Source organism: Trachypithecus francoisi, unplaced genomic scaffold (genome assembly GCF_009764315.1).
Source record: "Trachypithecus francoisi isolate TF-2019V2 unplaced genomic scaffold, Tfra_2.0 Lachesis_group5, whole genome shotgun sequence".
In the NCBI taxonomy this organism is placed as follows: Eukaryota; Metazoa; Chordata; class Mammalia; order Primates; family Cercopithecidae; genus Trachypithecus; species Trachypithecus francoisi.
The window spans coordinates 115,136,806-115,208,894 of NW_022681470.1; the positions used below are offsets into that span (position 1 = coordinate 115,136,806).

At 36.5% G+C, this 72,089-nt stretch overlaps 1 protein-coding gene and 1 long non-coding RNA gene across 2 annotated transcripts; one reads left to right on the forward strand and one right to left on the reverse strand.

Moving 5' to 3' along the window:
- Positions 1-23,888: 23,888 nt before the first annotated feature.
- On the reverse strand, positions 23,889-43,034 carry LOC117076148. Its single transcript, XR_004434257.1, has 3 exons — positions 42,914-43,034; positions 40,510-41,059; positions 23,889-23,962 (listed from the first exon to the last, which is right to left on the reverse strand). It is a non-coding gene; the product is annotated as an uncharacterized LOC117076148 (long non-coding RNA).
- Positions 43,035-56,916: 13,882 nt separating this feature from the next.
- Positions 56,917-57,372, forward strand: LOC117075856 (ATP synthase subunit a-like; the record flags this gene model as incomplete). The annotated part of the gene is given in 1 exon segment (XM_033198605.1): positions 56,917-57,372. A coding segment is annotated over 1 exon segment (456 nt), but the record flags the coding sequence as incomplete, so codon positions are not given.
- Between the last annotated feature and the right edge of the window lie 14,717 nt (positions 57,373-72,089).

Here is a 72,089-nt window from a genome sequence, read left to right on the forward strand (position 1 = left end):
TGTTCAGTTTTTATATAGTTGTGTAGTTTTGAGTGAGTTTCTTAATCCTGAGCTCTAATTTGATTGCACTGTGGCCTGAGAGACTGTTATGAATTATGTTCTTTTGCATTTCCTGGGGAGTGTTTTACTTCCAATTATGTTGCCAGTTTTAGAATAAGTATGATGTGGTGCTGAGAAGAATGCATGTTCTGTTGATTTGGGTGGAGAGTTCTGTAGATGTCTATTAGGTCCACATGGTCCAGAGCTGTGTTCAGGTCCTGAATATCCTTGTTAGTTTTGTCTCATTAATCTAATATTAACAGTGGGGTTTTAAAGCCTTCCACTATTACTGTGTGGGAATCTAAGTCTCTTTGTAGATCTCTAATGACTTGCTTTATGAATCTGGGTGCTCCCGCATTGGGTACAGATATATGTAGGTTAGTTAGCTCTTCTTGTTTCATTGATCCCTTTACCATTATGTAAGGTTTTTCTTTATCTTTTTTGATCTTTGTTGGTTTAAAGTCGGTTTTATCAGAGACTAGGATTGCAACCCCTGCTTTTTTTTTGCTTTCCCCTTGTTTGGTAAATATACCTCCATCTCTTTATTTTGAGCCTATGTGTGTCTTTGCACGTGAGATGGGTCTCCTGAATATAGCACACTGATGCTGATGAGTCTTGACTCTATCCCATTTGCCAGTCTGTGTCTCTTAATTGGGGCATTTAACCCATTTACTTTTAAGATTAGTATTGTTATGTGTGAATTTGATCCTGTCATTATGATGCTAGCTGGTTATTTTGCCCGTTAATTGATGCAGTTTCTTCACGGTATTGATACCTTTACAATTTGGTATATTTTTGCAGTGACTGGTACTGGTTTTTCCTTTTCATATTTAGTGCTTCCTTCAGGAGCTCTTGTAGGGCAGGCCTGGTGGTAAGGAAATCTCTCAGTATTTGCTCATCTGTAAATGATTTTATTTCTCCTTCACTTATGAAGTTTAGATATGAAATTCTGGGTATGAAATTCTGCATTGAAAATTCTTTTCTTTCTTTAAGAATGTTGAATATTGACCCCCACTCTCCTCTGGCTTGTAGGGTTTCTGCAGAGAGATCCTCTGTTAGTCTGATGGGCTTCCCTTTGTGGGTAACCCGACCTTTCTCTCTCGTTGCCCTTAAAATATTTTTCTTCATTTCAACTTTGGTGAATCTGACGATTATGTGTCTTAGGGTTGCTCTTCTCAAGGAGTATCTTTGTAGTGTTCTCTGTGTTTCCTGAATTTGAATGTTGGCCTGTCTTGCTAGGTTGGGGAACTTCTCCTGCATAATACCCTGAAGAGTGTTTTCCAACTTGGTTCCATTCTCCGTGTTGCTTTCGGGTACACTAATCAAATGTTGGTTTGGTCTTTTCAAATAGTCCCTCATATCTTGGAAGTTTTGTTCATTCTTTTTCTTTCTTTTTTCTCTATTCTTGCCTTCACACTTTATTTCATTAAGTTATCTTCAATCTCCAGTATCCTTTTTTCTTCTTGATTGATTCGGCTATTGATACTTATGTATGCTTCACTAAGTTTTCATGCTGTGTTTCTCAGCGCCATCAGGTCATTTATGTTCTTCTCTAAACTGGTTATTCTAGTTAGCAATTTCTCTAACCTTTTTTCAAGGTTCTTTGCTTCCTTGCATTGGGTTAGAACATACTTTTTTAGCTTGGAGTATTTTGTTTTTACACACTTTCTTAAGCCTACTTCTGTCAATTCATCAAACTCATTCTCCATCCAGTTTTGCTCGCTTGCTGCAAGGAGTTGTGATCCTTTGGAGGAGAAGAGGCATTCTGGTTTTTGGAATTTTCAGCCTTTTCGCACTGTTTATTTTTCTCATCTTTCTAGATTTATCTACCTTTGGTCTTTGATATTGGTGACCTTCCGATGAGGTTTTTATATGGACATCCTTTTTGTTGATGTTGATGCTATTCCTTTCTGTTTGTTAGTTTTCTTTCTAACAGTCAGGCCCCTCTGCTGCAGGTCTGCTGGAGTTTGTTGGAGTTCCACTCCAGACCCTGTTTGCCTGGGTGTCACCAGCAGAAGCTGCAGAACAGCAAAGATTGCTTCCTGTTCCTTTCTCAGGAAGCTTCGTCCCAGAGGGAAATCTGCCAGATAACAGCCAGAGCTCTCCTGTATGAGGTGTCTATTGACACCCGCTGGGAGGTGTCTCCCAGTCAGGAGGCAGGGGCGTCAGGGACTCACTTGAGGAGGCAGTCTGTCCCTTAGCAGAGCTGGAGCACTGTGCTGGGAGATTTGCTGCTCTCTTCAGAGCTGGCAGGCAGAAACGTTTAAGTCTGCTGAAGCTGCATCCACAGCCACCTCTTCTCCCAGGTTTCTGTCCAGAGAGATGGGAGTTTTATCTATTATCGCCTGACTGAAACTTCTGCCTTTCTTCCAGAGATGCCCTTCTCAAAGAGAAAGAATCTAGAGAGGCAGTCTGGCCACAGGGACTTTGAGGTGTTGCAGCGGGCTCTGTCGAGTCTGAACTTCCCAGTGGCTTTGTTTACACTGTGAGGGGAAAACTGCCTACTCAAGCCTCAGTAATGGCAGACACCCCTCCCCACACCTAGCTCGAGCATCCCAGATGGACTTCAGACTGCTGTGCTGGCAGCGAGAATTTCAAGCCAGTGGATCTTAGCTTGCCGGACTCCATGGGGGTGGGATCTGCTGAGCTAGATTACTTGGCTCCCTGACTTCAGCCCCCTTTCCAGGGGAGTGATCGGTTCTGTCTGGCTGGCATTCCAGGTGCCACTGGGTTATGAAAAAAAAACTCCTGCAGCTAGCTCGGTGTCTGCCCAAATGGCAGCCCAGTTTTGTGCTTAAAGCCCAGGGCCCTAGTGGTGTAGGAACCGGGGGGAATCTTCTCATCTGTGGGTTGTGAAGACCGTGGGAAAAGCGTAGTATCTGGGCTGGAATACACCATTACTTGGGGCACAGTCCCTCACAGCTTCCTTTGGTTAGGGAAGGGAGTTCCCCAACTCTTTGCACTTCCTGGGTGAGGTGATGCCTTACCCTGCTTCTGCTCACCCTCTGTTGGCTGCACCCACTGTCTAACCAGTCCCAATGAGATAAGCTAAGTACCTCAGTTGGAAATGCAGAAATCACCTGCCTTCTGCATTGATCTCGCTGGGAGCTGCAGACCAGAGCAGGTCTTATTCGGCCATCTTGCCCAGGTCCCCTCCTTGCCCGTTTTCATTGTTTCATTCTTTAGTCTTTTTGTAAATTCTGTAAATGATTGACATTCTGTCAATAAGTTGCTTTCCTATTTAAATTTCAGGACACATTTCTCTTATTACAGCCCAGAATGCTGATTGATATAAAGGTTATTTATATTTTTAATATATATTGACATTGTTTACCATAGGCAAAAATTATTTTTCTTTTATTCTATTCTGTGTCCATTCTCGCCAGAAAGGTCTTTAGCTCTTCTTTGGTTTAATTTTGCCAGTCTGATAATTACCAGAATTATTTCAGTGATATTAGCTTATATTTCCTTGCCTACTGATGAGGTTATATGTCTACTGACTGTATTAATTACATTTAGATTTGTTCTCCAGTTATTTATGTGTTTGTATTATTTGATTATTTCCCTATTAAGTGGTTTGCCTTTTTCTTATCAATTTGGAAAAAGTTCTTTTTGTACTATGGTTAGCAATTTTTTTCTGTTAAATATGTTGGAAGTATTTTTTAATCTGTTTTTTACTCTTTTATGGTATTATTTTCTACACAAAAGAATGTTTAATTTCTACATAGTCAAACGTAGCTATCTTATCTTTTAGAACTTCTGGATTTTTCATTTTGTTTAAGAAGTTTTCCCTATCCAAAGTTATATTTGCATATCTATCTTTCTTTATGTGTTTCATTTTGTATTTCGTTTCTTAACACATCTGGATTTACTTTTGTATCTCTTCATGTATGAGGTACCAGTTCAGCTTTATGTGTTGCCAGATGGATGGCCAGTTGTTCCAACATTCTTTATTAAATAAATTATGTGTTTGCTAATTAATTAAAACTACCTTTGTCATATAGGTATCTCCACTTATGCTGTGTTATATTTCTAAACTACTAGTTTTGCTCTATTGATCTATTTTTTCTTCCTATGACAATACAATTGAATTGCAGAAAATTTATGATAAATTTTAATATTAGGTGGAATGAATATTCTTCCATTACCTGTTTCTTTACAAGTTCCTATAATTCTGCTATACTAACTTTAAGATACTTTATCCATATCCCTTTAAAAAATCCTTGGTGTTGGAACTAAAAAATATATATTAATTTTTGGAGAAATTTATATTTTAATGATACTAAGTTTTCCCATCTAAGAATATAGTATAGATCTTCCTTTGCTTGTTTTGGTTTTGTGCTCTTTAGTAACAGGCTTTTCATGTTGTTCTTCACATAGATCTTGAATTTTCTTGTTAAATTAACACCTTAGTATTTGATAGTTTTTGTTGTTATGGTAAATGTATTATTTTGCACCATTTCAATTTCAAGCCACATTGCTAGTATAAAAAGCTATTGATTTCTGTATTATATCTTGCATTTGTCCTCTTTACCAATCTTTCTTCTTAATCTTACTAGTTCTTTTACTGAAGAATTTTGTTTTTGCTTTTTGTTCCTTTTTATTGTATGTTCAAGGGGCTTGAAATGGGCATTAAGATTGCTATAAAAGAAATTCCTAGAGAAATAAAAATTTGTTATTATGTTATAAGGTTAAACAGCATTTTAAAAGTAAAAAGTTGGTTTGTTTTATTTTTCTGTTTGTTTTTTAATCCTTTACCTTCCATTTGAAATATAAAGCACTGGGCTTTTGGATCACAGCATAGAGTTTATTCCATAATGAAAGGAAGCTACTTCAGGATATAACATAGAAGCAATAAAAGGGAACTGTACTTCTTTTGCATCCTGGGATAATTATGAGTAGAGGCAACTGAAGATGAGAGCAAAGTTAGTGAGATATTGGATTGAATATACAGATTCATGCAAACTTGTCAACTTGAAAATTGTAGATGGGGAGGACTCTAGCTGTAGTCCCCATTAGTGATCTGAAGAGGTCACCATACAGAACAAATCCATGCTAACATGGGAATCATGGTCAACCACAAGGAGGGTCTATTTTGTAGTTCAGGGGGTCCCTTTGGTGTTGTGCGGCATAGACACAGATATGAGAACCAGTAAGAATCCTGTGGAGCCATGGTGGAAGCCAGGTGTCATTATAAAATAGTTCTTGGTCATGCAGGTTTTTTTTTTTTTTCCAGAGGCGGAGATAAACCAGATGCCAGATGAAGCATTTCATAGAAACTCAAAATGTCTTCAGAACTACTAGCAAAGGCTTATCCAGCAGAGAGGGGCCACTAGGTCTGAATCAAGCTGAAAATTAATAGACCACAATTTTATCAGTCAAAGAGAGGTTCCTAACAGTCAAATATAGGATAAAGCCTGCCAAACACTGGTGGACTCAAGTTGGCACACGTGCAGAGATTAGCACAAGGTCAAGTAAGGCCCTCCTGCACACTCAGGCACCATTCTAAGGGAACATGGGAAGAAGGGAATAAACAAAAAGATTCACTAAATGGAATATTTAAATTGTTACAATATAATTAGTGTAAAATAATTTGATTAAAATTGGATTTTTTTTTTCTTGCCACCATTAAAGAAAAAATTTTTTGCCCTGGACACTTAGCAAAAATTGCAAGGAACATTTTATTCAAGACTTGCAGTAAGGGTCAAAACTACTATAATAAAGAGAGATTGAACTCAGCTCCTAATACAAAAGAACATATAGGGATTTAACGCCAACTACAGGATGAGGGAGTGGATGGAAAATTACTAAGAGGAACTTGGTTAGGTATCAATGATGGAGGAAGAGAAGTTTGATTGAATATCAAGGGCAGGGGATTTTTTTTTTTTTTTTTTTTTTATTATACTTTAAGTTCTAGGGTACATGTGCATGACGTTTATATCATGTATAACTCCCCAATGCAATCCCTCCCTCCTCCCCCCTCCCCATGATAGGCCCCAGTGTGTGATGTTCCCCTTCCCGAGTCCAAGTGATCTCATTGTTCAGTTCCCACCTATGAGTGAGAACATGCGGTGTTTGGTTTTCTCTTCTTGTGATAGTTTGCTAAGAATGATGGTTTCCAGCTGCATCCATGTCCCTACAAAGGATGCAAACTCATCCTTTTTTATGGCTGCATAGTATTCCATGGTGTATATGTGCCACATTTTCTTAATCCAGTCTGTCACAGATGGACATTTGGGTTGATTCCAAGTCTTTGCTATTGTGAATAGTGCCGCAATAAACATACGTGTGCATGTGTCTTTGTAGTAGAGTAATTTATAATCCTTTGGGTATATACCCAGTAGTGGGATGGCTGGGTCATATGGTACATCTAGTTCTAGATCCTTGAGGAATCGCCATACTGTTTTCCATAATGGTTGAACTAGTTTACAATCCCACCAACAGTGTAAAAGTGTTCCTATTTCTCCACATCCTCTCCAACACCTGTTGTTTCCTGACTTCTTAATGATTGCCATTCTAACTGGTGTGAGATGGTATCTCATTGTAGTTTTGATTTGCATTTCTCTGATGGCGAGTGATGATGAGCATTTTTTCATGTGTCTGTTGGCTGTATGGATGTCTTCTTTTGAGAAATGTCTGTTCATATCCTTTCCCCACTTTTTGATGGGGTTGTTTGTTTTTTTCTTGTAAATTTGTTTGAGTTCTTTGTAGATTCTGGATATTAGCCCTTTGTCAGATGAGTAGGTTGCAAAAATTTTTCCCATTCTGTAGGTTGCCTGTTCACTCTGATGGTAGTTTCTTTAGCTGTGCAAAAGCTCTTTAGTTTAATTAGATCCCATGTGTCAATTTTTGCTTTTGCTGCCGTTGCTTTTGGTGTTTTAGACATGAAGTCCTTGCCCATGCCTATGTCCTGAATGGTACTACCTAGATTTTCTTCTAGGGTTTTTATGGTATTAGGTCTAACATTTAAGTCTCTAATCCATCTTGAATTAATTTTCGTATAAGGGGTAAGGAAAGGATCCAGTTTCAGCTTTCTACTTATGGCTAGCCAATTTTCCCAGCACCATTTATTAAATAGGGAATCCTTTCCCCATTTCTTGTTTCTCTCAGGTTTGTCAAAGATCAGATGGCTGTAGATGTGTGGTATTATTTCTGAGGACTCTGTTCTGTTCCATTGGTCTATATCTCTGTTGTGGTACCAGTACCATGCTGTTTTGGTTACTGTAGCCTTGTAGTATAGTTTGAAGTCAGGTAGCGTGACGCCTCCAGCTTTGTCCTTTTGACTTAGGATTGTCTTGGCAATGCGGGCTCTTTTTTGGTTCCATATGAACTTTAAAGCAGTTTTTTCCAATTCTGTGAAGAAAGTCATTGGTAGCTTGATGGGGATGGCATTGAATCTATAAATCACCTTGGGCAGTATGGCCATTTTCACGATATTGATTCTTCCTATCCATGAGCATGGTATGTTCTTCCATTTGTTTGTGTCCTCTTTGATTTCACTGAGCAGTGGTTTGTAGTTCTCCTTGAAGAGGTCCTTTACATCCCTTGTAAGCTGGATTCCTAGGTATTTTATTCTCTTTGAAGCAATTGTGAATGGAAGTTCATTCCTGATTTGGCTCTCTGCTTGTCTGTTACTGGTGTATAAGAATGCTTGTGATTTTTGCACATTAATTTTGTATCCTGAGACTTTGCTGAAGTTGCTTATCAGCTTAAGGAGATTTTGGGCTGAGACGATGGGGTTTTCTAAATATACAATCATGTCATCTGCAAACAGGGACAATTTGACTTCTTCTTTTCCTAACTGGATACCCTTGATTTCTTTCTCTTGCCTGATTGCCCTAGCCAGAACTTCCAACACTATGTTGAATAGGAGTGGTGAGAGAGGGCATCCCTGTCTTGTGCCAGTTTTCAAAGGGAATTTTTCCAGTTTTTGCCCATTCAGTATGATATTAGCTGTGGGTTTGTCATAAATAGCTCTTATTATTTTGAGGTACGTTCCATCAATACCAATTTATTGAGCGTTTTTAGCATAAAGGGCTGTTGAATTTTGTCAAAAGCCTTTTCTGCATCTATTGAGATAATCATGTGGTTCTTGTCTTTGGTTCTGTTTATATGCTGGATTACGTTTATTGATTTGCGAATGTTGAACCAGCCTTGCATCCCAGGGATGAAGCCCACTTGATCATGGTGGATAAGCTTTTTGATGTGCTGCTGAATCCGGTTTGCCAGTATTTTATTGAGGATTTTTGCATCGATGTTCATCAGGGATATTGGTCTAAAATTCTCTTTTTTTGTTGTGTCTCTGCCAGGCTTTGGTATCAGGATGATGTTGGCCTCATAAAAAGAGTTAGGGAGGATTCCCTCTTTTTCTATTGATTGAAATAGTTTCAGAAGGAATGGTACCAGCTCCTCCTTGTACCTCTGGTAGAATTCAGCTGTGAATCCATCTGGTCCTGGACTTTTTTTGGTGGGTAGGCTATTAATTGTTGCCTCAATTTCAGAGCCTGCTATTGGTCTATTCAGGGATTCAACTTCTTCCTGGTTTAGTCTTGGGAGAGTGTAAGTGTCCAGGAAATTATCCATTTCTTCTAGATTTTCTAGTTGATTTGCGTAGAGGCATTTATAGTATTCTCTGATGGTTGTTTGTATTTCTGTGGGGTCGGTGGTGATATCCCCTTTATCATTTTTTATTGCGTCTATTTGATTCTTCTCTCTTTTCTTCTTTATTAGTCTAGCTAGCGGTCTGTCAATTTTGTTGATCTTTTCAAAAAACCAACTCCTGGATTCATTGATTTTTTGGAGGTTTTTTGTGTCTCTATCTCCTTCAGTTCTGCTCTGATCTTAGTTATTTCTTGCCTTCTGCTAGCTTTTGAATGTGTTTGCTCTTGCCTCTCTAGTTCTTTTATTGTGATGTTAGAGTGTCAATTTTAGATCTCTCCTGCTTTCTCTTGTGGGCATTTAGTGCTATAAATTTCCCTCTACACACTGCTTTAAATGTGTCCCAGAGATTCTGGTATGTTGTATCTTTGTTCTCATTGGTTTCAAAGAACATCTTTATTTCTGCTTTCATTTCGTTATGTACCCAGTAGTCATTCAGGAGCAGGTTGTTCAGTTTCCATGTAGTTGAGCGGTTTTGATTGAGTTTCTTAGTCCTGAGTTCTAGTTTGATTGCACTGTGGTCTGAGAGACAGTTTGTTATAATTTCTGTTCTTGTACATTTGCTGAGGAGTGCTTTACTTCCAATTATGTGGTCAATTTTGGAATAAGTGCGATGTGGTGCTGAGAAGAATGTATATTCTGTTGATTTGGGGTGGAGAGTTCTATAGATGTCTATTAGGTCCGCTTGGTGCAGAGATGAGTTCAATTCCTGGATATCCTTGTTAACTTTCTGTCTCGTTGATCTGTCTAATGTTGACAGTGGAGTGTTGAAGTCTCCCATTATTATTGTATGGGAGTCTAAGTCTCTTTGTAGGTCTCTAAGGACTTGCTTTATGAATCTGGGTGCTCCTGTATTGGGTGCATATATATTTAGGAGAGTTAGCTCTTCCTGTTGAATTGATCCCTTTACCATTATGTAATGGCCTTCTTTGTCTCTTTTGATCTTTGATGGTTTAAAGTCTGTTTTATCAGAGACTAGGATTGCAACCCCTGCTTTTTTTTGTTCTCCATTTGCTTGGTAGATCTTCCTCCATCCCTTTATTTTGAGCCTATGTATGTCTCTGCATGTGAGATGGGTCTCCTGAATACAGCAGACTGATGGGTCTTGACTCTTGATCCAGTTTGCCAGTCTGTGTCTTTTAATTGGAGCATTTAGTCCATTGACATTTAAGGTTAATATTGTTATGTGTGAACTTGATCCTGTCATTATGATATTAACTGGTTATTTTGCTCGTTAGTTGATGCAGTTTCTTCCTAGCCTCGATGGTCTTTACATTTTGGCATGTTTTTGCAATGGCTGGTACGGTTGTTCCTTTCCATGTTTAGGGCTTCCTTCAGGGTCTCTTGTAAGGCAGGCCTGGTGGTGACAAAATCTCTAAGCATTTGCTTATCTGTAAGGATTTTCTTTCTCCTTCACTGATGAAGCTTAGTTTGGCTGGATATGAAATCTCGGTTGAAAATTCTTTTCTTTAAGAACGTTGAATATTGGCCCCCACTCTCTTCTGGCTTGTAGAGTTTCTGCCGAGAGGTCTGCTGTTATTCTGATGGGCTTCCCTTTGTGGGTAACCCGACCTTTCTCTCTGGCTGCCCTTAAGATTTTTTCCTTCATTTCAACTTTGGTGAATCTGGCAATTATGTGTCTTGGAGTTGCTCTTCTGGAGGAGTATCTTTGTGGCGTTCTCTGTATTTCCTGAATTTGAATGTTGGCCTGCCCTACTAGGTTGGGGAAGTTCTCCTGGATGATATCCTGAAGAGTGTTTTCCAACTTGGTTCCATTTTCCCCCTCACTTTCAGGCACCCCAATCAGACGTAGATTTGGTCTTTTTACATAATCCCATACTTCTTGCAGGCTTTGTTCATTTCTTTTTCTTCTTTTTTCTTTTGGTTTTCTCTTCTCGCTTCATTTCATTCATTTGATCCTCAATCGCTGATACTCTTTCCTCCAGTTGATCGAGTCGGTTACGAAGCTTGTGCATTTGTCACGTATTTCTCGTGTCATGGTTTTCATCTCTGTCATTTCGTTTATGATCTTCTCTGCATTAATTAGTCTAGCTGTCAATTCTTCCACTTTTTTTTCAAGATTTTTAGTTTCTTTGCGCTGGGTACGTAATTCCTCCTTTAGCTCTGAGAGGTTTGATGGACTGAAGCCTTCTTCTCTCATCTCGTCAAAGTCATTCTCTGACCAGCTTTGATCCGTTGCTGGCGATGGGCTGCGCTCCTTTGCAGGGGGAGATGCGCTCTTATTTTTTGAATTTCCAGCTTTTCTGCCCTGCTTCTTCCCCATCTTTGTGGTTTTATCTGTCTCTGGACTTTGATGATGGTGACGTACTGATGGGGTTTTGGTATAGGTGTCCTTCCTGTTTGATAGTTTTCCGTCTGACAGTCAGAAGGACTGTCTGTTGGTCTGTTAGAGATTGCTTGAGGTCCACTCCAGACCCTGTTTGCCTGGGTATCAGCAGCAGAGGTTGCCGAAGATAGAATATTGCTGAACAGCGAGTGTACCTGTCTGATTCTTCTTTGGAAGTTTCCTCTCAGGGGTGACGCCACCCTGTGAGGTGTGGGGTATCAGACTGCCCCTAGTGGGGGATGTCTCCCAGCTAGGCTACTCAGGGGTCAGGGACCCACCTGAGCAGGCAGTCTGTCCGTTCTCAGATCTCAACCTCCGCGTTAGGAGATCCACGGCTCTCCCCAAAGCTGTCAGACAGAGTCGTTCGGGTCTGCCGCGGCCCCGCTCTTTCCCTAATGGACTGCAGCTGTGCGCTGTCCGCAGCGGTAGAGTCTACAGAGACAGGCAGGCTTCCTTGAGCTGCTGTGAGCTCCACCCAGTTCGAGCTTCCCAGCGGCTTTGTTTACCTACTTAAGCCTCAGCAATGGCGGGCGCCCCTCCCCCAGCCTCGCTGCTGCCTTGCGGATAGATCGCCGCAGACGGCTGTGTTAGCTGTGAGGGAGGCTCCGTGGGCGTGGGACCCTCCCGGCCAGGTGTGGGATATATTCTCCTGGTGTGCCTGTTTCCTTAAAGCGCAGTATTGGGGGGGAGTTACCGATTTTCCAGGTGTTGTGTGTCTCAGTTCCCCTGGCTAGGAAAAGGGATTTCCTTCCCCCTTGCGCTTCCAGGTGAGGCGATGCCTCGCCCTGCTTCAGCTCACGCTGGTCAGGCTGCAGCAGCTGACCCGCACCGATTGTCCGGCACTCCCTAGAGAGATGACCCCAGTACCTCAGTTGAAAATGCAGAAATCACCGGTCTTCTGTGTCGCTCGCGCTGGGAGTTGGAGACTGGAGCTGTTCCTATTCGGCCATCTTGCTCCGCCCTCCGGGATTCTTGATAAGTTGGCTTAGCAGGATTTTTGTTAAACTGAGTTAGAGGGAGTTGTCAGTAATGCTGAGTTGACAATGTACAACCGCACCTGCTGATTCATAATAATTTTTTTCCTTTAATGTAAAATAAATTTATCTGTTTTGTTGATATAATGCTTTTCCTGTAATTATCACAAAGCCCTCTTTTACTCATTCTCTAAATTTTTGATCAATTATGACATAACATCTTATATACTTTTTTCTAACTTAACTTTAACTTTTAAGTTTTACATACATAGTTTAAAAAGTCAAATAGTTCCATAAGGTTAATAATGAAAATAATGATTCCTGCCTCATCACAACACACCCTTGATCCGTAGATTCTTTAGCAAAGTAAAGTCCACATTGCCAATATTAATTTAATGAATTTTTTTGAATAATGATACAGTTGAAATCATTGTTTTTCTTTCAAAGCTTAGATTTATTTAGAATTCACAAATGGAAATCTTAGGAATTTCTTAGGGATGTTGTGTTCCTCGTGATTATTTTGGTAAACATTCTAAATATTCCTTTACTTTTTCTGTTTTTTTTTTTTTTTGTTGTTATTGTTCATTTGTTTGTTTTTTCGTTTTGTTTCTAAAAGAAACTGCTTTCTTGAATTTTACTGACCTGTTCCTTCTCTCCTTTCCTTTTCTGTTTCTTCTATTAACTCTTCTTGTTGAAATTCAAATAGAACCTCCTCCTGAAGCTAGTCACCTTCCCTTTTTTGGTCTCATTTGCCACTTACTTCATTATATTACAACTGTTTATGTACTTGTCTCCTCTTCTACCTTGTGAATTCATGAAGGACAGAAGTTGAATCTGACTGACTTTTGTACATACAACACTAATACATGGCTGAACACAGAAAAAGTGCTCAAAGACAATTTTGTATGTAAGTGTTGTAGAATAAGCAGAAATAAAAAAAGAAAACTTGTGATATTTGCAAACTATATCAAGAAATGACACAAGTAAGCCAGTTTACTTTTTTCTTTATTTTAAACAATGACAAAACGTTTTCTACTTCTGTATGCTGTTATTTAGTTACATGGCTATTGGGAAAGAAAAGTCTATTTGAATCTTTTGCCCATTTTTTGATCAGATTATTTTAATTTTTTCTGTAGAGTTGTTTGAACTTATACATTCTATCGCTTGTCAGATGGGTAGGTCTTATTCATTCTTTCTAACTATATATAATTTTCTTTCCCGTTAACCATTCCCACCTCCCCCATACCCTTCTACTACACTTCCCAGCTTCTGGTAACCATCCTTCTACTATCTATGTCCATGAGTTCAATTGTTTTGATTTTCAGATCCCACAAATGAGTAAGAACATGTGATGTTTGTCTTTTTGCGCCTGGCTTATTTTCCTTACCATAATGATCTCCAATTCCATCCACATTGTTGCAAATGACTGAGTCTCATTCTTTCTTTCTTTCTTTTTTTTTTTTTTTTTGACATAGTCTCATTCTGTCGCCGAGCCTGGAGTGCAGTGGTACGATCTTGGCTCACTGCAACCTCTGCCTCCTGGGTTCAACCGATTCTCCTGCCTCAGCCTCCTAAGTAGCTGGGATTACAGGTGACCGCCACCATGCCGGGCTAATTTTTGTATTTTTAGTAGAGACGGAGTTTCGCCATGTTGGTCAGGCTGGTCTCGAACTCCTGACCTCTTGAGCTGCCTGCCTTGGCCTCCCAAAGTGCTGAGATTACAGACATGAGCCACTGCACCCGGCCTCATTCTTTCTTATGGCTGAATACTACACCGTTGTGTGTATGTACCACATTTTCTTCATTAATTCATCTGTTGATGGACAGTTAGGTGGTTACTTACAGATTTTAGCTATTGTAAACAGAGCTGTAACAAATATAGGAGTACAAACATCTCTTTAATATATTAATTTCCTTTCTTTTGGGTATATGCCCAAAAGTGGGATTGCTGGATCATATGGTAGCTCAGTATTTATTCTTTTGAGGAACCTCCAAACTGTTCTCCATATTGGTTGTACTAATTTACATACCCACCAACAGTGTACAGTTGTTCCCTTTTCTCCACATCCTCACCAACATTTGTTATTGCCTCTGTTTTGGATATAAGCCATTTTGACTGGGGTGAGACAATATCTCATTGTAGTTTTGATCTGCATTTCTGATTATCAGTGATGATGTTGAGTACATTTTCATATCTTATTTGCTATTTGTATGTCTTCTTTCAAGAAGAATCTTTTGAATCTTTTGCCTATTTTTTGATCAGATTATTAGATTTTTTTCTGTTAAGTTGTTTGAACTCCTTATACATTCTATCCCTTGTCAGAGGGGTAGTTTACAAATATTTTCTTCCATTCCATTGGTTGTTTCTTCACTTTTTTGATTGTATCTTTTGCAGACAGAAGCTTTTTGACTTGATGTGATCTCATTTGTCCATTTTTGCTACTTGTGCTTACTTGTGCTTGCGGGGTATTGCTCAAGACATTTTTGGCTCAAACCAATGTCCTAGAGATTTTTCCCTAATGTTTTCTTGTAGTGGTTTCATAGTTTGAGGTCTTATATTTAAGCCTTTAATCCATTTTGATTTGATGTTTGTATATGGCAAGAAATAGGAGTCTAATTTTATTCTTCTTCATATGGATATCCAGTTTTCCATTTATTGAAAATACTGTCTTTTCCTTAATGTATGTTCTTAGCACCTTTGTCAAAAATGAGTTCACTGTACGTGTGTGGGTTTGTTAGTTTTATACTTAATCCAACAATTATTTAATTATGTCAATACACAAGCCTGCAGAACTCTAAGGGAGCAACATATTACTAGTAAATAAATAACTACATAGCAAAGGCTATTTATAAATGAGAGATCTCATGTCACTGGTGGCATTTAAACTGGAGCCGAATGACTATGAGTAATATTATGAAAGACTTGGTCTAGATCAATCATTGCCAACCTCTGCTCCTTAATGGAGTTCCTCAGCAGTTCTCAGGTTTTGAGAGAGACGGAGCTGATGAGGTGTTTATCATCCGCTTCATTTAGAACAGTTGTGCTTTTATTAGTTTTGCATGTCGGGGTTTCAAGTAAAGAAGTTAAAGGAATGTTCCACTGATTGAACAACTTTTGAAAACTGCTCATCTGTATTACATTGCTTCTCAAACTCAGCTGTGCACCAGAATCCCCTGGAGAGATTCATAAAAGCACTAATTTCTGGATATTTTTCCATACGTACTAAATCCAAATCTATGGAGTTGGATTGTAATGTCTATATTTTTAGCAAACTCCCCAGGCAAGTTTTATTCAGCTGGCTTTGAAAGTAATGTCCTCTAAGGATCTTTCCAAATTTTGTTTTTGTAATTCTTTTTAAATTTAGTTAGAGTTATATCAAGAAAAAGTATTTGCAATCACAGATAGAATCTAATTCCATACTTGTGGATTATCAGGAAGACTAATAAAAGTATAAAAATGACTAAAATCAACTAAATAAATACCTAACATCGCAGTAACCTAAACTAGGTTTATGAAATACACACACAAAAAGGATTGCTTGGGTAAATATACAAATGCCTAAGCACAAAAAGGATTGCTTGGGTAAATATACAAATGCCTAAGTAATATACAAATGCCTTATATATACACAATATTTTTGTATGCACAATCTTTATATATATATATATATATGCACTATATTTAGAATAATGAGAAGGAAAAATATAACCTAAGGGAGAGGGTGCCACATTTTTATGGAGATTTCAAAGGTGCCCAACACATTAGAATTTCAAAGTACAAGCTCTTATTTAGGTTTTCCAACACCTATATAAGGTAAATGATATTATTCTCATTTTAGAGATGGGAAAACTGAGGTCTAGAAAGAGGAAGTAACTTGTCCAAAGACGCAAAGCTGATGCATGTTGATGTAAGTATTGGAATTCACATTTTCTACGTTCAAATCAATGTTCATCATAATAAACTGCCCTGACCCCAAGTAACACATTAGGCATTGGAGAAAGTTTCAGCTGATTAACTCCAGAAAATGTAGCAAATGTTGGAAACTGCCATAGGAACGACTTTTTCTCTCTTCCTGACTGCTCTCTGTCTCTTTCTCTTACTCTATGTGTGTGCATCTTTCTGTCTCTCTGTGTCTGTCTCTCCGTTGCTCTCTCTCACATACATGCACACGCTGTCGCTTTCTTTCTCCCTCTTTATCTCTCAGATATACTCCTAGATACATAAAAACCAGGAAAAAGAAAAACAAAGGCGAAAGGAGATTAGTGTACAACCAACATTTATGTTTCTTTTATTTCAGTATCACAGATACTGAGAAGCTAAGAATTTTGTTTGGAGGAAGGAGCAAGAGATTTAGATATAGAAAATTTCAGTTCATGTCCTGTTTGTATCTTTCCTCATCTCCAGGATAAGTAATAACACCACTGCCACAGAATATCAAGAAGACTAAATGAGGCTTTTTGCAGCAATAGAGCATCCTTTATATGGCAAGGGATTCCAGATAGTTGAGGATGGAATTGATGCATTGCATTATCTTCTATTGAGAGGAAATGTGTCTAATCAAGACAAATTTGAGAAAAATTCTATGACATATGTAGTGTGCATGACAATGTCTCTACAAGGGGCCTATGAATATCTTCCTTCCTTCCTTCTTTCATGCCACAATATTTACTGGGCACCTCCTTTGTGCATTGTCATATTATATTCTGGTCTGTGGGGATGATAGAGAAGGTCCTTGATCTTATAAAACTTACATACCTTTCAAAAAGAGGTAAATAAAAGCAAGTAAAATTCAAAATAAGATAACTGAAGATGTGTTGTAGCTATGAAAAAAGGAACTGGCAATGATATAAAGCAAGTCTTGTATGCTGATAGTATAGTAACAGCGTTGTCAGAAAAGGTCTTTCTGAGGAAGTATTTGAACTGAGAACTGAAGACTATAAAGGAGAGTCATACAATGGTGTAAGGAAGAACATTCCATGCAGAGGAACAGAAGTGCAAAAGCTCCTTATCTTTCCTGGCTTAGCCCCAGTCTTGCCTCAGCTCTCCTGAAGTGCACAGTTATGGTTACCTAGTCCTAGATTCTTCTGGACTTGACCTCTTGCTCACTTATTGCATCTTTGGTACCAGAATATCACTGTCCACTTATATCAATGGGTATGACATTCTTTTTTTTTTTTTTGAGATGGAGTCTCACTCTGTTGCCCAGGCTAGAGTGCAATGGTGTGATCTTGGCTCACCACAACCTCCGCCTCCCAGGTTCAAGTGATTCTCCTGCCTCAGCCTCCCAAGTAGTTGGGATTACAGGTACGCACCACCACATCTGGCTAATTTTTGTATTTTTAGTAGAGACGGGGTTTTACCATGTTGGCCAAGCTGGTCTCGAACTCCTGACCTCATGATCCACCCACCTCGGCCTCCCAACGTGCTGGGATTACAGGCATGAGCCACCATGCTCGGCCGGGTATGACATTCTTATTTGGACTTTGTTCTTTTCCTATTCAAAACTAAATTCTTCTTGTTTGAACTATGTTCTCATTATTCTAGCCAGATAATACTTCTACGGATTCATAGGAATGTGTATCTTTTATTTTCATAAACAGTTTGCCTAACAATGTACACAGTAAGTAATTTTCACATCTAATTGTGGTGTCTTTTCAAGGTTGGAATATAGATATACAATTCTGGATAGAAAAAGGCCTTTAATTTTGGAGAAAATCATTTGATTCTAAAGGTCCTGGGGATCATGCGATTTCATTAGAGTATGTGATAGTGACTTGCTAACTATAAAAGCTACTAGTAGTTTCTGGTTCCTACTCTAAATCCTCAAAGCTGGAACTTCCTGGGTGAGGGGACATATATTCTGAATTTTGTTTGAATGGCAGACTTGAAATAGTTAGCTGTTTATTGATGATATGCTGCAGAGGTGGTCCAAGAGATGGTTTTCACTAATATTTGTCAATACCTTGAGTGAAGGAAAGGCAAATTAACTTCCTGTGTTAGCAGAAGGTTCTAAATGTGATGTGGAAAATGTCATCAGAGAACTAAATTGCCCTTTAAATAACCATGATAGGTTTATTTGATAGTGAAAATGAATAATCCAAAGTTTATTTTTTTGTTGTTCTTTATAGAATCTCCTGTAGAATTAACAGTGGACTAACAATGACAATAAAAAGTCTGAAAGTTAGTTCAAAATGGGAAAAATCATAAAAGCAAAGGCCATGACTCACTATTCACCTATCTGCTTCCAGCCTCCCTCCTGACCCAAAATGACAGATTAGCCTCGTCCCCAGCAACCTGGCAGCACGTGAATGGAAGCATAGCACAGCAAGTCTCTCCATTTCGATAGATTGGATGTCAAGAATAAAGAGTAATATGATAATAGCAAGAAGGTAAGAGCAATACAACAGGGCTTAATGGGTGAGTGGTGTCAGGATATGGGAAAAATTGTCACCTTTTAAAGAGGTATCTGTGTAAATGATACCTTCAAAGGAGCAACTAAAGGTTTCAGGGTGTTAGGGGTTTATAGGCACATCTGTAATTTCAGGCATCTGTGGCTGCCATAAAACACAGAGGTAAAAGAGAAGCTCAATTTCACTCTTTGTATGAGCTGTCATTATTTAGTTTGTGTTTCATTTCTCTAAAAAAGACTTTAACAGTTTCGTTACATACATTCTTTTTACTCTAAGTTCCTTACTCTCATATTGAAAAAAGGGGTCATCAATAACTATGAAATAAGTATCTACATGATTAAGGAAAAACCACAGAGAAGTAAAAAGACACAGGATAAATATGAAATTAGTATTTATTCTAGGCTATCTAACAGCATATGCTATATATCTTTTAATTTGAAGTTGTGGCTGAGGTAGCTCTGTATCTTTATTCAGTCATCATTCATTTATCCATTAACAATTTTTAAACATATTATAGTGTCTTCTGGACACTCTGATAAATTATGGAGATTTTCTGGTGAGTAAGATAAACACTTTCTTCTGAGATTATGACTCAGTGGGGAAAAAATTTAAAAAAATTTACAAATGAAATAATAAATGCTATCTTAGAGGAGTATGTTTTTCTCTTATCACAGACAGAGGTCAAGTCAAAAAAAGCTTGCAGGTGAACAACATTAAAGTTGATCCATAAAGGAAGGGAAGAATGATCAGGAGGGAAGGGAGGGACAGATAGCATACTCATGTCTTTAAAAATGTGAGAGCATGGAGTTATTGTTGTAAGTGGAAAGTGGTGGTAGTGGCGGTGGGGATTGTGCGTGTGTGTGCACTGCTACAACAATTTCTGGAATTTCAAAAGCAACAATTGTTATGAGCTTTAGATTCAGCAAGGACAACTGTGCTCAAAAAATAATGCATATGCATAATCGTGTTTTTGTGATACTTGTTCTCTGGAATAGTAGCTTTTATTTACCCTTGACCCATACTAAGAAATACATTTACTTCATTGGTAAGTACACACATGTATGAAATAAATGTTTCAGAAAATAATACCTAGCTCACTCTAGTGTGAGACTCTCATATTTTTAACCTATTCTGATTTATTTTTTCTCATTTTTTTCTTCTTTTGTTAAAATAACAACATAAAATTGACCATTTAACCATGTTTAAGCACACAGTTCAGTAACATTAAGTATATTCATATACTGAGCAACTACCATCTCATCCATCTCTAGAACATTTTGAATTTTCCTAGATTGAAACTTTGTACCCATTCAACAATAATTCCTCATTACTCCATTCCCTGGCAACCACCATTTTACTTGCTGTCTCTATGAACATGACAGTTCTTGACATCATCGAAGAGGAATCATATAATATTTATTCTCTTGTGATTGGCTTATTTCACTTAATATAATGTCTTCTAGATTCATACATGTTGTAACATATGTCAGAATTTCATTCCTTTATAAGGTTTTCTTCATTTTGAAAATTTACTGTTCTACTGATTTGCATATAGAAGCTCATTTAAACCTAACAACAAACTATACATATATATATGTATATATATAATTTTTCTATTCCATTATAGAAACATGTTTTAGATCCACTGAAATATCCTTGTCTCACCTGGGAGTCAAACCTCATAGTTTGAAATCTCTGATCAATGGCATGTCCTGAAGCTAAGTCTTAGTTAAATGCAAGGCATGGATTCAGGGAGAACATAAGATGAACAAAAATAAAGATATTAAAAAAGCAACCAATTGATATGAGTCTACATTGTGTGCACACTAAAAACTAAAAGCAATACAGTTTGCATTAGTTAGGATCCAAGATGATGGTGACATTATGAAGTCTAAGAACTGATGAAAGACTCTTAACCATGATGCATGAAAAAACGACAAAAAGAATGCTTAATCCAGCAAATATGATGGCTTTTTAAGTATTAAGGACTATTTTAATTACAATTGCTCTAGTTGCTATCATCACATGGCATGGTAATAATAATAACCCACACTTAACAGTGTGTGTTTAAGTTTTAGGCACTCTTCTCAGTCCTTGTGGCAGAGACATACGTATATTTCACTTAATGTAATGTCTTTTAGATTCATACATGTTGTAGCATGTGTCAGAATTTCCTTCCTTTATAAGGCTTTCTCCATTTTGAAAACATAAGATAAACAACAATAAAGATATTGAAAAATGAACCAACTGATATGTGTTTCTGTTGTGTGCATACCGAAAACTAAAAGCAATATGCTTTGCATTGGTTAGGATCCAAAATGTTGGTGACATTATGAAGTCTAAGAACTGATGAAAGACCTCAACCATGATGTATGAGGAACCACCAAACCAAACTCACTTACTGTTCCTTATGCTTGCTATTTAGAACAGAGGTCTGATAGTAGCAACCAAGTCTCCACCTGTAACTGGCACCAAACCTACTTACTATTTTTCCTAGCCAAGTCACTGGCCTTCATTTCCCGGGGCTTTTATGTGTGAGCGTTGCCCATGACTTATGACTGGTTCTGGACAGTAGGATGTGAGTTGAAGAGATGTGGGACAGTTTTAGGCCATGGTGGCTAAAAGCCTGTGTCCTTCTTCACTCTTCTGTGTTGTGATTACCTGTACTGAAAACAGACGATCCAGTGGAAGATGCCAAGGTCCTGTGGGACAATGATACTCCCAGATAGAAGGAGACTGTATCCTTGAATTGTCCAATTTTATAGTGATGACAGCAAGAAATAAGTCTTTTTTGTCATAAAGCTCTAGGATTTGGGGCTTTTCCTTTGATACAGCAGTTAGCTTACCCTGATTAAAACTGGACCTAACATATTAACTTACGAATCTTCCAAACAGCCCTCTGATATAAGAAATGTCACTTTCCTTATAGCTATTGTAAATATGATAAAAAAGGAGACCAGAGAGTTTAAGTAGCTTTCCCAAGGTCACACAGCTAGTAAGTGTTAGGGGTCAAGGTTCAAACCAAGCAACCTGGTTCCAGAGTTCATGCTCTTTACCATTGAAGTCTACCCATTGGCACTAGGTAGCATTTAACTCATTTAAGTATAGCAGGAATTCCATGAGGTGTTATCCTTATTGTATAGGTGAGGAAATTGAGTTTGAGAAATAATAAATGTTTCCTATGTCCAGAATTAACATTTGAGCTCATGCTTGTAAAATTCCAGAACTCTTTTTAGGATGCCATGTTTTTTACAACATGACATACAATGTAGATGAAGAATTGATGAAATTCTGTAGAGCAGAGGAAGCCACAGCAGCAGAAGCCACAAAGAACTCAAGTTTAGTTTAACCATGGAAGATTTTTCTAGCTATTTTACCTTTCCTAATAACAGAATGAGGTTGCCTGATGAGGTGGTGACTCCCAGTCATGAGATTGTAACACAGGCTAGATGAGATTTTGAGACAGATTTTTTTAAAGAGGATTAGTGCGTGGGCTGTGTGTTTTACTTGGAAATTGAAAATGCCTTTGATATATGAAATTCTGTGATAAGGACCTGTTAGAAGGTTTGGGTACTTAGGATTCCACAGTGCAAAGCCTTGACTGCACAGCCATATGGGAAGCGACAATCTGTGGAACTTGAATGTGGCAGGTTAGATGGAGTTAATAATTAATGATCCATAATTTCCATTATCTATTTGATATTGTTAGAATTAGGTGCCAGTTGCAGGTGGAGACTTGATCGCTGCTGTTAGACTTCTCTTCTAATTAGCAGGCATAAGAATCTGATTGTGAGCCTGCGATGTTGCTGAAGGCAAGGGAAACAACCTCAAAGAGAAGTGACAGAAGAAGAACAGATGTAAATGTTTTATGCCTGATAGACCATTTCTTTGCCCCTGCCTCTGTCTGGAGACTCAGTGTCCTGAGACACACCTACTCTCTTCAAGGAGGCTGCCTGACCCTGACCAGACGCTTCATCATTTAATGTATTCATTATGTCTGAGGTCGGCTTCAATTTTTCAGGTCTTCCTCTAGCTGCCTGGGGATAAGTGCATAAAAAGCCTATCATCAAAACATCATGCCCTCAACTCCACAAGTCTTCTGGTATCCTCTTCCGAATTTCAAAAACATAGATAAAATGCAAGTCACATTTTACATCCAATGTGGGATAATTTTTTTTCTTTGCTTTACAGTATGTGCCAAATTTGATTCCTGTGACAATTCATATTGTACAAAGTGAAAGGAAGCTTTTCAGCCTGTTCTTTTTTTCTTCCTTCCATATGGCTGATTGATTCATCTCATACTACAAACTTTTTCTCTCCCTAAAATGTGATCTCTGGTGCTTTAAATGAATATATCATTGCTTAAATGGTGCAGCGTGGCACAGTGTTTCCATTTCAAAGCACAGGCTATGGAGTTGGAGGGAACTGGGATTAAAATACAGCTCTGACAACTTATTATCTATGAAACACTGAGCAAGTCACTTAACTTTTCTGAGTCTCCATTTCCTCAACTGAAAAATTGACATGAATCTGAAGCTGCAAATTTCTTCTCTCATCTAAGATTTTTCATATCCCTTAATTACATTGCTTACTGTGTATAAACTTACAACAAATATTCATTTCATGATTTCTGTGTTTCAGTCAATATTAAGCACAGGGCAGATATCAGTGAATAGGGACAGAGTGGTACCTGCTTTCATGGAGCTCAAAGTATGCTAGAAAATATAAATTAAACAACCAATTACCCAGTTTATAACTTAATTACAATGGTGAGTGGTGCCATGAAGGAGAAGAATGAGGACTTAAAGGTGATTAATAGGGGACGTGACCTATTATAAGGGATTGGGGAAGGCTGATATGAGAAAATGATACTTACTTTAACTTCATTCAGTAATGTATTTATTGTTTATTCAACAATAATTTATTAAATACTGATAATATCCCCAGCATTAGAATATGTTTTAGGGATATTATGGAGAAAAAAAGGTAGGCAAAATTCTCTCAAAGAGCTTAAAATCTAAAATGATATTTTTTTCCTAACTTCATTCTCAGTACCAAAATAGACTACTGGAGACTGAGGAGAATTTCTTAAAAGACAATAAAATGGAGAAGTCACTTCGAGGTGAAAGTACTCACATTTATTTTATGGAAGAAAAGAAAAACAGGAAAGAAATGTAAAGTAAGTTGGAATAAAGCTTTGGCTGAGAGAAATATGGAGAAGAAAAAATTTATGTGTAAAACTTAGTAATTTGTCTGGGGAACTTAGTTTGATGCCAGAATGAGTTCTGATGGGAATATTACTGGAGCCGTTACTCGGCTCTCTGATTTGGTTGGGTGCTTATTCCTTTTAGAATAAATGGTCACATTGTTCACTAGCTTGCAGACTCAATGACAGTGCAAAGCGAGTTACATAATCTGTGAATTTTGTTGTCAAATTCAAATAATACCTTGATACCTACCTATTTAGAAAATCAGAAGACTTCTTCCTCATTATGAACATTCCATCTCTTCTTCGTGTTGAGGAAAATTCATGCTGTAATTTTTTGGTAGTAGTTTGTTAGCATGTAAATACGACTATAGCATTCATACACACAGATGCAGTAATCATCAACTTGTCTACTAATCAAGTGAGTGTCACATATGAAATGTTCAATGTATTAACAAGATTTTTGACTTTGATTAGAAATATCTCTTATGTACTTTCTCTTCTAGTCACCACTACCTTTTCTAATTTACAATCACCTCTACCGTGCAATAGCTTTTCTATTGGTCTAAATTCCATTTATTGTGGCACCCCCTCCACATTAATCTTCACATTGCAGCCAGAATGATCTTTTCAAAAATGTAAACCTGATCAAGCTAGTTTCTATTTATTATCTTCTGATTTATGACAAAATTTCCCTATGACCTGGACTGATTTGACTACTATCTACCTCTATAGCCTTATCATGGATGAAGTCTCCAATAACATTTTTAGAAAGTTCATTTGATATATTTTAGTTTTTTAGAGTAGTTTCAGGTTCATAACAAAATTGAGACATTTTCCATATATCCTCTGTCCCTGCACATACATGACCTACCCCATTATCAACATTCCCAACCAGAGTGGTGCATTTGTTACAACTGATGACCGATGTTGACACATCATTATCACCCAGCACAGATATTTGCTGTTAGGATTCGTTCTTGGTGTTGTATATCCTATGGGTTTGCACAAATGTATCATACAGAATAGTCTCATGCCTGAAGTAACCTCTCTACATCCTCTAAAATCCTATCAACCACTGATCTTTTTGCTACCTTCATAGTTTTGCCTTTTTCTGCGTGTTGTATGGTTGGAATCATACGTATGTAGCGTTTTCAGATTGGCTTCTTTCATGTAGTAATATATATTTAAAGTTTCCTTCTTGTCTTTCCACAGCTAGATAGATCAATTTTTAGTCCTAACTATATTCCTTGGTTGGATTAACGAAAGATATTTGGGGTTGCTTTTAAGTTTTGGCAATTCTAAATAAATCTGCTATAAAGTGCAGGTTTTTGTGTGGACATACTTTTTCAGCTCCTTCAAGTACATATCAAGTAGTGTGATTGCTGGATTATGTGGTAAGAATATGTGTAGTTTTATAAGAAACTGCCAAGCTGCCTTCCCAAGTGGCTGTACCATTTGCATTCTTACCATCAATGAATGACAGCTCCTGTTGCTCCATATCCTCACTAGCATTTGGTGTTGTCAGTGTTTCTGGGTTTTGGTGACTCTCATAGATGTATAGTGGTATCTTATTCCTGCTCTAATTTGCATTTTCCTGATGACAAATGATGTGGAACATCTTTTCATATGCTTATTTGCCATCTGCATATCTGCTCTGGTGATATCTGTTAAGGTGATATCTGAGCAGAATTTTATATATGTGTGTCTATATATATATATATGAAATACATAGATATATAATTTTTTGGAGACAGAATTTTGCTCTGTTGCCCAGGCTGGAGTGCAGTGGTGTAATCACAGCTTACCACAGCCTTGACCTCCTGGCATCAAGCGATCTTCCTGGGCTCAGGTGATCCTCCCACCACAGACCCTTCAGTAGCTGGGACTACAGGCACACGCCACCATACCCGGCCAATTTTTTCTGATTTTTAGTAGAGACAAGGACGCACGATTTTGTCCAGGTGGGGTCTCAAACTCCTGAGCTCAAGAGATTCTCCTTCCTTGGTCTCTCAAAGTCTTGGGATGACAAACATGAGCTACTGCACCCAGGCTGTTACGTCTTTTTATTTTTTTTTTTAATCAGGGTTTGATTTTTTTTCCCTTCTTATTGAGTTTTAAGCGTTCTTTGAATATTTTTGACAAGTCCTTTGTCCAATTGATGTGTCTTCTGCAATATTTTCTCCTAGTCTGTAGCTCATTTTTTGAATTTTTGTATTATTTTGACTGCCTCTCACAGAGCAGAAAATTTTAATTTTAATGAAGTCCAGTTTACCATTCTTCCATAGATTGTGCCTTTGGCATTGTATCTACAAAGTCATCATCAAAATCAGTGACATCTACATTTTCTCCTATGTTATCTTCTTGGAGTTTATAGTTCTGCATATTATATTAAGATCTGCAATCCATTTTGAGTTTTTGAGAAGGTGATAAGATCTGTGTCTAAATTCCCCCCCCCTTTTTTTTGCATGTGGATGCTTAATTGTTCCATTTCCATTTGTTGAAAATACTTTTTTCTCCATTGTATTGAAAAATACTTTTTTCTCCATTGTAAAAAATAAAAAAATACTTTTTTCTCCATTGTATTGCCTTTAACCCATTGTCAAAGATTAGCTGATTATTTTTATTTGAGTCCATTTCTGGGCTCTCTTTTTTATGCCATAGATCAATTAATTGATTCTCCAATATCACACTACTTTGTAGCTCTGTAGTAAGTCTCGAAATCTGGTTGTATTCATCCTCCAAATTTGTTCTCCTTCAATATTTTGTTAGTTATGGAGGGTCTTTCATGTCTCTGTCTAAACTTGAGTCATTTGTCAATATCCACAAAATAACTTTCTGTGAATCTTGATTGGGATTGTATTTAATCTAGAAATAAGCTGGAAATAACTGGCATGTTAATAATATTGTCTTCTACCTATAAATATGAGCTCTCTCCATTTATTTAATTTTTTAATTAAGGGATTTAGAATTTTTTCATGTGCTTCCTGTATGTTATTTTAAGATACTATTAATATAAATAGCATTGTTTCCTAATTTCAAATTCTACTTTTTTATTGTTGGTATACAGGGAATTGGTTGACTTTCGCATACTAACCTTATATCCTGTAACCTTACTATAATCATGTGTTGATTCTAGTTTATTTACTTTTTTTTAAATTCCTTCAGGTTTTCTACATGGATAACCATGTCATCTGTGAACAATTTTATTTCTTGTTTCACTTTTCTTTTCTTGTTGACTCTTTGCATTATCTAGAATTTCCAATACCATATTGAAGCACAGAGTGAAATGTGACATCCTTTCCTTGTTCCTGATTTTAGTGGTAAAGCTTTGAGTTTGCCACCATTAAACATGATATTAGCTGTAGCTTTTTAAAAAATAGATGTTCTCAATAAATTTGAGGAAGTTTTTCTCTCTTCCTAATTTACTGATAATTTTTACTGTGAATGGATGTTGGATTTTGTCAACTGCTTTTTTTCTGTATCTATTGATATGATCCTGTGTTTTACTTCTTCAGCCCTTTGAGGTGATAAGATTACATTAAATAATTTTTGAATGTTGAACTGGGTTTGCATACCTGGGATCAGTTTCACTTGGTTATGATATATAATTCTGTTTACATATTATTGAATTTGATTTGCTAATAATTTATGAAGATTTTTGGATCTATCTATCTATCTGTCTATCATGAGAGATACTGGTACCTAGTTTTATTTCTTGCATTGTCTTAGTCTGGTTTTGATATTATGGAAATACTAGTCTCAAAAAATTCATTAGAAAGTATTTCCTCTGCTTCTATCTTCTGAAAGAAATGGCAGAGAATTGATATAATCTTTTTGTTAAATGGTTTCCTTGACTCTTCAAAACCCATGGCTTTATCTTCCCATACATCACTCTCATATTTCCTTAAAGAACTTATAAATGTTAATGTTTTACATTCATTTATTGCCATTATTATTAATATAAATATCCTGTTCCCCCATTCCCCTTTCACATAAAAAAGGCTTATAAGGTTAGCGTTTATGTCTATTTTTGCTCATAATTCTAACAAATCATTAGGTTTGAAGTAACTACTCAACTAGTCAATGAATACCTACTGAGTTGAATTGATGGATGAATGAATACATTTGATGGCAGGCCCAAAACCTGAAATGTCACTGTGAAACCTCCTATGATTAATTTCTCCTACTGGTATATTTTAGAAATCTGTATTCCTTTACCTCTACTCCATAGACTTGGAATCTGAGAAGACATGCTCTAATAACAGCATTTCATATTATGGCAGCTGATTCAATAGATTTCTTTGCAACTTCTTCACTTTCAACATATTCGCTCATTCTTTCTTTTATTTCAAGTTACCAGTGTGAAGTTCTTTTACCTTCTCTATCAATTTCCTGCTTCAATGGGATTTCATACATTGAATTCCCAGACTTCCATTACTTCCTCCTTCCTATGATTTGTCCAAAGATAACCTTTCTACCTGATTTACAGCATTCTCCTCCCATCTCTTCAGGGGCATTACTTTATCTGTTAGTACATTTTCTTAATTGTCAAATAATAAATACTTTTCTAATTTATCATCCTCTCTAATCTTTCAGCAGCATTCAACCCTTTCCATTTCTTCCTCCTTCTTCTTAAAACCCTCTCTCTTCCTAGTTTTTCTTATACGAACTCTCCTTGTTCCTCTCCTATCTGTCACATGCATTTTGTGTCTTCTTGTATTTTTCAATCCCCTAATATATATAATCCCCACAAAGATATTGGACCACTTTACTTCCTTCTATGCAGTTTCTTTCTTAAAAGTATCATCAACAGACACACTGACATGCTAGAATTTGACAGTGACTTTCTATGCTTTTATATTTAAATGCAATAATTCTGATTGCATATCACTTTGTGTGTGGTGCCATTTTCCGTGTATTCCTTGGCACCTTGCATGACAATAATTCGGAGCTTCGAAAATATGAGAGTATACCAAAAGCTGAATATAACTTACCATCAAACTTCTCACCATTCAGAATGACTTTAGTTGTTTTCATTTTCTTCTCTCTCACCTTAATCTCTTCTTACTAATTCACTGACTGACTCATTCATTCAATGCATATTTATGAATTGCCACTAAGATACAATCATGAGTAAGAACAGACAATAATCAAATAGCTCCCTGCTTAATGGTGGGGCAAATAACAGTAACTGGAATTTTCTTAGGCATTGTCCCCATATGGATATAGATTGGATCACTTTAATATTTACAATATATTAATAAATTTTTTGTAACTTCCTGCAATCTGCAAAGGACACCTGGAAGCTTTCATAATCTCCCTCAAGTAATTGAGAGTTTTCAGGGGCTGCTTCACATGTGTTCAGGAATCAACTTCTCAGCACTGGCTTTATCTTTATCTTATGCCTGGGCTCCTTCTCGTTGATATTCTTTGTTAGATAAGCTATTTAAAAGAGATTCATCTTACTAAAAGAATGGGAAAGTCCACACCAAAATTTATGTCTCAATGTTCTCAAGGCCTCCAAAAGCTTAAGGTGCCAAAATGTTTTTATATTCACTTCAGACTCCTCATGTCAGTGTCATACTTTATTCTATGAAAATATGACTTAAATTTCTTATGTAGATAACTCTACTTTCTGTCTACAGCAACTCCTCCCCTTAGGTAATTGGGTGGATGGACAGACAGTATACTGTCTGTGATTGTCGGTTTTGTGCATCAACTAGTCTATGGTACTCATGGCCTAGTTGATGCACAAAACCGACAATCACACACAATTCAGTGTATGGTGCTCAGCTGCTGTTCAAGCAGCAATCCAGAAGTTGCTGTCAATGTATTTGAATGTATTTTTTAGATTTAAATCAGTAGACTGAATAAATCACATTACTCTCCATAATGTGGGTTGGCCTCATCCAGTCAGATGAAGACCTTAAGATAAAAGATTGAGGACTGAAGTCCTCAGAAGAGGAAAGCATTCTGCCTCCAAACTGCCTTCAACTTAAGCCTGCAGCATTGACTCCTGCTGGAATTCCCAGCCTGCCAGGCTTCCCTGCATATTTTGAACTTGCCAGCCTCTAAAATTAAGTGCACTAATGTTTTTAAATAAATCTTTTTCTCTTGCTCACTTTCTTCTCTCATATTCTTCTGTCTCCATCCTATTCCTGTTTCTGTGGAGAACCTGACAAATACACAGTATTCTCTGTTAGCTCACTCCCATGGTCAATTCATACAATTTCTCCCTTCCTGCTTAATTTAAAATCCAAAATCTTCACATAAATAGATTCGTATGTGATTTTTACACAGATTGCCAAATGTAATAGGCTGAAAAATTGTGCCTCAAAGATGTCCAAGCCCTGACTGTCAGGTGAATATGTTATTTTATATGGCAAAAAGGACTTTGCATGTGCAGCTAGGTTCTTGAAATGGGTAAATTATCCTGGATTATCTAGGTAGTTCCAATGTAAACACAGTGTCCTTATAAAAGGGAGGTAGGAGTTTGAAAGTATGAAGAATGTGATGTGACAACAGAAGCAGAGATTGGAGTGACATGGCTGTGAGCCAAGGAATGTGGGCAGCCTTGAGAAGCTGGGAGAGACAAGGAAAGGATTCTGTCTAGAGCCTCCAGAAGGAACTGTGCTGTCAACACTTTGATTTTAGCCCTGCAAGACTCATTTCAGACTTTGACTTCCAGAATTCTAAGAGAATAAATTTGTGTTGTTTAGAGTTACTAAATTTGTGTTAATTTGTTACAGTACAACAAGAAAAACTAATACATCAAACATGCCTGAAGTTCAGCCCTGCATGTAGCCTGTGCTCAAACTGAGATTCCTACTACACAAAAATGAGCAATTAAAATACAGTGTGATAGACTCCCACTTCTAGCCAACTGGTACCAGACTTGCCTTCCTGCCATAAATAACTGGAAAATGGACCAGATATATTAAACAGCTCTTTTCAGGCATTGGACAGCTGGCATCTCAGCAATGTGATCCTTTGGAGAAGGGAAACAAATGAGGTGAGTCCTATGTTTGTTCCAGCTTTCTTTTGTAGGCATTTTCTGTACTGTGGTAGAGAAAGAGGAATCTAAGCAAAGTATAGTAGACTCTCTGACTTGAAGAGACAGAGATTAGAGTTTGAGTAATCTGAGGTGGCTGAAATCTGGAACCTACATAGAAAAAGAGTCCTAGAAATATGTGTATAGGCCTTTGAGTTTTTACCTGACTACTAACCTACGTATGTATAGAGTAAAACTCAATGATGTAGAACAAAGACAAACTTGAAGTTGCAAGCTGAGCAATTCACAGAGCTCATGTATTTCTGTGAGACATTTGAGTCCCAATCACACAAAGTGGAGGGTGAACCACAGAGCACTTAGTAGACACCCCAGAATGGTGGTAGGGCTAAAGCAGACTTAGAGAAAAATCTACTCTAGTCTCACTCTAAAAAATCTTATGAAGGGGTCTCTAAATAATTAAGCCAACCTGCAAGTTATATAAGTGTCTGTTAGAACAAAACCCAACATTATTTTTAAAAAATTAATGAACACCTTCATTGTCACTCATTCTGTATCTTACATCTTCAGAATGTATTTATCTTACAATATCTTCCCATTTCTCCCAACTCCCTTCCCCGGCACCAGCCTTTGGCAATCACCATTCTACTCTCTGCTTCTGTGATTCTGAGTTTGTTTGATTCCACATATAAGTGAGATTGTGCCGTATTTCTCTTTCTGTGTCTGGCTTATTTCATTTAGCATAATATCCTCCAGGTCACAAATGTAAGGATTTCCTTCTTTTTTATGGCTGGATAATATTCCATTGTTTGTATATGTGTATTTTTATTTATTTATACACACATAAATACATACTATATTTTCTTTATCTACTCATCCATTAATGGAAACTTAGATTGTTTCAATATCTTGGCTTCTGTGAATAATACTACAATGAACTTGAATGTGAATTTATCTTTTCAAGATACTGATTTCATTTCCTTTGGATGTATACCTATAAATAGAATTGCTAGATCAAACAGTAGTTCTGTTTTTAAAGTTTTGCAGAAACTTCACACTGTTTTCTATCATTCCTCTACTAGTTTACATTTCCATCAACAGTGTACAAGATTTACCTTTACTCTACATTTTCATTAACACTTGTTATCTCTTATCTTTTTGATGATAATCTTCCTAATGGATGTGAGATGATAGCTCATTGGGGTTTTGATTTGCATTTTCCTAATGGTTAGTGATATTGAGCACTTTTTCATGTACGTGCTCAACGTTTTTATGTCTTCCTTGAAAAAAAAGTTTGTTCAGGTTCTTTGTCTATTTTTAAGAATAGTTTTTTTTTTTCAATTGTGTGAATTCCTCGTTTAACCATTATCAAATATACAATTTTGAAATATTTTAGTTCATTTCATAGGTTGCCTTTTCATTTTTATGAATTTTATTCTTTGCTATATAGGCTCATTTTAGTTTGATATATTTCCATTTATTTATTTTTACTTTTGTTGTCATATATAAAAAAAATCAATGCATTAAAAATTCAAGGAGCTTTCTATTTCTGTTTTCTTCTAGAAGTTTTATGATTTTGAATCTTACATTTAAGTCCTTAATCCATCTGGAGCTAATTTTTATATATGGTGTAAGACAAGGCTCCAGTTTCATTCTTTTTCATGTTAATATCCAGTTTTCCCAACAACATTTATTAAAGAGACTATCTTCCCATTGTAATCTTGGCACTCATGTCAAAGATTAGTTGAACATATATGTGTGGGTATAAGTTTGGATTCTTTGCTCTGCTCCATTGGTTTATGTATCTGTTTTTATGTCAGTACCATGTTGGTTTGATTACTGTAGCTTTGTAATATAGTTTGAAATCAGGGAGTGTGATGCCTTCAGCTTTGTTCTTGCTCATGTTTGCTTTGGCTATTCGGTGTATTTTGTGGTTCCATATAAATTTTAAGATTTTTTTCTATTTCTATGAAAAATGTCATTGGAATTTTTATAGAGATTTCATTAAATCTGTACATCTCTTTGGGTAATATATACATTTTAACAAAATTATTCTTCCAATCCATGAATGGAAGATATATTTTCATTTATTTGTCTTTAATTTCTTTCCTCAATGTCTTTTCTGCGTATGGATCTTTCATCTCTTTGTTTAAATTTATTTCTAAGTATTTTATTCTTTTTGATGTTATTGAATTTTTTTCTCTTTTTTCTTTGTCTTTTTTTTTTTTTTTTGAGACAGAGTCTCTCTCTGTCACCCAGATTGGAGTGCAGTGGTGTGATCTTGGCTCACTGAAAGCTCCACCTCCTGGATTCACACCATTCTCCTGCCTCAGCCTCTCAAGTAGGAGTAGCTGAGACTACAGGCACCCGCCACCACACCTGGCTATTTTTTTGTATTTTTAGTAGAGATGGGGTTTCACTGTGTAAGTCAGGATGGTCTTGATCTCCTCTGACTTCGTGATCTGCCTGCCTCGGCCTCCCAAAGTGCTGGGATTACAGGTGTGAGCCACTGCACCCAGCCAGAATAGCTTTCTTAATTTCTTTTTTGAATATGTATTTTTTGGTGTATAGAAACCCAGGTAATTTTTGTGTTTTGATTTTGTATCCTGAAAATTTTCCAAACTACTTCATTCATTCTAAAATATTTTTGGTGAAGTCTTTAGGGTTTTCTATATATAAGATTATGTCATCTGTAGAGACAATTTTACTTGTTCCTTTCCAATTTGAATACCTTTCATTTATTTTTCTTGCCTAATTGCTCTGGCCAAGACTTCTAGTACTATTTTAGTGGTAAAAGTAAGAATCCTTTTCTACTTTCTGATGTTATAGTAAAAGTTTTTAACTTTTCAACATTGAGTATAAGTTAGCTATAGGTTTGTTAAATATGGCCTTTATTGTGTTGAGGTATATTTCTTCTACAAAAAAAAAAAAAAAGCCAGGCGTGGTGGCATGCATCTGTAATCCCAGCTGCTCAGGAAGCTGAGGCAGCAGAATTGCTTGAACCCGAGAGGTGTAAGGTGCAGTGAGCAGAGATGGAGCCACTGCACTCCAGCCTGGGCGACAGAGGGACAATCTGTCTAAAAATAATAATAATAATAATAAAATGTATGCTTTTTTCTTTGATCCATTGATTTTTCAGGAGTGTGTTGTTTTTAATTTTCACATACTAGTGTATTTTCCAAAATTTCTCCTGTTACTGATTTCTAGATTTTATCCACATGATTAGTAAAGATATTTGAGATGACTGTTAAATTTGTGAAGACTTGTTTTGTGGTCTAACATACGATCTATCCTGAAGAATGTTTTTTATATGCTTTAAAAGGATGTGTATTTCACTGCTATTGGATAGGATGTTCTCTCTCTATATATATACACATATCAGTTAGATCCATTTGGCCTATACTGTTATTCAAGTCCACTATTTATTGATTTTCTGTCTGGGTGATATCTCTGGTGTTGAAATTGGAGTATTAAAGTCGTTTACTGTTATTGTATTACGGTCTAGTTCTCCTGTTAATTCTTTTAATATTTGCTTTATATATTTAGGTGATATGATGTTAATTAAAGAACACAATAATTATAAATATAAACGTACCCAACCTTGGAAGTCCAACATTCTTTATATTAAAAAAAATTAAACAATTTAAAAACAAAATTTACATTATCCAGAATTTGATTTAAAAACAAGAGAAAAAGCAGAAAAATATGTCCCATTACAAGGAGAAAAATCTGTCAATGGAAACAGATCCAGAAATGGCAAATGACAGAGTTATCAGACAATGACTTTAAGACAGTGATTAAAAATGTATGAAAAGATTTAAAGGAAAACATAAACATAATTGCTACAAAGTGAAAATCTGAAGCATAGTGAAATGATTAAGAGTTGTAAATGCAAATGAAGTGAAAATTTTAATGAATTGTGTTAATAGTAGATTAGAAACTATGGAGGAAATAATTAATAATCTTGATATGGCTTGGATATGTGTCTCTGCCCAAATCTCACGTCAAATTGTAATCCTCAGTGTTGGAGGAAGGGCCTGATGGGAGGTGATTGCATCATGGGGGTGAATTTCCCCCTTGCTTTTCTCATGATAGTGAGTGAGTTCTTATGAGATCTGGTTGTTTAAAGTGTGTAGCACCTCCCCCTTCTCTCTCTTTCTTCTGCTCTGGCCATGTAAAACATGCCTAATTTCCCTTCTGTTATGACTGACAGTTTCCTGAGGCCTCCCCAGGCATTCTTCCTGTATAGCTGGTAGAACTGTGAGCAAATTAAAACTTCCTTTTAAAATATAAATTATTTAGTTTCAGGTATTTATAGCACACTGAGAACAGACTAACACAAATCTTAAAGATATATTAATAGAAATTACTTTAATTGAAGCACATAGAAAAAGAAACCAAACTGTCATAAAAGGTCTCATTGATATATGGGATGAATATCAAGTAGTCTAATATGCATGGAAGAAAAACTAGCAAAACTGAAAGAGATATAGACAAACTGACAATTATGCCTATAAATTTCTGGAATCTTCTCTCAGTAACTGGTAAAGAAAAACACATGTCAACAAACATCAACCAACTAGACTAGGTAGGTCAAAGTGCCCACAGGTCAAGTAGAAATTATGTGAAGATTTAGAAAATGTTTCAAGTTGAGTGACAATGGAAAATATAACATATCAAAATTTAGGTGTACGTGAAGAGAAATTTATACTCTTACATGCATATTTTAGAAAAAAAAAGTGTCTGAAATAAATTCTAAGCTTCTTTCTTGAATGCTACCAAAAAACTATACTCAAGGAAAGTAGAAAATAATAAAAACAATAAAGATAAATAAGTACAATAAAATAATTAGATGATAATAAGTACAAGGTATTAATAAGGCACAAAGCAATGCAAGGAGAAATCAAAATGCAGTAGAAAACATTAAATAAAAATATTTTCCTTGAAATTACCAAAAAATTGCAATCAAGCTACATTAAACAGTAAAAAAAAAGACACAAGTTACCAATTTCAAAAATGACAAGTATTGCTGCATATTCTGCAGGCATTGAAAGGAGGAATGTTATAATATGATATGGATAAATGACAAGAGATTAATTACTTTAGATAGGATAGATACATTTCTAAAATGGTACAAATTAGAAAAATTGAATCAATAAGAAGGAAAATTTTAATAGCCATATATCTGTGAAAGAAGTTAAATCTATAATTAAAAACTTTCCCATGAAGAAAAATACAACGCAGAATAGCTTTGCTTGTGAACTCTAGACAATCTTTTAAAAAAAGAAATACTAGCTATTGTTTGGAAATTAACAAATACTGAAAGGAGAATTAATTCCAAACTCATTTTATGGTACTGGCATTACAGAATGCATGTAAAATTACACATGAATATACTTTATGAATACAAATGCAAAATCTTTAACAAAATATTATCATAATTAAATCCAGCAATAAACACAAAATATAATACATCATGAGTAAATAAAATTTATCTCTGGAACACAAAGTTGGTTTATCATTTGAGTATCAATCAACGTATTTTGTCATATTAATACAACAAAGGAGTTAAACTATATAATAATTTCAATATGTGAAGAAAACTAATTTAACAAAACTCAACATTAAATAATTTAAAAAGCTATTAAGAGGATGGGAACAAATAGAAACTTATTCAAACTAAAAAAGAGCATATACAAAACCTTCATCTGACATCGTATTTAATAGTTCTAAGGTTGGGAAAAAAGATTAAAATTTCTCTCACGTGGCCGGGCGCGGTGGCTCAAGCCTGTAATCCCAGCACTTTGGGAGGCCGAGACGGGCGGGTCACGAGGTCAGGAGATCGAGACCATCCTGGCTAACACAGTGAAACCCCGTCTCTACTAAAAAATACAAAAAAACTAGCTGGGCGAGGTGGCGGGCGCCTGTAGTCCCAGCTACTCGCGAGGCTGAGGCAGGAGAATGGCGTGAACCCAGGAGGCGGAGCTTGCAGTGAGCTGAGATCCGGCCACTGCACTCCAGCCTGGGCAACAGAGCGAGACTCCGTCTCAAAAAAAAAAAAAAAAAAAAAAAAAAAAATTTCTCTCACGTTCCTCTTCCACATTTTAATGGAAGTTCAAGCCAGTGTAATAAGAAAAGTAAGATAAATAAAAGACATATACATTGGAAATAAATAGGTAAATGTGTCTTTGCTTGTCAATGACATGATTACGCATATAGAAGATCCTAAAAAACTATAAAAAAGCAAGTAGGACTAAAAAGTGATTTTAGCAAGATCACAAGATACTAAATCAACATAGAAAAAGCTATTATATTTCTCTATATTAGCAATAAATGATTAAAAAATACAATTGCCATCTACAAGACCATCATAACCCTGACACCAAAGCCAGACGAGGACACAATTTAAAAAAAGAAACTACAAGCCAATATCAGTGATGAATATAGACACAAAAATTCTCAACAAAACACTAACAAACTGAATCCAACAACACATCAAAAAATAATACACTATGATCAAGTGGGATCTATAGATCAATTAGACCCATAGATCAATTTACATCATACATCAATAGAATGAGAGACAAATATCATATAATTTTCTCAATATGTGAAGAAAAAGTTTTTGATAAAATTCAACATCTCTTCATGATAAAAATTCTAAATGAATTAGGCATAGAAGGAAAATATCTTAACATAATAAAGACCACATATAACACATCCTGTTCAGCTAACATCCTACAGAACAGAAAGTTTTCAGGTTTTCCTCCAACTGGAAAAAAAACAAAAACAAAAAAAAACAAGGATCCCCACTCTCACCAATCCTTTTCAACATAGTACTGGAATTCCTAGCTAGATAAATTTGGCAAAGAAAAAATAAAACACATCCAAATTGGAAAGGAGGAAATTATATTTTCCCTGAAGACAACATGATAGTATGTGTAGCAAAACCTGAAGACTCTACCAAAAAACTCTTAGAACTGAAACATGAATTCAGTAAAGTTGCAGTGCACAAAATTAATATACAAAATCAGTAATGTTTTTAATACATTAACAACAAACTAGCTGAAAAAGAATCAAGAAAGCAATCACATTCATAGCAGCTATAAAAGTATAGTACCTAGTAATAAATTTAATCAAGGAGGTGAAAGAAGTTTATGAAGAAAACTACAAAACACTGATGAAAGAAATTGAAGAGATTGGGCGTGGTGGCTCACACCTGTAATCCCAGCACTTTGGGAGGTTAAGGCAGGTGGATCACTTGAGGTCAGGAGTTCAAGACCAGCCTGACCAACAGGGTAAAATCCTGTCTCTACTAAAATTAAAAAAAAAAAAAAAAAAAAAAGCCAGGTGTGATGGCAGGTGCCTGTAATCCCAGCTACTCTGGAGGCTAAGGCAGGAGAATTGTTTGAACTTGGGAGACAGAGATTGCAGTGAACTGAAATCACACCACTGTACTCCAGTCTGGGTGACAGAGGGAGACTCTGTCTCAAAAAAAAAAAAAAAAAAAAAGAAAGAAAGAAAGAAATTGAAGAGGGAACTAACAAATGGAAAGACATCCCATGTTCATGAATTGAAATAATTAATATTGTTAAAATGAAATTACTACCTACAGCAATCTACATATTCAATGCAATCTTTATCAAAATACCAATAACATTCTTTATGGAAACAGAAAAGAATCCCAAAATTTATACTGAACAACAAAATACCCCAAATAACCAAAGAAATCCTGAGCAAAAAGAACAGTGCTGCAGGTATCATACTATATGATCTCAAAATATACTACAAAGGTATAATAACCAAAACAGCATGGTATCGTCATAATAACAGATGCATAGAACAGTGGAACAAAATAGAGAATCCAGAAATTAATCCACATATTTACAGTCAACTGATTTTTTTATGAAGGTTATAAGAAGACTCACTGGGGAAGAACAATCTCTCCAATAAATGGTGCTGGGAAAACTGGATATCCATATGCAGAAGAAGGAAACTAGACACCCACCTCTCACCATATACAAAAATCAACTCAAAATGCATCAAAGACCTAAATGTAATACTTGAAACAATAGACATACTAAAATTAAAAAAGGGAAATAGTTCAGAACATTGGTCTGGGAAAAGATTTCATAAACAAGACCTCAAAAGCTCAGGCAACAAAAGCCAAAAATAAATATAAATGATTATGTCTAACTGAAATGGTCTGTGCAGCAAAGAAAGCAATAAACAGTTCAAGACAACCTGCAAAATGGGATAAAATATTTACAAACTACTCATCCAACAAAGGATTAATATGCAGAATATACAAGGAACTGACACAACTCAACAGCAAAAAGTAAACAACTTAACTTAAAAATGGCCATATAATCTGAACAGACATTTCTCAAAAGAAGACATATAAATGAACAATAAATACAAGAAAAAGTCTTTAGCATTACTAACCATCAGCAAAATGCAAATCAAAACTATAATGAGGTATTGTCTCACCCCAGTTAGGATGGCTATTATCAAGAGACAAAAATAAAAAATGTTGAGGAGGATGTAGAGAAAAGGGAACTCTTACACACTGTTGGTGGGAATGTAAACCAGTATTACCACTACAAAGAACAGCATGGAAGTTCCTCAAAAAAACTGCAAATGTAACTACCACGTGATCTAGAAATCCTACCACTGCAACTTTATCCAAAGGAAAGGAAATCATTACATTGAAGAGACATCTGCACCCCCATGTTTATTGCAGCACTTTTCACTATAGCCAAGATATGGAATTAACCTGGGTGTCCAAAAACAGATGAATGGGTGAAGAAAATTTTGTATATGTACACATGGAATACTATCCAGCCATAAAAAAAGAATAAAATCTTATCATTTATGGCAATGTGGATGAAACTGGAGGACATATGTTAAATAAAATAAGCCAGCAACATAAAGTTAAACACTGCATGTTCTCACTCATATGTGGAAGCTAAAAAAGGTTGATCTCATAGAAGTAAAAAGTAGAACAGAAGATACTAGAGGCTTGGAAGGGTGGGGGAAGAGAGGGATAAAAAGAGATTTGTTAAAAGATACAAAATTACAACTAGGTAGGAGGAATACATTCTGATGTTCTATACCACTGTAGGATGTCTATAGTTAACAATAATATATACTTTCAAGTAGCTAAGAGGATAGTGAACATTCCCAACATAAAGAAACGATAATTATTTGAGATGATGAATATAATTATTTTGATCTAATCACTACACATTATATGTATTAAAATATCACTATGTATACCATGAGTAGGTACAATTATTTCTGTCAATTAAAAAAGAGAAATAAGTATATAAGACAAAGCAAAAGATTAAATTAAATTAAAAAGTACTATGTGAATGTGTTGTAAAATTGACATAAACATGTAACATCTATTAACAAATGTAATTAAATATAAATAAGAACTATATACTAGAAATGACATAAAATTGTTGAAAGAAATTAAATATCTAAATTAATGAAGAGATATGCTATGTTTGCTTAAAATGCATGGCTCATATTTTAATGTAAGTTATGATTCAGTAAATTTGCTTAAAAATATATATATATATATATAGTGTGTGTGATAAATGTTATACTGAGGGTAAGGATTCCTAATTCAATTTTGTGTGTAGGCAGTGTGTTCCAGAAATTCTCCCCAAATTTGCTAGCTGAAGGAAGAGAAGGATTTAGATAAAGGGAGGAGCATGTTTCTGATAGTCATTTAGGAACCACCAAGTTGTTCAGTAAACTTGGGATGTAGTTTGTGAGGCCTGAATTCTAAGAGATGATACTGGGAAGGATCAGAACATGAAAAGCCTCATAGTATGACCTTGAGATTAAATACCTTTTAAAATTTTGTACCATAGGTGCCTCTCTGGCTTCATCCTTGTCACACTGCTTGTAAGCAACACTTTGTGGTTTGAGGCTTTCCTTGTGAATTCTTCATTGTTTTCAGTATGTAGAGTTAGATTAAAATGTCGATGCTCTGAGGGGAAGAGACAGATCTGAACGGTTTCCCACTTGAATCTTCCAAGATACTCTTAAATAGGGTAGTAGTGTCCCTCCTAGCAGGAATAGAGAAATTAGAAATCTAGGAGGTCTGGGAGGAAAAATCACTTCTGAAAACCTTTCTGAAGGTAGTGGAAGCTGTTTGGTTAAATTTGTGGTTCAGATTCTTCTGTTTGGAGTGTGCCTTTGACTGAAGTGCTAAGAGGAACCATGGTGGGAATGTTGGTTACGAGCAGTGTAGTACTTATTCCCATTTGCAGAGATATGTTTATTTGTGGGTTTTCCTCTATATTAATCACTTAGCTCCCAGTTTAGGAAGAATGACAGAAACCATCTCATAGGAATCTTTCCCAGGATTTGGCTTTAGTGAATGAGGTGCAGCAGCCCTGGGGAAAAAAAGGGGGGATTTTGAAGATCATCTCATTAAGCATAATCTTTCTTTCTTCTTTTTCTACATAATGTTCTCAGCATCTTTAATCATTGCTCATTATGTTGATCATCATTTAATTATCCTAGTTTGCCAATGCTCTTTAGAAATTTTCTGTGGTTTTGTTTGTTAGTTAAGTAAACAGTACCTGGTTCTGAGGGGACCACCGTTATCATTGATTAGAGTGTCCTGTGCAAGGCAGGGTAGGACAAGTTCCACTGTTGACATGAATCTACCATAGCCCCCTAAGTTTCCAATAATTGTTGTTTCTCCCCTCTACCATTCAAAACAAACTTCATTCCACATACCAAGTCATGGAATAAAATAGATTTGAGAGAATAGAAATACAGACTGTGACCATTTATAATGGAAATGTAGGAGATTCAATTAAGTGATCAAATGTTAAAATAGTTTTAGTAGTACATACACTTATCTAAATGATGTTACTAAAAATTAAAATTAAAAAGTTTTAATGATGAATTTGATTTTTCATGTTTACTTAGTTCAATAAAAACAAACAGAAGCCAAAATCGTTTTCACCACCATGTGAGACAATAGAGAAGTATAAGTAGATATGGCAGGATAAAACACCATCATGAGGTTGTCACTCAGCTGGAAACAAATTGAACATTACTTTCTTTCGCTTCTTTTGTTATTGTCAAAAAGTAAAAGCCTATCTTTTTTATGTAGATTAAGAAAACATTTAGGTTAGGAAGCCTGGCACTTATTTCTTCTGTTGAATTGCAGTAGTATAAAAAGTTGTATTCTTGGCTTAAAGATACATTTGCTTTTTTCCTAGAAAAATAATAACAAAAAGAAAATTATTAAGCTGAGAATAGTGCTCCTGAAATTATTGTGTTCTTTAATCCAAAAAAATGTGAGACATCAGATCATAATAATCAGTGATGAGTAAACCCACTGTAGATTATTTGATATCCTGTGTTATTTTACTTCTTTGATAAGTAAGCTTCTAGCAACAATCTTCATATGTGAATTTCCTTTGAAGGATGCCTCTATTAATTCAATAAGGTTTTGAATAAAGCCATTATCAGGGGCCATGTCACTGAGGCCAGCCCGCTCCGATAGAAGACCCTCTTAGAACCAGAAAATGAGGTCAATCTCACACTGGAGAATCAGGCAATCTAATGGTCAGGAAGCTCCTGAAGAATAAAAATTACTTAACTGACACTGGTCAAGATGAAATTTGTCTTTAACCTCAAGTTGGAGACAAGCACATCTCCAAAAGCCCAATGAGGGGCAAATTAATCAGCCTTTAGCTAGGCATTGTGGTAGCAGGTATTATTTTGGGAAAAAAAAAGCGGGTAAATTGCCACTCAAATTCTAAAAATAGCTTAAAATGTCAATCCTTAATGTGCCATAAAACATTGGAGGTTTTTGCTCTGGTAGACATAGATGACAGTCTGCAAATCCAGTTGATTATGGTTTAAGTTATATCAAGGACATGCATAAACCTTTATATGACCCATCAAAGGCTTTCCGATTTTATTAAAACAACATCTTGACCACACTCTGCAGTGATAGTGAGAAAAATTTTGAAAGTAGCACCCCAAATTTCAAGCATTTTCCAAACTTTTGTGGCTCAAAGTCACATGGGTACTATCTGGCTATTGGTCACTGCTATCTCTCGTTCCTGCTCCCCCTCCATAATGTAAGAACACTTGTTCAGTTTGGAGACTAATCAGTCAGACATGTGGGTCTGAAAGGATGCCCTATTGACCACAGTAAGTTCATTTCAAGATTGAGTGAAGATATTGGAGTCACAGGCATTGAAGATAGGGGTGGGGTGATTCACTAGATCACATCAGATTTCCACTGTATATTTAGATCAAAGCAAGATCCTCCTTGGAGAACTCCATCGAGCCATTGCTTTGGGTTTAGACGGCTTTGTCCAACTGCTTAGCTTCCTCTGAGCTGAGCTTGGGGGTTCTGGAATTCTCTTGCAGTTACCATTCTGTGGATTTCTAACACACACACACACACACATCATTAGCTTAATCTTGCATCTTCTGAACAGGTTTCAGGAGATTTTCTTTCATGGTAAAGTTTTTTTTTTTTTTTCTCTTCCAAGAAGGTGGTTCTTTCATTGGTTTAATTCAGATACAGTTCAGATTCTTGCAGAGACATAACGGAGGCTCATTTTGCTTATTCCATGGAATCATTTGTTTGCCCAGCTCTCCGATATATTTTTGTAATTCATCTGTAATTCTTTTAGTTTTTACAAGGCCATTCTCTATTGCAGAAATCTCCTGGATGATTCTAGAATGTTGCTTTTTGGAAAGATTCTAACTCCATCAGGAGGTGGTTATTTTCTGACCAGAGAATCCCTGTTCCTATTTTTAATTTGTTGCAGCTGTACCTCCCTCTCTCTCTCTCTCTCTCTTTTTTTTTTTTTTGCTTCCCTCTGGGGCTTTTTGCAATTTCTCTGCATATTCTTTGACCTTTGCTTCTTTGACATAGCTGGATCTTTTCAATAGAAAGTTTCTTCTTCCTGTAGAACTAAAAATATTATCTTCCTTTTAAAGTGGAGGAAGAGCTTCACACATCTTGGATCCTGGTATATGAGTTCTGATGGTGCCGGTGGGCTGGTTCCTGGGTTTACCAGGCCCCAGGTCTTTGGGCCACAGTCACAAACCTGCATTAGTTTTCCAAAGAGGCTGTTTCACACTGGTCCATTTTGATGTTGTTGTGAACTATAATTCCTGAGAGTATTTTTATGAATTGCAGTTTTGTCAATTTCCTTTCAGATCTATATTTGGGTATTTTATTAAAAAGTCTGAATAAAAGATTTGAAAATGCCACTTATTAGATTTTAGCTTGATTTTAGAGATAACTTGGAGTCTTGATTTTGTACTTAATGTATGAGCTGCCCATCTCCCTAGCTTTATGTCATTCACAGATTTTATGAGCTTAATTTTTTGTATTCTTTTAAAAATATTTATTGTGTGCCATGCATGAACTAAATGTTTTGTCAAGCACGGTACAAAGGCTCATAAGATAAAATTCTTCTCTTTGACTTCGTTACAGGCTGGTGGAAATTAGGTTAAGTAACCAAATCATTGTAATGTTGTGTGATATAAACCATAATGATAATACAAGTTTTCATTGTTTTAGAACTGCTGAAATTAGAGATGACTCCCTTCTTTGGACAAAACCTCGTTCTTGACTGGACGTGGTGGCTTACGCCTGCAATCCCAGCATTTTGGGAGGCTGAGACGCGTGGATCACAAGGTCAGGAGATCAAGACCATCCTGGCTAACACGATGAAACCCTGTCTCCAGTGAAAAGAAAAAAAAAAGTTAGCCGGGCATGGTGGCAGGTGCCTTCAGTCCCAGCTACTCGGGAGACTGAGGCAGGAGAATGGCGTGCACCTGGGAGGCAGAGCTTGCAGTGAGCCGAGATCGCGCCACTGTACTCCAGCCTGGGAGACAGAGCGAGACTACGTCTCAAACGACAACAACAACAACAACAACAACAACAACAACCAACAACAGCTCATTCTTATTCTTTGTAGAAAGAAAAACTTGAAGTTGTAGGCTACTAAGAGAAAGAAGCCAATTAAAAAGGTTAGTGTATTGTATGCTCATTCTCGACCTATAAGACAATGTTAACAACTTTAGATATCAGCCATTGATTTTCAGCCCCATGGCAGAGTTATATCCGAGCAATTCCAGATTCCTTGCTGGCAGAGTTTACTTGAAGGTAGAGAAGTGACACAGAGGTATTTTATCACAATCACAGTCAAGCTCTGTGCATGACTGGATGACTTCTGGATAGGTAGAAATATGCCCTTATGTTTTCACTTCTGAAACATAAATAGTGCACCGTAATGCAAGCTCATCACATCTTTATAACAGCAACTGAGTGAGCTTTACCCAGGAGTTCCTTCACTGTTTCATAAAAGAGAATTCTTACAATTGTTCAAATGTTATCTGCAATATGTTTAATCTGTTTTGCAGACATACACAGTAACTCTCTTAATAATAGTAATAATCACACTTCCTTAATTTCATTTTTTTCTTGAAAGAGAAAAAATTATTAATTGCATAGTGAGTGATAAGGTGCTCTCATATCCTTCAAAAGGTATTTTACCAAAGGTCTCCCAGATCAGTTGTTTAAAATTCTACAGAAGAGTGCAGAGGAGGTAGAGACATGATTCCTAATTTTTTATCAATGTTGTGAGAAAAAGAATGCATTGATCAGACCTACAAAGAGAAAAAAAATATGACATGACATCAGAGAATGCCTTTTGCTTTGACAAAATTTATCAGCCATGTAGAGAATACTTATGAAATTATAGATTTTTGATTTAAATTAATTTTCCAGGTTGGATACTTACAAAAGAGTAGTGATCATTCAATGTCTTTGGCCTAAGTGACTATTTTCTGTTTTTCCTTATTTTATTTTATTTTTCATAAGATACAGTAATGATGCTTTGGATGATTCAAGGGTGAGAAGGATATTGATATGATCATTTTCAATCTATTTGAAAATTAATATCTTTGAAGGATCACATTTTGAAAATAATCAAATTTTTTGAAGATGCGAAAGTGAATTTTCAATGTAGTATTCCCTTACCATCAACATTCTTTATTTTTTTCCAGTTCCTCTTAGTCAAGCACCAGCTCAATTTTATACTTCCATTGTCATCTTATCTATATAATATTTTCTTTATATAAACTCATGAATTCAATTTATTTTAATACCATTTATACATGGTATTATATAATGTGTATTGTATAATATAGTACATTTACATGGCATTTGATTTTGCTTTTTTGGTTTGTTTGGCTTACATTTTCTTTGTGTTTGGTTACTTTGTTATTTGCTTAATTAAGTAGTCATTTAAAAATAAATATGAGTTAAATGATTCCTTAGAAAATGATACCTAAAGAGGAGAACAAATATAATGATGAAGAAGGTTGGGAAGGAGTGAGTTAGGGGTTTTAGATAGAATGACCAAAAAGGACTTCATTAAGAAAATGATGGTTGAATAAAGAAATGATGGAAAAGAGGGGAGAGCCATGTGGATATCTGCAGGAAGAGCATTCTAAGTTAACTAAAGCAGTATGTGTAAAGGACTTGAGTTTAGAGTGCTCTTCATGTGTTTAAGAAGCAAAAGGGTTACCAATGTGCCTGGAAGGAACTGAGCAAGAGAAAAAGAGTGGGGTACCTGATTCTATAGAGATTTATAGGTCCTCAAAGGAGTCTGGCTTTTATTCTAACAGACCTGAAAATACATGGGGGCTTTATGATTGACATGATTGAACTTGCATTTTAATAGGATTACTGTGACTGCTCTATTGAGAATGGAATGTATGGGGCATGAGTAGAAGCAGGGAAGCAAGTCAGAAAGCTACTCTAATTATCAAAGTAGTGAAAGAGGTAGTCTGAGCCTAGAAGATAAAACTCTATATTAATTCATTAGTACTTTCTTTGTCTGAGCCCTGGGATCAATGATCAGATCCTAGAACCAGGATCCCTGGCTTCTGTTAATGGAGAAGAAGTGGATGTAGAAATCAAGATCTGAACACTAGGCATACTTATTGCTACTGAACTATTTCAATGAACAGGAAATTGATTACTATTACCTCTTTTAAAATGTCATGACTATCTACTGAACCTTTTTTAAAAAATTCCAACCATAGAGGTTTTCTTGACTTTTCACATTCTCAGTTTGTGTTTCCTTCTCCCATAGTGAGAAGTAAGGGCCCCCAAAAAGATCAACATATTTACTCATTGGCTCAAAATTAAATACACAAAAAATAGTTTTAAAATTGGTATATCTATACCACTATGAAGATAAAAGTTGAAGATTTTTTTGCAATTCTCATTGCCTTTAGACTAAAGGTATATAATCAAAGTAATGTTTACAAAATATCATTTGGATTATATTTTTTCTAATGTGGTTATATAATCCATTTGATACACAGTATAACTTATTTTTGTTTACTTGTATTTAAATTTAATTTGTGTCAGTTAATTTTGATTTTTTTTTGAACATATAAAATGATAATGTGGTATTTAAAGTCAAAACTATATAAAGAACCATTTTAAGAGAAGTGTTGCTTCCTACCATCCAATTCCTGTTTACTTCCTAGAGGTAGTCTGTTAAATTAATGTTGAGTGTATTATCCTTATATTTCTTTTTGCAAAAATAAGCTAACACATGTATATGCCTCCTACTTTGTCTTACCAAGACACAGTAAATTATACATACACCATTGTACATAGCTTTGTAACTTAATAATACATACTGAAAATCATTCTATATCCCTTTATAGAGCTTCTCTCCATTCTTCTGTAGAGCTGCAGGTACTCCATTGGGTGTATGACTCATAACTTACTCAATTAAGTTTTATGTTTAGTTTTTTTTTGTTCTTAATATTTTGTAGTAACAAAAAAATGCTACAGTGAAAAACCTTCTGCATATATATTTCTCATATTGGAGCTATATCTTCAGAAAAATTCCTAGAAGTAAGATTTCTGGGTCAAAAGATAAATAAAAGTATAGGTTATTAATTTTTATTTAATTGACATATAAAAATTTAGCATTTATTGTGTACATTTGATGTTTTCAAATATGCATATACTGTGGAATGGCTCTATCAATCTAATTAACATATGCATTACCTCACATCTTTTATTTGCAGAGAGAATACTCAAAATCTATTGTCTTAGTGATTTTCAAAATACAGTACACTGTTATTAACCACTGCCACCATGTTGTACAAGAGATCTCTTGAACTTATTCCTAAGAAGAAGTTCTAACTGAAATTTTGTATCCCTTGACTTCATCCCTCCAAACCCCAAATCTTCCCAGCCTCTGGTAACCAACATTCTACTCTCTACTTCTATGAGCTTGTCTATTTTTAGATTAAACATATAAGTGAGATCATACAATATTTGTTTTTCTGCCCCTAGTTTATTTTACTTAACATACTGTTCTCAAGATTCATTCATGTCATTGCAAATGACAAAATTTCTTTCTTGAGACTGAAAAGTATTCCATTGTGTATATAAAACAAATCGTCTTTATTCATTCACTTATTGATGAAGATCAACATATTTACTCATTGGCTCAAAATTAAATGCACACAAAATAGTTTTAGAATTGATACATCTATACCACTATCAAGATAAAAGTTGAAGTTTTTTTTTTTTTTTTGCTATTCTCATTGTCAAAATAATGCGTATAGTTAGAAAAGAGAAGACATACAAAAACTTAGCCCGTTGTTTCTCTAACATTGAGAGATTTAGGAAATAAAGGAGAACCAGGTAAGGAAACGAAGAAATGTTCAGAGAGGTAGGGGGAAAATGTAAAGTTGACATCCTGGAAGTCACACAAAGAAAGCATATTAAGGTGGAGAGGCAGATGTTGCAAATAGGTCAAATTATTTGAGAATTGATCATGGGATTTAAGAACATAGATGCCTTTAGTGACCTTGATAAGAGCAGTTTTTGTGGTTGTTGGAGTAAAAGTCTCGTTGAACTGGGTTTGAGAAAGAATAGGCAGAAAAAATAAACTGAACTGGAGACTAGTGGTATAGACTACTCTTTAATATTTTTCCATAGACTGAAGTAGAGAAATGGGCAGCAATGTAAGTTTCTCAAGAACAGACACCATATGTTTTTTTTTTTTTTTGGTATGTTCATAGCACTTATTAATGCAAATATATTCATAAAAAGTGTACATTGCTAGTTAAAAATATTATCCAGTGTATGAATCTCCTTTATACCTTCAGGAAGAAACTAAAATGTTTTTTTTTCAGAAGGAAATCCAGTATTCTCTAGATCGAGAAAGATGCAAATGCAAGTGATTCCAATATAAGACAAACTTGAACATGTTGCCTACTCACAAGGTTGACATGATTGCTTATTTTTGGATAGATCTTCCAAACCATCATGTCATTTTTTAGTCAATTGTAGTCTCAATCAGAATATATATCTTTTCTAACTTATTATTGGGAATAACTTATAACTTATTGAGAAGCCATACATCATTAAGTAAGAAAAACTTTGAACATAAGGTGTGGGACATTCAGTTTCTCTGAATAAAATATAGACAGAACTATAGTTGTCATGGTTGCCAAAACAAATTACTGTTCTTTTTCCTTTTCTGTTTCATTAACATCCCTAGTTAGGCTTATAGGATTGTTGAGGTAGAATGCCTCCCAAATAGAGATGCCTTCTATTTTTTTGTTAAAATTCTTTTTTTGAATGGAGCAATTACCATAAATTACTGTAACATCCCCACCCCAAAATTGTTATCTGAGTGAATGATTGTGTTTTTGGAGATCTTGCCAAAGACTCGTTGGATGATGGGAAGGATCTGGTACTTCATCTTTACAAGGTCATTGGACCCTGTTTATTACTAACAACTGCCTTTCCGCTGAGGGGGGTGTCAATGTACCTTATCACGTTTCATTATTCTTATTTGGTAGAAGGAAACAGAAAAGTAATGTAAATTTTAGTAGCCATATTTCAAACAAAGAAGCAAAAAAAAAAGTGAGACATTTCTCAATTAAATAGCATTGTTTTATGTTCATTTAATTATTTCATAAAGTTGTGAGAAATTTTATTTATTGTTTCTTTTTTTGTTTCTCCTTTGAAAATAAATATTTATTCCATGTACTTTGTTTCTAATTGAAACAATTAATTAATTAGAGATGAACTCATTGACATATTTGGCTATATTGTGTCTGTTTAGTGAAGGCAGATGATATGGTTTGGCTCTGTGTTCCCACCCAAATCTCACCTTGAATTGTAGTAATCCCCACATGTCAAGAGGCAGACCAAATGGAGATAAGTGAATCATGGGGGTGGTTTCTGCCATGCTGTTCTCATGGTAGTGAGTGAGTTGTCATGAGATCTGATGGTTTTATAAAGGGCTCTTCCTCCTTTACTTGACACTCATTCTCTCTCCTGCCACCCTATGAAGAGGTGCCTTCTGCCATGATTGTAAGTTTCCCGAAGCCTCCAAAACCATGTGGAACTGTTAGTCAGTTCAACCTCTTTCCTTTATAAATTACCCAGTCTTGGGTATTTTTTCATATTAGCATGAGAATGAAATAATACAGCAAATTGGTACCAAAGGAATAGGGTGCTGCTATAAGGAAGGATATATGAAAATGTGAAAACAACTTTGGAACTGGATAACAGGCAGAGATTGGAACAGTTTGGAGGGCCCAGAAGAAAACAGGAGGATGTGCAAAAATTTGAAACTTCCTAGTGACTTAAAGGACTCAGAAGGCAGGAGGATGTGGGAAAGTTGGGACTTCCTAGAGACTTCCAATGACTTTGACCAAAATGCTGATAGTGATATGGACAATGAAGTCCAGGCTGAGGTGGTTTCAGATGAAGATGAGGAACTTGTTGGAAACTGGAGAAAAGATGACTCTTGTTATGCTTTAGCAAAGAGACTGTTGGCAGCATATTGCCCCTGCTATAGAGATCTGTGGAGCTTTAAAACTTGAGAGAGATAATTTAGTGTTTCTGGTGGGAGATGTTTATAAGTGGCAAAGCATTTAACAGGAAGCAGAACATAAAAGTTTAGAAAATTTGCAGCTCGACATTGTGCTAGAAAAGAAAAACCCATTTTCTGAGGAGAAATTCAAGCCTGATGCAGAAATTTGCATAAGTAACGAGGAGCTGTATTAGTCTGTTTACATGCTGCTGATAAAGACATACCTGGGACTAGGCAATTTACAGAAAAAAAGAGGTTTAGTTGGACTTACAGTTCCACGTGGCTGGGAGGCCTCACAATCGTGGTGGAAGGCAAAGAAGAGCAAGTCACATGTGGATGGCAGCAGGCAAAAAGAGAGCTTGTGCAGACAAACTTCCATTTTTAAAACCATCAGATATTGTGAGACCCATTTACTATCATGAGGACAGCATGGGAAAGACCACCCCCATGATTCAATCATCTTCCACCCAGTTCTTCCCAAAACACATGGGAGTTATGGGAGCTATAAGATGAGATTTGGGTGGGGACACAGAGCCAAACCGTATCAGAAGCCAAATGATAATTGCCAAGAAAATGGGGAAAATGTCTCCAGGGCATATCAGAGATCTTCATGGCAGCCCCTTCCATCACAGGCTTGGAGGCCTAAGAGGGCAAAAAGATTCCATGGACTGGGCCCAGGACTTTGCTGCTTTGTGCAGTCTCAGGACTTGGTCCACTGTGTCCCAGCCATGGCTAAAACGGGCCAAGGTACAGTTGGGGCCATGGCTTCAGAGGGTGCAAACCCCAAGCCTTGGCAGCTTCCACATGGTGTTGAGCCTATAGGTGCACAGAAGTCAAGAACTGAAGTTTGAGAACTTCTGCCTAGATTTCAGAGGATGTATGGAAATGTCTGGATGTCCAGGTGGAAGTTTGCTGCAGGGGCTGGACCCTCATGGAGAGCTGCTGCTAGAGCAGTACAGAAGGAAAATGTGGGGTTGGAACCCCCAGAGTCCCCACTGGGGCACTGCCTAGTGGAGTTGTGAGAAGAGGGCCACTATCCTCCAGACCCCAGAATGGTAGATCCACTGACAGCTTGCACCATGCTCCTGGAAAAGCCACAGACACTCAATATTAGCCCATGAAGGAAGCTTGGAGGGGGGCTGTACCTTGCAAAGCCACAGAGATGGAGCTTTCCAAGGCTATGGGAGCCACCTCTTGCATCAGTGTGACCTGGTTGTTAGACATGGAGTCAAAGGAGATCATTTTGGAATTTTAATGTTTAATGACTGCCCTACTGGATTTTGGACTTTCATAGGGCCTGTAGCCCCTTTATTTTGGCCAGTTTCTCCCATTTGGAATGGGTGTATTTACCCAATATCTGTACCTCCAATTTATCTAGGAAGTAACTAACTTTCTTTTAATTTTACAGTTTCATAGGCAAAAGAGACTTGCTTTGTCTCTGATGAGACTTTGGACTTGTACTTCTGGGTTAATGCTGGAATGAGTTAAGACTTTGGGGGACTGTTGGAAGGGCATGATTGTGTTTTGAAATGTGAAGACATGAGATTTGAGAGGGGCCAGGGTGGAATGATATGGTTTAACTCTGTGTCCCTACCCAAATATCACCTTGAATTGTAATAATTCCCACATGTCAAGGGTGAGATGAGGTGGAGATAACTGAATCTTGGGGGCAGTTACCCCCATGCTGCTGCCCTCATGATAGTGAATGAATTCTCACATGATCTGGTGGTCTTATAAGGGGCTTTCCCCTTTGCTTGGCCTTCATTTTCTCTCTTGCCACCCCGTGAAGAGGTGTCTTCTGCCATGATTGTAAGTTTTCTGAGGCCTCCACAACCATTCAGAAATGTGAGTCAGTTAAACCTCTTTCCTTGATAAATTATGCAGTCTTGGGTATTTCTTCATAGCAGTGGGAGATCAGACTAATACAGCAGAAATTTTTAATTTTCTGTCTATAGTTTAAATATTCAGGATAGAAGATATAATATAGTTAAAATATCACCTAACTGTTTTGGTAACTATTCATTTTTTCACTTATTAATTCAACATACTATTAGCAAGCTTCTTATATGAAAAACACTAACAATGTAAAGCAAGCCAGTAATTATTAGAGGCTTACTCTGTGTGAGGTACTTTGCTAAGTGTTTTCTTTCTCTCGATCCCACGAGGTAGGTACTGGTATTATTTCTTTTGTGATGATTTGAAAGCTGAGCTTCCTGAAGGCTATGAAACTTACTCAAGATCAACCAGTCACTGTACAACAGAGCTAAAACTTGTACTAAGCTCTCTGACTCTATAGCTCATGATCTTAGCCTTAGATTCTGGAGAAAAAGGTAATAAATTGTTACTTTTGAGACAATTGTGGTTTGGAGATGAATGTCATTGTGGCAGCCTGACATTTTGTGTACAGTAAGGAATTATCTGTTGGTGAAGGCCAGACGACGAAGGAACAGTTTTTCCATGTTAAATACTGCTTTTGTGGAACTATGACTATGTGACTGGCACCTGCTGGGCACTGTGGTGGCCGGGCACGGTGGCTCAAGCCTGTAATCCCAGCACTTTGGGAGGCTGAGGCGGGCGGATCACGAGGTCAGGAAATCGAGACCATCCTGGCTAACACGGTGAAACCCCGTCTCTACTAAAAAATACAAAAAACTAGACGGGCGAGGTGGCGGGTGCCTGTAGTCCTAGCTACTCGGGAGGCTGAGGCAGGAGAATGGCGTAAACCCGGGAGGCGGAGCTTGCAGTGAGCTGAGATCCGGCCACTGCACTCCAGCCCGGGCCACAGAGCGAGACTCCGTCTCAAAAAAAAAAAAAAAAAAAAAAAAAAGAGAAATGGTGGTAAATAATCTACTTGTAAGGTGCTTAAGTCAAGTTCTCCATAGTATCTGTGAGCATTTGGACATTGTTAAACTTCAATTTCAGTTCTTATTTTCCTCTGAGGATACTGTTTGGCCTCCTCTAAACCAAAATGTTTGGTTTACAAAGACACAATCATCAAGATGGCCTTAACATTTTCCTCAGCTTAACTAAATTTTCAACAGGTTTCTTTAGGACTATAGTCTCCTGACCTCACCTTTTTTAAAGCACTCACTTTAGAAAACTTGCAGTTGTAATTCTTTCTCTACCTATTTGAGATGTGAATCTTCTATAACTCAGGAATGTCTTTCTTAAGGACCTGGAGCCATCTCTTTGAAATACAGTCATCGAGAAAGGTAGGGTTCCCATCTTTCAGTCTCTGTGGAAGGGCAAAATCCTAACTTTGATAAGTTACACTTAGCAAATGCATATGGCCTAATCACTTTGACCAACTTCTTCCTAACATCCTCTAGTACTTTTCCATTAACCCCAGTAATTAAAAATCCTTCCGTTCTTTGTTTTAGCAGGGTGAGGTTAATCTCTCTCATCTATTGCAATAGCCTTAAGTAAAATATTCTTCAATGTTTAACCCATCTGGTGCAATTTTACTTTGGCCCATATGCCACAGATGTGGTGGAATCAGAAAAACCAGGACATGACAAGCGTGATGAAGACACTCAGAAAGAAAGGGTTCACAGCATGTGCATGACTTAAGTTGGAAGCTAGAAAATTCTGTTTATATCCCTTCTAGTAAAATACATTGAAACTAGAGAATGTTAGATTTGAAATGGATACTTGATATCAGTAACTTCAATCCCTATGGGTTACCAGTGAGAAAAGAGGTAATTTGCCCAAAGTCACCGATATGGTCAGCATTGGTATTATAAGGCCTATCTTCCAAGAGTCATCTCAGACCATTTTGGGCAGTCTTGTGTTTACATCTTTTGCAGATGCAGTCAAGAATCTTTAGGCTACCAGTCAAAAAAAATGCATCTCATCTATGTAAGATATTATCACTACTCTGGCAAAGAGTTTGGTAACCATTGTGGGAGGACTACATAAGTTGTCATAATCCATTTTTAATTCCATAAAATATTTGGGCTCATGAATTGGATTTAATATGAAATACTATATCACATAAAGCCTCATTATTTGAATTAAGACCTACCAGTCAATGCCCTATATGTCTTTAATTTTAAAACATCCAATTTTGCTTCAAGCTGTTAGGAAAATTAAAATGCATTATTTTTAGATTTTACAGCATTTTCAAGTAGTCTGTTGTCATGAGATGAATATTACAGTCTATCAGGTTTTTAAATTCATGATGCTATTTAAACAATATCAGTTTTTTGTATGTGCTGTTCAATTTCTCATTATCATGCAACAAATCTTTTTCTAAATTGCCTGAGGTTAGTGCCTTTGTTAGAACCCAGGAGGCTGGAAGACATAGCTTAAATCATGAGGCAGTTAACTCTCATATATTTGAAAAGATATATATAATTTAAAAATATTAACATCAAGGTCATGTCACCAGATTTAGCCATTATCAGACTTCAGTCACTAAAGATTAAAATTAAAATTCATAATTTTGACACAATATAATGTATCTGTGTGGTCATCTTCATTTAGTACCTGGCTCAAAAAATTTGGCTTTGGAAATGTACTGGGTCACAGGGAGTGTTTGGGATTGCTTAGCTTCAAAGGCAGTTTAAAAAAAGAATAAGCAAAGCACATAAACACACAGATTTACAGTCTAATGCTTACTCAGCCATTTAACCTTTTTCTCCATTTAGGTTCATCAATCGTTGATTGTTTTCAACTAACCATAAAGATATCGGAACACTATACCTGCTACTTGGCACATGAGCAGGGATAGTAGGCATCACCTTAAGCCTCCTAATTCGAGCAGAATTGGGCCAACCAGGGACTCTGCTAGAAGATGATCAGATCTACAATGTTATTGTTACTGCCCACGCATTCATTATAATCTTCTTTATAGTAATACCAATCATGATTGGGGGTTTTGGCAACTGGCTAGTCCCTCTGATAATTGGTGCACCTGATATGGCATATCCCCTGATAAATAATATGAGCTTCTGACTTCTTCCCCCATCTTTTCTACTCCTACTTGCATCTTCAATAGTAGAAGCTGGCGCTTGATCCAGCTAAACACTTTATCCCCCTTTAGCAGGAAACCTAGCACATGCAGGAGCCTCTGTGGATCTGATCATCTTCTCGCTCCACTTAGCAGGTGCTTCTTCTATTTTAGGGGCCATTAACTTGACTGCCACAATTATTAACATAAAACCCCCAGCCATAACCCAGTATCAAGCATCCCTTTTTGTCTGATAAATCTTCATTAACGCGGTCCTTCTACTCCTTTTCCCCTCAGTCCTAGCCACCGGCATTACTATACTATTAACTGACAGTAACCTCAACACTCCTTTTTTTGACCCTGCTGGTGGGGGTGACCCTGTCTTGTACCAATCTTGTACCAACATTTATTCTAATTCATAGATATTAAGTCTATATCCTTATCCTACCAGGCTTCGGGATAATCTCCCACATCACATCGTATTATTCTGGAAAAAAAAAATAACCATTTGGGTACATGGATATAGTAGAAACCATAATATCAATTGGCTTCTTAGGATTTATAGTATGAGCCCACCATATATTTACAGTAGGAATAAGTGTAGACACACAAGCATACGTCACCTCCGCTACCATAATTATTGCTATTCCTACTGGTGTCAAGGTCTTCAGCTAATTAGCTACGCTGCATGGCAGTAATATCAAATGACCTCCCACAATATTCTGAGCCTTAGGCTTCATTTTCCTTTTCAAAGTAGGAGGTTTAAATGGCATCATACTAGCTAACTCATCACTAGACATTGTCTTACACGACATATTATGTTGTAGCCCATTACTGCTACATCCTATCAATAGGAGCAATATTCGCCATTATAGGAGGCTTTGTCCACTCTTTTCCCCTATTTTCAGGCTACATACTTAATCAGACCTATGCTAAAATCCACTTCACCATGATATTCATAGGTGTTAATTTAACGTTTTTTTCCACAGCACTTCCTCGGCCTATCCAGTATGCCCTGATGTTACTCTGATTATCCTGATGTGTATGCCGGATGAAATGTTATTTCATCTGTAGGTTCATTTATCTCACTAACAGCAGTTATACTAACAGTCTTTATAATCTGAGAAGCCTTTGCTTCAAAATGAAAAGTACTAACAATTGAACGATCATCTACTAATTTAGAGTGGCTTTACGGCTGTCTACCACCTTACCACACGTTCAAAGAGCCAACCTACGTGAAAACCTAAATGACAAAGGAAGGAATTGAACCTCCAGAAACTAGTTTCAAGCCAATGCCACAACCTATATGACTCTCTCTTGATAAGATATTAGTGAAATTATTACATAACTTTGTCAAAGTAAATTTATAAGTTAAACACTATATGTCTTAATGGCCTCAACCAATCTCCTCGGGCTTCTACCCCATTCGTTTACACCAACTACCCAATTGTCAATAAACCTAGGTATAGCAATCCCCTCATGAGCAGGAGCAGTAATTATAGACTTCCACTTTGAGACAAAAAACTCCTTAGCTCATTTTTTACCACAAGGCATACCTATGCCACTTATCCCTATACTAGTGATCATTGAAACTATTAGCCTATTCATTCAACCAATGGCATTAGCTGTACGATTAACAGTCACCATTACAGCCAGACACCTACTAATGCATTTAATTGGAGGAGCTACACGAGTACTATCAACTATCAGATTTCCCACAGCTTCAATTGCTCTCATTATTCTAACCCTACTGACCATCCTCAAATTCGCTGTAGCCCTTATTCAGGCCTATGTCTTTACACTACTAGTAAGCCTTTACCTATATGACAACACGTAATGACCCACCAAATGCATGCCTACCATATAGTTAAACCCACCCCCTGACCACTGACAGGAGCTCTCTCAGCAATCCTAATAACATCTGACCTGGTCATATGATTTCACTTTAACTCTGTCACCTTTAACTCTATCTTATTTTGAATGTGAAAAAGATAAAAATGGAATGGCTATAACACAAAGCTAGGCTAAGCTGCTGTGCTTCCGGGCTGAAAGGTTTATGGCTCATTTAAAAGTGCCTGTTGGCGATGACTAGAGCTTAGTGGGAAGGACATTTTGATGATTATTTTCAAAGTGTCAGTTCATCTAGTTAGTTTTGTAAATGGAGAGAAAATGCTATGAAACAGCTGTTCTTATGTGAGTAACAAATGATTAAGTACTTATTCTATCACTTGGCCTAATAAACCTTTGCATTTAGAAATACAAAAAGATCAAAACATTTAAGTTGTTAAGGAGTTAAAGCACATAGTAACTGACCAGGCACATTTGACCTCCTTTCACTTGAGCGAGAGCTCTTCTACATGCTGTTAGCAGCACCCAAGTCCTTCTCTTATGATTTCATTGAAATACGTTTGTGTCCTGATGTAGGCTCACAGTTTCTTATTAGCAGTTTAAACCTAAACGTTTGTTCATCTTGTATGTTTTTGGAAAGCCCCTTTTGTAGCTTCAATTGATGTGAGATTACTGATATTTTTATTTATTATATAAATTATTTATTTATGTGTCACATTATTGTGAAAATTTGTTTCACTGCAGAAATATTGCTAATTTTGATTACGGGGATCTTCTCTAGACTCTAATGTGGGTGTTATACGTAACATGGTGCAGGGACTGTATTATCTTCCTACAAGCTAACATTTTTGAATACTAAAACCCAGCTGGCTCCAGAGGTATTTTTTAGGGAATTACAGATCCCTATCACTTACGATATGTAGCATACTCTGGTAACTAAGGCTAATATTTGCTTCCCTGCCTACTATAGTGTGGAAATGTTCCTGAGGGTGAGTGATCACCTAGCCATTACACTTTCTAGCTCATCTTGCCGCAGTTGTGATCCTTTGACTAAATATAACCAATAGAATATAAAAATAGTATATTCATAATTTTATTTCATTTATTGTCATAATAACTTTGGGAAGTCACTATGGTTAGCAGTATTATTTTTGAAAGCAGAAATATAGAGGCTCAGAAGTTCTTGCAACTCTTAAATGAGAACCTTAGAGGTGGAAAATAATTCTTCTGATGTCAAATTCCATGCTCCTCCTAACACAAAAAAATCTTAAAATAGATAGTTTCTCTTTTTTTCTCTTCTATTCTTGGGCAAGTATTTGCAAATATGCTTCTATGTTTCCTTTTTTTTTTCCTAGATAAGGCCAGACATACTGCATAGACTGGGTATAAATCCAGGCACATGTTTATTTATGGCTCTCAGCATAAGTTTGCTGGATCAGCCTAAGCAAATCTGTCAGTCATTTTTGGGGCGTTTATTAGAGCAGTTCTATCGATATTGTGAAGATATATAGTAATAATAATTATTACATCTTTGAGTGTTTACCATACACCAACTATTCTTTAAATGTTTTTCATACATCAATATATTTTCTATTCACAACAATCCTATGAATTAGTTGACATAATTATTCACATTTTACAGATAAGAAAACTGAAACATAACACAATGAAGCAGTTTTCTCAAGGTCACATGGCTACAAGTGGCAGAGACAGCCATTGGATCCAGTCTGCCTCCAGAACCTACATTCTTAAACATCGTGATATCGTGTCTCTCAGCATGTGTTAATATTTACCTAATTGATAATAATTATTTATTAACTGAATAAATGACATTTAATTTGAGAGTTACTATCATAATTAAGTACCTAGGGTGGAATTTTTAAAGTATTTAATATTGACTTTTGATCCAGAGAATTACATTTAATTTTGTTTTTAATACATCTTTCATAAAACAGTTTCTTGTTTCAATGAAATTTGGAGACTCACATTTAATAACAAGTTCTAACAGAAGCAGAGATATTTAAATGGGGTCTAGAGGAGGAATATAAGAGAGGAAGGGCTTACGTTCAGAAGAAAAGAGACACTGAGTTAAGAGATACTGAGTTAAGAGATATTAAGGAAAAGAGATACAGTATAGAAATTTCCTGAGAGACCCCAGATGCCAGAAGAGTCAGCAGAAGGAATGAATGCTATATGGTGCTAAAAAGACTGGAGGGAGAGGGTTCCTGCATGCTCAGATCTTATTAAAGACTGAGTAGATGGGAACAGAGAAGCCAGGCAAATATAGACAGAGATAAATATTGAGTGCATTAGCTATCCTGTAGGAGAGTGCCCCTTCAAAACCAACTTGAATGTTAGTTACTTCAACTGACTGTTATCGACTTTGGCTATTATCCCATTCCATATTCCCATGAAGATGTCCGCACAGTGGGATCCTTAAGAAAAACTCACAAAAACAAGATTACTATTATATTAATATGTTTCTCCTCTAGAGATTTCAGAGGTCTTTTAAACATTCACTCATCATGCATTTTTGCATACCTTGTTTATCTTTTAAAAATTAACTGTCATTTATTTAGTGCTTTGTCTCTTTTCATGCACTAATATGTGAGGCACTGTAATATATTAATTAAAGGACAAACTCTGGAAGCTAGACAGATATGGAATATAATTTTTGGTCATCCACGTCCTAGCTTTGTGACCTTGAACAAGTTACATAATCTCTCTAAATCTTAGTTACATCACTTGTAAGCTGGGGAATAATAAAAGTACCTACTTCATAAAGCTGTAGTGATAGTTTAATGAAATAATGTTTGTAAATCACTCAATGCAGTGCCTGGCCCATAATTAGTGTTCAATAAATATAGACTCTTATTAAACTGATGGTGCATTTTGTGAAGTTGATTTACCTTTCCAAAGTGAGCAATATCACTCTCTCTTCTTCCTGGCAGGAATAAACTTAACAATATTTCTAACAGTGCCACTGTTGCTTTGGCCTAAGTGTGGAACAGCCTTTGAAAGATTACAACAGCAAAATAAGTCTAACATGGCTGACTGTGTCTTGCCTTTAGTCTCACAGGCTGGCTGTCCTCGCTCATTCCTAGGCACATGCCAGGCTAACCATGGGAGGTGTTTAGTGTATAGTTTAACTTTGAAGCAACAATGATAATAGTTCCTCCCTAAAATGAAGCCCCTCCTTGCTCAGAGACCAAAACTGCCTTTGTAAGACTCATGAAAGGCCGCAAGCTTAGGATTATGGGAGAGGTGTGAATTCTGCTAAAATGTAGGAGTAAACAAAACCAGCCATTGTCCCTGGCTTGCCTTTCTATAATCCCTTGCTGTTTGGAAGTCACGTGGCCAGAGGTTACAAGACTTGTGACTTCCCTAATTGGGCCTACAGATAACATCGTTATTGTAGAAACTAAGATTGGTCTTTTGAGATGTTTTTCAGACTTTTGCAGTCTGGCAACCAACTGACTCCTTCCAGACACGGGACTTAATGACTCACTCAACCAGTACTGGAGTCTCCACCTAGAGGTAAACTCAGTGCATGCGGATCTTTTTCCACACCCCTATGATTTCATCCCCAACCATTCAACGGCACCATTCCCTGGCACCCTGCCCACCAAATTATCCATAAAACCCTAGCCTTTGAGTTCTTAGGGTGGCTGATTTGAGTAATAACTGCAGTCCTACCGCTTGGGTAGTTCTATGTTAATTAAACTCTTTCTTTACTGCAATACCACGATCTCAGTGAATTGGTTTTGTCTGTGGAGCGGACAGAAAGAAATTGCCAAGTGATTACAAGTGGAGCGACTAGAATGAGGATGAAGGAAAGTTGACCAAATTGGCCAAGAGTGCAGTATTGACAACAGATGGGTGAGATCTGTGAAGATTACCCAGGTTGACACTGAGGAAATGCCCTCCTTACTGAAACTTGTCCCAAAAAAGGTAGAAAAACCAAATCGCTTTAACAAGAGCAATTAAATCCAATGAGAGATGTGAGCCTGAGGTTGCAAGCCAATTTACCAAAGTGTCTCAATCAAGGGAGGGAAGATTGTATAGAGTCTAATTTAAACAGGAGGAACTAGTTACCAGAAATATCCTAAAGCCTATGGCATACAGAAAAGCAAAGTAATGAGAATCTTTATTTCCCAAACCTTGAATGGACTGAGTGTAGTTTTGGAGAGAAATAAGGTCAAGTGAAAATCTTTTTGGCTTTTTTCCCCCCTTCCTCTAATTGTTAAATAACTGAGTCCTCAAAGAGAAAATAATCTCTACTTTCACTTTCCGGTCCTGTGGTGGCTATGAGACCAAGAAGTAAGTATTTGTTAAATATTTACATCCTTGGGCTTCATGTGAGTTATTACAATCACTTCAAGCCCACAGGCCTCCATCAATTTTATGAATGTCATTAATCTTGTCACTTAATCATCTTGGCCTTTGCTTTTTGCTCTCCTCCACCTTGTTTGTCCTTGATGTTAAAGAGCTAGGCGTGTTTGTCCACAGAAGGGGAGATGAGTCTCTTTCCTCCTCTTGATCGACACAACTCAGCTGTGTATATCATTTGTGGGTCAGTTTTCCTGTGAATTCTCATCACCTCTGTTACTGAAGTGCTTGGAACTAAAGCACTTTTCTTTCCTTTTGTGCAAGTATTCTATTTTTCAAAAATTTCAAAGTGATATCTCAGGGTTTTCTTGAGCACCAAGGGATCACAGAGCTCAAAGAAAAGGTTTGGATGTGGATTAGAATAAAGCAGCTTGAAGAGTGAAGGTTAGAAACAGGATCTGCAAGGGGATATTAAATAATTGTTGCCAAGTTTATAGCCCTAAAACCTAAATGGTGAAAACCAAAAATTCAGAGAGTCACTATTGCTGGTTAATCTAGAAGCTGTGCTTTAGTCGCTCTTTCATTTATTATTCATCTGTTCATTCAATAAACACTTGGTGAGCTCCTACTACGTGCAGAATACTAAGGATGAAACAGTGATGAATAAGGTAGAAACACTATCTTACAGCAGTTTTCAGTCTCACTGGAAAGGAAGATAAACAAATTACTGCTATAAAACAGGGATAGATAGATAGATAGATAGATAGATAGATAGATACTTATATACATAAAACACATACAAACAAAGATCTGAGGAAACTTTGAAAAAGAAGCAATGAATTCTCACTGGAAACACTGATAGCTTTATATCAGGAGAAAGAAAGAGAGAAGCAGCTGGGGGCCTGGTGGCTCATGCCTGTAATCCCAGCACTTTGGGAGGCCAAGGCAGGCGGATCACCTGAGGTCAGGAGTTTGAGACCAGCCTGGCCAACATAGTGAAACCCCATCTCTACCAAAAATAAAATAAATTAAAATAATAGCCAAGCATGGTGGAGCACACTTGAAGTCCCAGCTACTCGAGGAGGTTGAGGCATGAGAATGATGCATGAGAACCGCTTGAACCCAGGAGGCAGAGGTTGCAGTGAGCTGAGATCACATCAATGCACTCCAGGCTGGGTGACAGAGTGAGACTCTGTCTCAAAAAAAAAGGAGAACCCTATTGAAGTGATGAGGTAGTTGGTGTTCGAAGTGCCCTGTGGTGACCAGTGGGCTTGTGGCAGTCTCAAAGTCACCACTGGAGCAATAAGAAACTCTTCCTCATAAGGCGATCACACATACTGTCTCGCCTGAGGATACTTCTGGTTTATAACTTTTGTACTGGTGTAATTGTTAATCCAGCCCCCTTTCATTGTGCAGACTGGACAACTGGTTACCTATAGCTCCTTTGTCCCTTGGTACCAAGAGTTCTCCCATCTCTTTCTGTCTGGCTCTAAGTTTTACCCCAACTCACAAAGAGGAAAGGAGTTCAGGACACAGCCCTCAACCCTGAAACCCTAAGGCAAGAACTGACAGAGACCTGAAGAAGAATGGTTGTGAAGTACGGTCTAGGGCTGAGGAGATACCTTGAACTGAGCAAAGGGCTGAGGTTATGTGCAATGTTGGATCTTCTGTGGTTAGGCTTTTGGCCAGGGTTTCCCAACATATGTTATGAGGAACCATTATACAACATATTAATAGTTCATGGATAAAAAGAATTTTGAGGTTATTTCTGCTCAATAAATGCTGTATTAAGCATGAATAAACAGGCTTCTTTACTTGGATTTCTTATGGCCTTTAAAGTATTCAGCTATCATGCATGCAACCTCTATAAAGTGCTATATATACTATGCTGTGTGTCCAGCCTTAGATATTTAATTATGGAGCCCTCTTTTTTACAGAATATTTCATAAGACAAGCACTAATTTTAGAAAACCCAGCTTTAGGTCCTGAACTCCGTATGTTGCTTCCTTTAGAGAAGATGAACTTTTCTTTAATAATTTGCTGGGTGTCCTTAGTTAAATCATTGGACTTTCCAACTGGGCCTCCCACTCTGCTGTCACATATTTTGTTGCTGTTGCATTGCTGGTTTTTCTGAACGGTCACTGGATTTGAAAAATATTTGTATAAAGAATTCATAGCATAATTGTCTCTTTCTACTAGAGAGGCAATACAGTAGAGTGGCAAAAAACACTGACTCTGTAGCCAGACTGCCTGAGCTCAAACCCCACCACCCCCTGGCTATGTGACATTAGACAAGTTATAAAACCTCTTTGTGCCTCAGTTTTTTTTTTTAAATCTACAGATCAAGCATAGCAAAGTGGACTCCCCCTCATAGGGTGGCAGAGAAGGTTAAGTATATGTGGACAGTGCTGAGAGCAGTTTCTGCCACATAATAGGTGCCATGTATGTTTTCTTTCTGTAGAATGTGGATGACAAAGTACTTATCCTGCTGAGTCATTGTAAATTTTAATGAGCTCATCCATAGGAAGCAGAATTGCCTGGGCTTCACCAATGAGGGTGCTTATGGAGCTTGGGAATTGAGAAAGGTCAATGAAGATTATCCAACATTTCTGTGCTTCAGTTCTTCATCTATCCAATGAGAGCAATGAGTGTCCCTGTCACTGGATTTCTCATAATAATAATATATGATAATAGATGTAAAAGGCAAAAACAATAGGCTTAATATACAGTCAGAGCTGGATAAGTGTTAGTTTTTATATCATTACTGCTAATCTAGCCTTCTGATTTTCTAGTTAGAGAAATAGAAGCTCTGAAATATGAAGAAAAGAGCCCCCAATTTTTCATAAAAAGCTACATTTATTTATTTTTATTTTTATTTATTTTTTTGAGATGGACTCTCACTGTGTCTCCAGGCTGGAGTTTAGTGGCACGAACTTGGCTCACTGCAATCTCCGCCTCCCAGGTTCAAGTGATTCTCCTGCCTCAGCCTCCTGAGTAGCTGGGACTACAGGCATGTGCCACCATGCCCAGCTAATTTTTTGTATTTTTAGTAAAGACAGGACTTCACCATGTTGGCCAGGATGGTCTCTATCTCTTGACCTCGTGATCTACCCACCTCGGCCTCCTAAAGTGCTGGGATTATAGGCATGAGCCACCGCGCCCGGCCTACATTTATTTTTTGTCATCATAAATTCCTCATTGACCGTTTGGCTGATAGTTAATACAGGGTAACAGAAAAGCATCTCACGTAGGAATGCCAGATACCTGGACTCTTGCACTCCATCATTCAAAAATTAGTCATATGACTTTACAAAAGCCCAGGATGTCTAGTGTTTCTTTCATAAGATGATGACCTTGTGGGATTAACTGCATCCTCTGTTTTAGTTCCAAAATTCCGTATTTCAATAATGTAAGTTTTATTTGTTTTCAGTATATAGAAAAAAAATTCTGGAACAATAAAGATTAGGCAATTTGACTTGGAGTAAATTGCATGTCAGGGTCAGAGATGGAAACCTGGAGGTTGTGTTTCCAGTCAGTTCCTCAGCCCTCTAGCCTCTTCTGATAGTTTCTCTGCCTTCATTTTTATGTTCTTTGAAGTTTTTCAAGATGCAAAATAACTTATGAAAATTTAAGTCTAATACCCTGTATAAGAATTTCTCTTATACATAGCTCTCAAATTTCACTGAGGATAGGAGATTAAATTTCATAACATCTCAGTGACACCCCCCGCCACCGCCCCAGATCTGAGAAATCCGGGTCAGAATATAATGAAGCTTTTGGGAGGGTGGAGAGGAAATACTGAATACATTAATGAGCAGTCCTCTGTATTCCAAAGCCCTCTCCCACTAAAGATCAAGTTCCAGTCTTTCTCTAATATTAATGAATTACTTTCAGAATTTACGCAGATAAATAAATCGCTCAGAGAGTATGAAACACTGAAAAAAAAAAGGGGGGGGCAGCATGACAAACCCAAGCCTTGCAACTGCTTTGATTTATTTTGTCTCTGTGCCCGAGGGACAAAATAGGTAATTTTCCTGTGTGAGGGTAATTATCCTAGGCTGGCCAACCTGGGAAAGAACCCCTGGAGCTGCTGGCTAACCTTGGCACTTTTATCTTTTAGTTCATGCCAACATCCCACACAAAGGAGAGAAATCTTATATTGCAAAGTGTTGGTCTCTTACTGCCCCTACACTTGCTTGTGGTCACTTGATTTGTTTCATTCTGCATAGTTTTCTCCTTACAAAATTAAAAGCCAGTAGTGAAAAGCAAAGAATCTGAAGCAATAGTGCACTGTGTTAAGTTAAACTTCAAATTCTAATGATGTATTTCGGTCATAGCCAAGATCTAAGTTCTGTTTAGATCTAAGTGAGGGCAGCTTTTAAACCTTAAAATTGTCATGTGTTTGGTGCTTGAGGTCTAAGTGGCTAATAAAAAGTCAGCTTGGATTAGTGAGAAGCAACTTCTTAATAGAGCTGACATGCAATCAAGCGGATCAGTAGAGGGGATATGAAATGATCTTCTCTTACCAGCTAAAGGGGCATTTCAGAGAGAGCCAAGTGCTTTAGTGAACTTTCAGAATGTTGCATCTTCCAAACACAATTTAATGATTTCTGTAATTAGTTGGGGATGTGCCAGAGAGTTTTAGATTGCCTCATTTTCTTTCTTAACTCTTGATTTTGTTCTACTCATTCTTCCATTGTAGCTTTACATTACATTTGCAAAAATAAGACAATTAGTATAAATATTGTTCAATGACCTGTCAATTTCACATAATGGTGAGTTCTGGCCATCTCACTCTTACTGTAGCTCAGTACATAAGTATACAACTGCCTGGGTTTGAATCCTAGTTCTTCCACTTACGAGCTATGTAATAAAACCTTGAACAAGTTATTGCATGTTTCTGTGGCTTTGTTGAATCACCTATAAAATGGGGATGATGATAGTAAATTACCCATAAGATGGTTATGAGAATTAAAATCATGTGAATTCTGACACGAGGCACATGAATGTGTTTGTGTTGTGTGTAGATGTATAAACACATGTACATATATGTGTATACATGAATATATACATATAAATATATACACATATATGTATATATACATATAAGTATATGTATATACTTATATGTATATATGTATATGTATATGTATACATGTATACATAGTTGTGTGTATATATGTATATGTGTGTGCATATATATATACACATACACACACATTCATGTGCCTTGTGTCAGACTTCACATGATTTTAATTCTCATAACCACCTTATGGGTAATTTACTATCATCATCCCTATATTATAGGTGATTCCACAAAGCCACAGAAACGTGCAATAACTTGTTCAAGGTTACATTACATAGCTAGTAAATGGAAGAACTGGGATTCAAACTCAAGCAGTTTTTATATTTATATAAAAATATATATACACATATATTTCTATGTATACATATGTATATATACATATATATTTCTATGTATATATGTATTTATATATACATATATACACACACACATATTTCTAGTAACTGAGTGGTCTTTTTATGAATAGATCATAATTTATTTAATTATTCTGGAACTGGTGGCCATTTGAGTTATTTCATAATATTGTTTTCTTTACAGGGAATTTCTTTCTATACACAATTCTGTGAGCACTGGGGATTCTAACCATGAAAACCTTTTTCTCTCATTGCATTTTCTCATCCTCTTTTCTTATAATTATTAAACTATATTTCTTCCTTTTTCATCTTTCCTACCTCATAATACTTTCTACCCCTAATTAAAATAACAAGTTACTTTCCACTGATAGAAACAGAGATCCATTTACGTATTTGCCCTTTTGAAAGATCCAGTGTCTAGAGGCTTTCTTTTTTAGTATTGCTATAGATGCATTTAATGATTCCCTAGTGAATACACTATATTCTTTTATTCTGGGTTTGATTGCACAGGTCATAAAGACAGAGCAGCAACGGGCATCCTTTTAGCAGTTTGTTTTTATCATCAGATAATATCATCATCTATCCCATTTCCAGCTGACTTTTAACATTCAGCTGACTCCGACTTCTACAGCTTTATTTGCCGAACTCTTTCTTGACCAACACTCCCTCCTCCATATGTGCTGGGAACAGGGTTACAGGAGATAAATGAGAAACAGTCCTTGACCTCAATGAGCTCATGTAGGGAAAGACAGCATATATGGCCTGGCATGTCACAAGCCTGACACAATTACTGTTTGAAAATGAACAAAACAAGAAAGTCTGTGATTCCAGCATAGTACGTGAATCCCTGTGACAAAGAAGATGTAGAAAAGGAAGTGGAAAAATGGAGTGATTACATAATTGCTCGTGGACTCTGGGTATATGAGGTGAAGGACCCCAGGCTGCAGGTTTATGTTGGAAATATCACCTTCTATGGAATGAGAAATTTGGGCTTGATTTTTTTAAGAAGAAATAAATAGGAAAAATAAGGATAGTAAAAAATCAATACAATGAACACCTTTCAAAATGTGAACATACATTGAATATCTACAAAAGGAAAGTTTACAGAAATATCCATCTGCTTAAAGCAGTCATTGCCATGTTTAAAATGAAAAGTAAAAGTGTATTTAAGCATCAGTACCTCCAATTAGTTTTCAAATAAAAACATTAATGATACGGTCAGTAATAATTGCCTTTTAAGTGTTTTTTTCCCCAAGAGATATAAAAAGTTACCTCCAGGAAAAATTCTTTAATTAAATTATATAACAGAAAAGTAGAAAAAAGAGAAATTCTAAATGATGTCAGACAACCATGGGTTTGAATTTCTGACTCTTTATATGTGTTCAGACAAGGTATTTGACATGTCTGAACCTCTGCTTTTTTTTTTTCTTTTTTCAACAGGAAAAGGAGATTGTGAGAATTAGACATACAACAAACAAACAGAAAACTCATTATATTACCTGGCACTTGAAAATATTGATTTTTCACTTCAAAACAATTCTTTGAAATGGCCAAATTTTCCACAATCATATGAATCAAGTGAATAATAAATTCACAATTTTTTAAAACTTTTCCAAAATAAAAATCATAATTTGTTAACAATAAATGCTTAATTTCCATCCTGTCTTCTAAGGAACCAAAGAAAATTCCATTTCATATTAAAAAAAAAAAAATCACCACTCTAGAATAAAGCCTTAACAAACATTTCCATGGCTTTTTTTTTTCCCCCAACAGTCTTGCTCTGTAACCAGGCTAGAATGCAGTGGCGCAATCTCGGCTCACTGCAACCTCCGCCTCCCGGGTTCAAGCGATTCTCCTGCCTCAGCCTCCCGAGTAGCTGGGACTACAGGCGCACACCACCACGCCTGGCTAATTTTTGTATTTTTAGTGGAGACAGGGTTTCACCAAGTTGGCCAGGATGGTCTCCATCTCTTGACCTCGTGGTCTGCCCGTCTTGGCCTCTGAAAGTGCTGGGATTAGGGTTGCGAGCCACCGCGCCATGCTTCTGTGGGTTTTGAGAATTCCACCGACTTAGGATAAAAGACTACCGGAGGCGAGTATCAACTTTCATCGTCCTCTTCACCAAACTTCATGATTTGCAATCCAGAAGTATAAATGCACCTGTGAACCAAAACTATGTATGTTATTGTGGCATGAACTGTCAATTGCCTACTCAATATTCATGCTCCTTCTTCCTAGCTAAAAAGATCCTGACTTTGTACCCAGACTCTTCTTTGGGAAGGGGGTCACGGTTAGCCTAAGGAAATCATTACAGTTACATTTCCAACCTACATAGACTACCTTGCCCCTTGGGTTATCTGGTGAATTAATTATGGCCTATGATACTTAAAGGGAAATCTGTTTTGGGGACAGTTAGGGGACTATCAGGAATGCAAGTGAAAAATGCATTAAATGCATTCCCCTCCTTCCTTGCATATAGCAGCCATCTTATGTCCATGAGATGGCAATCAGGGTGGAAAGAGCAGAGAATTACAGAACCACAGGTTTCCAGGTGATGAGCCACTGAACCAACAACCCCAGAAGCCACCTATTTCCAGATTTCTTCTGTGTGAGGAAAATTAATTCCTACTTATTTAAAAATTTGAATTTTCTATAACTTGCCATGAAAGCATTTTTTTAGATGTAGCTATTTATAGTAATCATATCTGAATTTGAATTATTTATTTTTATATTGCTTATAATTGCTAATTAGTAATGCATTCATTCAATGGGCAATGAGGGATTACCATTTATCTATCTTCTATCTATGTGTCTACCTCAAAAACTAAGAAATTTTTATTTATTTAACTTACCATGTTTAAGGCTGCAACTGTACTCCTGCCTACACTGTCCATACCTCAGCTCAATCCTTAGTTTTTTTTTCAGAGGTGTCTCCTGATTTCTTAAAAACAGTAAATTCCTCTTTGGCATTTGCCACATTTGCTCTTCTACATGGTCTTATATAACTTTTAAACTTAATTTTTAGCTCTAGGAGAACAGAGAAGAGCCTGTTTTTGCTCACATTTGTGTGCTCAATTTTAGCTCGAGACTTAATAAACAAATATTAGACATGTAAAACATATTCACTGAACCCCTAACATGAGCCTAGCATTGGCATAGCAAAGATAAATAAAAGGCTTTCACCTTAGTGCCCTTTCCTCTATCTCTTTCTCTTTCATGCATTCTTTTCTTGCCTTGTGATGGTCCATGGTAATATATTCAGGACTCACATTCTTCTCTGGAATCTTCCTCTCCAGGTCACTCTGGAGAATAAGCTTATCAACATTATTTTTCCCCCAGTGTCCAGCACTCAGCCAAATGTTTCAGAGAAAGACATTTTTTTTTGTTTCTTTGATGTTGATTCATTTATGATTACGCTGGAAGACTTATGCTTGTAAGTAAAAAGAACAAGAACAACAATAACACTAATTCAGTACTTAGTAGGTGTCTGGCATTTTTATAAACATTTTAAACATATAATTCATTTAATCATCCAAAAAACTCTATGATGTAGGCTGCTATTATTATCCCTAGGTTTCAAATAAGAAAACTGTGGTGGGAGGTTAAATATATTGCCCTAGGTCACATAGCTTGTACTGCTGAATTTGAGTTTAAACTCATCCTTTACACTAGTGACTCTCAAAATGAGAGCTTAAACTAGTGGTGTCAGCATCCCCTGAGAACTTGTTAGTAATGCAAATTATTGGACCCCACCCTAGACCTACTGAATCAGGATGTGGGTGGAAGCCCTACAATCTGTCTTTCAACAAACTGTCTAAGTTACTCTGTTTTGCACACTACATTTTGAGAACCACTGCATTACACCATGCTGCCTTACAAAGACTGATCTAAACTAGGAAACTTTTATAAAGATTAACTCAAAGAACTAAGTACCTCCCTAAACTTCAAAGAAATTAAATTTGGAATTACTCTTAGGTAGGAGTTGGCTTTCTTCCAGTTTCTTTTAATTACAGGAGATGAATGAATGAATCTTTACTGTGATACCTGTGAGGATAATTTTTCCATATGTGTTGGACATTGTGGGATATTAAAGTAACATTATGGGGAATGTCTAGCTACAAAAATACAAAAGACAAATTTGAAAATAGAGAAGAAATAGAAGACTATCACCAAATCCCTAAGTTGTAGGCTGGATTTTTCCAGTGCTTGTTATAAATCTGGACCTGCTTTCCCTGTAACTTAACTGTGTCACAAATATATAATGCATTCATTAATTCAATGTACATGGATTTTGAATTCTTTTGCTTATTTTTATTATTTGTGCCACGCATAATCACTTCTTTTAGCTCAGATAATCAAGTCTTGAATGCATGTACATATACAGTTGGGAGTAATTGGTGTAATTAATGTATGTGTAACAACTTTAGCTGGCTAACATCTGAAGGGAAAAGAAAAAAATAAGCAAATTCATGAAGTAGGCTTTATATATTAGCCTCATACCCAAGATGACTTTTTTCAGCAAAAAATTTAGCATTCATAATGACTTTTAGTTGGTAAAGATGTAGTTGGATTTCACAAGTGAACTTGCTTCATCCTATCCAGTTTGGCAAATAGATTTAACATAAACCATTAGCTGCACAAGGCAGAAGTCTTCAGCTAAATGAAACTCTGAAAATAATGGTAAACTAGAAATGTAACTACAAAAATAAGTTTACCAATTTTCTTTTCTCCCTCTGTGAAAATGTCAAATTAATTTTCTTTCATCATTTTCCCCTGTTTTTATGTTCTGCCATATTCCAGAAAATTTTGAGGCTATTTATAGAAGTGATCAATAATAATAATAACAACAACAACAACAACAACAAGAAAACAAAAAGAAATTGAGGAAAAAGGAAAATGAGGAGTGGTTTAATAATTGATACCTTTGCACTTGTTCTG